Source organism: Phyllostomus discolor, chromosome 4, assembly GCF_004126475.2.
Source record: "Phyllostomus discolor isolate MPI-MPIP mPhyDis1 chromosome 4, mPhyDis1.pri.v3, whole genome shotgun sequence".
Classification (NCBI taxonomy): Eukaryota; Metazoa; Chordata; class Mammalia; order Chiroptera; family Phyllostomidae; genus Phyllostomus; species Phyllostomus discolor.
Genome location: NC_040906.2, coordinates 141,067,187 through 141,139,275, shown reverse-complemented (window position 1 = coordinate 141,139,275; position 72,089 = coordinate 141,067,187).

Here is a 72,089-nt window from a genome sequence, read left to right as displayed (position 1 = left end):
ATAGTCTTTCAATGTTTCTGTACAACTTTTTGAGCAAAGGCACTAAATGCCTTTTTTCTATAGTCTTTAAGGATGTTTGTATTGAAAATAGCTTTAGAAGATACACAGAGAATCTCCCTAGGAGCAAGGACAGATTTCCCTCCTGAAGAAAGGGCATGTATAAGCAATTCAAATTCCCAAAGCTCAGGGTTCTTCTGTTTTCATTGAATCTGCTGCATAAACAGTGTCATCTTGCATCCTTCTTGCCATCCTGTGGGAATTGTGGCCTGGGAAACTGACACTAAAATGCTAATACTCTGGCTGATGTTACTGCTGTAGGTAACAAATGGTCTTTTATCTCTGAACCAGGAGTCTTGTGTCTTCAACCAGCATCTCTGAAACTGTCCGCCTAATTAGTTTTCTTGTAACTGGGTAAAATCTCAGGTCCTTGTTACTCCGTTATATGTGTTTGAATGTCCTAAGTAATGTTTAATTATAAAAATATTAAAAGGAATTAAAATGTATTTTATTTCTAAATATTTGAAAAGTCTGTTTTAATTGTTACTACAAATACTATGAAGTACCACAGATATGCTACATATTTCCTCAGTTCTGCTTTTACTTCTAATTTCTTGATTTTAATTATTTCCTCAAAAAGTATTTAGAGATCATTCCTATTTGACCAAGCCACTAGTTAAATTATGCCTAAAACCAACTGGTGATCTGATCATATATGGCTGAATATAAGAAGGGAGGAGATTGTATAATACAAATATGACTTTCTAAAGCTGCTGTCATAAACAGGGACTCTAGAATCAGCAGATTCTAATTTTCTGAAGGGTTCTTTATTATTCAGGCATCAAGAAAAGAGCACGTCTTAGTAATTCACCCTATTTAAATCACCTCAGTAGTAGTTATTACCTGTCAATATCTCTATGCTTCAATTTCTTTGCAACAAAAAATTATAATTCAGTAGTCAAATTACAAGCATGTTCTCAAAACTATTGAGAAAATCTGCTGAGTTCTTTAGGTAAAAGATGTTATATATGGAAATTATTATTTGATGTCAACACTCCTCCGTGGGGACTGCCTTTGTGTTTCTCTCCAAAGAAAATGCAATTCATTCCCAGTAGGGAAACTTCTTTCCTGTTCAGTACTTGATGGTGTGGGATGAGTATCACATCTCTTTAAATTACTTTTCCTCTCACTTCTAATAATTTGTGATTTTTAAAAGTCAATGCTTTAACTAGTCTCTCAGCAGGTATGGACTTTGCAGTCTACCAAGCTCCTGTTTAGATTCCTTCTCTCCCACTTTTAATTTCCATTAACATAAATTATTATAATCATTTTACTAATTTGAGTTTAATAAGTATATGGAAATTACTTAATACCCACTAATATAATGTTTGTTACTAATTTTCTTAAGAACTTTATAAAATATGTAATACAAAGATAAGCTATGTTTTGTTTTTCATTTTTTAGTTTTGGATAAGTGCCATATGGAGGAAAATGTGGTAAGATTAAGAAAAGCTGAGACTAAGTTATAAACTACAGGTGGTTTTCAACTTTGCCTTGAGCTAGATTTTAAAATGAAGCCAAATAACAGTCTCCTCTAACATATAAGAATATAAATAAGTCACATTTAAGGGTTGTCTCCTTGGCTTTGCTTAGAGCCATTCTTTTTCTACTGAAAATTCTTTCATGCCCAAATTCCAGTTTTGAAGATTTTGCTTTATATTAATACTAGAAACATTATATGTTAAAGCAAATAATTATAAGATGTATTCTTCATGAAAATGATCTAAAGGAAAACTTCAGATTAATTTGGTTCATATTATTGTAACAGTGGAAAATTGTAACCACCACCACCGTTCTTTTGCCATGGTTCTTGTCAGTACTGACTTTACGAATATGCAGCTTGTAGATGAGCAGCATGCTTGTATAAGAATCCTAGGAACTAACTTCAAAAGATACAGACCCTGACCTTCAAGCATTCCAGGGAAAATCTTTGGTTTTGGCAATAAAAGGTGTAAATTATGGAGTTGAAGGTAGGTTGGTTATTCATGGATGAGTTAAAAGGGCAAACTAAAAGGGACTGCGAAAGCTGCATAGGTTCAGTGTAAGTTGAAGAAGGTCTGTGTAAGTTATATAGGGTCTGTGTAAGTCAAAGAAGGTCTATGCAAGTTGAAGAAGGATTGTGTAGAGGGAAGGAGCAAAAAGTGAAGGGATTGAGGAAGTAAAAAAGATGTGAGAAAGGATTAAGGAAAGAGATATACATGTTACAGGAAGGAAAGACATTTGGAGTAGGTATTGTATTTTGCAGTGTATAATGCACACCCACATTTTTGTGTGCATTATATATGGGATTATTATACCCACTATCATACCCATGGTATGTAATCATTGTACCCATCCTTACCTTACCCATCCAAATAATGCACATCCTTACTTTTCCCTAAAAAAGTTGGGCAAAAACTTGCATATTATACATTGCAAATTATGATAACTCAAGAAAGACAATGGGAAAACTAGGAAAGATATGAAGATGGTAAAGCAGAATGATAATTTTAATGACAAATGAAAAATCCAAAGGCTTCCTTTGATTTTCCAAAACCAATTGTTTTTCCCAACAGAAACCCCAGATACAATGGGCAGTGGGGACAAATTAATTGATTTTTTTAGCCTGATGTACTTTCATTTATAATTCTGTCTCATCTTAAAATGTTGTTGCCAAAAAAAGAAAGCAAATTTCTTTGTCAATTGCATTGTAATCAGGTCTATAATCATGTCATTTTAAGTTTTGTGGGGTTTTTTGGGTCATTTAGAGACAGTCATTAATTTACTCTGATGCGTTTACTAAAATGTTAAATCTTCTGACTTAATATTTTTCTCAGAATAAATTTTCAGATCATGCCTTTGAAATATATGGGGACTCGTGGGACACTTGGGAATGAATGAATTCATAAAGATGCTGGTGGATAATAGGGATAAATAGGAATTGATCGTGGAACTGAATGAACTGAGGATTATTATTGTTCTTGTGGCTTTGTTCAAAATATCACTGATTTTTAAAAACGTTTGTTTTCTTAGAGCAATTTGGCAAACTAACAATATTGAAGCATTTTTATTTTTCTCCCTACCTGATCCCTCCTGAATTTGGAAACTTTTAATAAGTGAGTATCATTTTCATGACAATATGTTTACCTACATAAATTCAATAAAAATTTGATTTCTTCCAGTTTCCAATTATAAATTTATTAACCAAGACTTTGATTGGAATGTCATGTCTGATGGAGACATGCCTAGACTCTGAAAGTCAGTAAAAAGCTTTAAAGAATAAAGATTGACTTTGGAGCTGATAAAAGCTCCTTGGAGAAAGGGCCTGGTAATGTGCTTATTCATATGGTTCATGGCAGCCTTTCCAGGTAATGAGCAAAGGTTGCTTTCCTGGGAGATGGCAAGGGAAGAATCTCAAGACATTTGGGGGACCTCAAGAACTTGAGTTTACCCAAATCTGCAGGCACTGAAGGCAAAGCCTTATGGCAACTATGTGACTTGGCTTCTTCACCTTGAGAGGCTAAAGTTCAATCTAAAAATTCCTTGTAACATTCCAGCAAAGTAGATTTAAGAAAGTGTATATGATCAATTGTTATTCTTGTGTTCATGCAAGTTATCAGACTGAATTGAAACTGGACTTAATACGGTAAACGAATTGGTCTTGATTTGGCTCTTTGATAAAAAATGAGGGTAATTTTAGGAGGAAAAAAAGTGTTTCAGTAGAATCTATTATATATAATTGTGGAAGTTAGAAAATTTCTGCAATTTTTTTTCACCTATGAACTAGACTGGATCCTGAATTTTTCTAGTTTTCTGAAATGTTTTGGCTAAAACCTTCTAACTTCAATAGAAATGAAAGAAAAAATTGACAGTGGGGATTCATAACAGTGGAAGATTATAACAGTGGGAAATTGTAACCCACCCCACCATTTTTCTTGACATTGTTTCTGTCAGTGCTGACTCTAACATGTAGCTTGTAGATGAACAGCACATTTGTATAAGAATTCTAGTATAACTGGAAGCAGGTCTGGCTGCCTGCTGCTATGACAGCCAATACTTGGAGAGGTGGGTGCTGATGTAAAGGAAAATGGTTTATTTGCAGATGCTGGCCATCTAAAAGATGGGGGACTCACATCTCAGGGCCCCTCTTCTGAAAGATGGGGGACTCCTATCACAAAGTCCATCTCCACCTCTCAGTGGAGGCATAGGTTTTTTATAAGGTGAAAGAGGAGAAAAGAACAAAGAGATCAAGGAAGGGGGTTGCAAAGTTCTCTACATGCAGACAAGAACAATCCATTATGATAAAGTAAGTGATGGTCTGGTGTGCATCATCCTGGTTTAGTCATTTGACTTCACATCATCCCGGCTTTACATCATCCTGGCTCCACAGTTGAAGGTCAGCAAATCTCCTGGAGCTGAAATTCTTGAAGGTCAGTTTCTGTATCTTTTGAAGTTAGTTCCTAGGATTCTTGTGCAAGCATGCTGTTCATCTACAAACTACATATTAGTCAAAGGCAGCACTGAAAGAAACAATGTCAAAAGAATGGTTACAATTTCCCATGACCATTACAATTTTCCACTGTTACGTTAACAAATAATTAAATTTTGATTACTCATGGGTTTTGTTAGCTACTGTCAGAAAGTCTAATTACTAAATTTAATGTATCACTAAAATAAACAGCTACATCAACAGCCTGTTCTCTATCTTCTATCCTTATAAACTGTGTTTGCATTCTTTCATATTTCTTTTGTAACCATATTTCATTAAGTTTGAAAATAACATTTGAAGAACTTTTTCCCATTTCAATGTATCTGAAACAAGACTGGATCTTACACCAACAACATCCTGTATATCCTCTGGTTGCCCCTCAAAATTCACTTTGTATCCAATGGGAATGCTTGCTCTTCAGCTTGAGTTCTGGCTAGAATATGCTGTCTCTTGTCCTCTGGATTATAGTTGATTCCCTGAGTGGGATGCTCTTACAATAGATCAGAGGAAAATAGTGAGAGAATGTACTCCCTCAGCTCCCTGTTGATAAGACTGTGTATGGCAATAGCTGTATGCCTCTACTTAAGACTACAGCTCTTGTCTGACTACTAATCTCCTATGGCATTAGGTTCTCAACAGCTCATTACCCACTAGACCTTTAAACTAAGGGTTACTGAGGGTGTCCTGTTGTTGCTAGATCCTGGTTACTTTGCAGTACCCCGGGTTATTTCATTAACTTTTCCACACCTTTATAAATTGTTCCTTTATTTAATTTTCTTTACTTTTTTTTTTAATGTTCCATTTCCTTTTTGATGGGATCCTGACTAAAACAATAATTTACACTGTAATTGTCCTGAGGAAGCTGTCATCAGTGGAATTCTGGGATATGGTTGCAAATGTAATCAATGATCCCTTTTTCTAGAGAAAATCAGATACTGATAATCCATGGCATGCACTGGCATTTTGTTTGCTTTATTTGTTACTAGGAATCATAGGGGTGGAGAGCAAAGAGAAAGCAAGACATTGGAGGGTAATGGGGGCTGTAATACATAGTCACTATGGTGAAAATAGTGATTACTAGATTATAGGATAAGATGACTGTTCTAATTGCCCTTGCTTAAGTATACAAAGAAAAGTTCTTATCGAAAACCATGATTTCAAATTAAAGATTCAAGTGGAAAATCAGAAAAACTACCTTAGCTTTTAAGAAATAAAATATTGCCTGTGACAGTAGATCAGTTATGAATAAGGTATCAAGTGCAGGTATTAATAAAAAGAGTTGTGGAGTTGCTGCATAAATTATTCAATGCCCTTAATGCTAAAAAATGAAACATCCTTGTCAGTGGAAGCAGTCCCTCCTCCTTTCATCTGAATGAAAATCATGCACTGATTACACTTAGGCAATTTGTCTCATGAAATCATATAAATTCTCCTCAGTAGCCTCCCTTTTCACTGTCTTGCCTCCAAGCCCATAAATTGAATTAGAAGCCAGAATAGCCCAGAAGATAGACAAGTTATGCTCTTTGAAGACCCAGTTTATGGACCAAATTAGTAGGACCTTGTCAAGTCAGTATAGGCATTCAGAGAACATGTACAGCATCATATTCCCGGTGTGTTAAAACAAGGAAACAAAATACACTGGCCAAATTTACCTAAGTAAGTACATTTACTTAAGGTTCAAGATTTCATGTGTTGGCTCAACCACCTGAGAGTACTGTCAGCTGGATGTGTTGGTTAATTGAAACTGGGACTCAGCAGTACCCACAGTCAATTGAGATGCCAGAACTTTCCAGGCATTCTAAGTAGGAAGGAGTTCTAGGGCCCAGGGAGAGGAAATGGATCTGTTATGTGCAACCTAATCAATCATTTCCTAACTACATCTAATAGAAGAGTGCAAAGGACACTTACTTTGCTAAGATTTTCTAAGATATATTAGATATCTGCTCTGAATCCCTCAAAAACGCCAGAGATATAAAAACCAATATAGAAAACTGGTCAGAGTGGGGGCTTATACCAGTTAGGTGATAGACAGAGCTTTGGCCTCAGTTAATCTCAAAATATGTTCAATGGGACTACAAACCTCTCCTGTAGTTATTTCCCCAAGCCAATGATTCACAGTAAGAATAGGTAATAATTAGCAACTGGCAGAACCTTGCATAGATTCCTGAATCAATAGAGTAGTGACTTTTTTAATGGGAAGGGACAGAGGATGTCCTTAGAACTACCCTTTACCCATATCACTGAAAAAATTAGACTAAAAGCAACACTGCATTCCTGAGGGTATTGAAGATACTATTGTCATTACCAAAGATTCATAGCAAGCAGAGGTGGTGATGGATTTCATATCCTTATTCATCATAGCTTTGACCACTGAAAAAATGAGATTGGTTCAGTTCCTATGCAATAACTGTGGATTGTTATAATCTTAATCAGGTGATGATGCTAATTCAAGGTACAAATTTTGCCCAGCAAAAAGAGAAGAATAAATCAACTTAGCCCTGGAAGCAAATAGGAAGTTATTAACTACATTATCTGTCCCATTTTGTAAAGATAACCAGAAGCATCTTGTCTTCTTATGTCAGAACTTCTATATTCTAATAGAATAAAGTATAATAATAATACTTTAAGAATAATAGTAAAGAATAGTAAAGAATAATAGTATAAAGAATATACTTTATATTATATTAGAATATAGAAGTACACCATCAATAACATATGTGAAGGTAATACCACTTCTGTTCCCTGTCATTAAAGAGTGTACCAGAAATACAACTTTCTTCTTATCCCACAGAACATCACACTGGTTCATCACAGAAACATGAGTTAGGAGAAAATTCCACAATTATCTAGAGCATTCTCTGTAGTTAAGAGTCACTAGAGGGGTCTGCCAAATTGCCAAAAAAAAAAAAAAAGGAGTATTACAGTGGTCACACATTTTCTGATGCTTTCACTGGGTAATCCAGAAGACCTCTGGCTTTGAGGAGAAACATCATGAAAAAGAAGGCTCTGCAGCAGGTTCATACACAGAAGGCAAGCTGCCCTAATTGCTGGACCTTATGATCCTAACAGCTCCAATGATATGGGCCATATGTAAATTGGATTGAGCAGTTACATGAAGCTTCTTGGAAACTCCTACTGGGGACTCATGGTACAAATCTCTAGGGTCTTAGAATGAGGTCATGCTATATACTGCCCATAATTACTCTGCACTTGAAAAGTAGTTTCTGGTGACATCCAGAGTTTGATCATGGCACGTCAAATAACTATGCCATCTAAACTCCTCATCTAGATGGGGTGTTACTGAGCCATCATATCACAACATTTAATGTGCACAGCAGCATATTATTGTATGTGCTTGACCCCATATGCTCCAGAATGTACAATTAAACTGTATGAGTACTTATACATACATGGAGGGTGGCCTGGAATAAAGGACATAAAAGGCAGGTGAGGAATACAGACTGGTCTGCATGTTAAGGTGAAATCAGCTGGAAGTGAATATAAGCTGCATCACCTTTCCGGTTAGGGGAGCCATGAAATACAGCAATAAAAGAATATGCTCCTAGTTGGAAAAATTCCATGTGAAATATTTGATTCTCTGTTTCACAGTAGGAAAGAGATGGCCTGAGTATTAATATATGCATAATCAATTTCTAACCTGTTGGTCAAGGAGGTACATAAGAAAGATGAGTGTGGTAGAACAAAGAGTTAATTGTCAAATCATAATCATACAAATCATAGATATTACCCAGTAGCAACTTTTACATATAGTTCAGAGAATAATCATCAGGCACAAGCAGGGATAAAGGTTTTTCATGAATTCAACAAGGCTAGTTTAAATATAATAAGTGTCAAGTTTGTAATGGCATCATTCCAGATCCAAACCAAACAGATACTTTCAGGTATGTCAATTACATTGAACACCTTCCACAATGGAGAAGGCCTCAATTTGTCTTCATGGGAAGAAACACGTATTTCATATTTATACCTGCCTTCTCTGCCTACAGAATTCTTGGCAGCATCACCATTTCAGATTTATACAACTCATTGATATACTTACTACACCTCTAACCAAGGCATTTATTTTTACAGTAAAGAAGGTATGCAATGGGTTTATGACTGGAATATTCACTGGTCTTATATGAGTACCAACACCAGAGGCAACTTGGTTGAAATAACAATCAGATGGTCCATTGAATCCCTGCTATTTGTTATCTAAGGAACAACACTGAGAAGTTGAGGCATTATCTAATAAAATATGGAAAATGCCTGAAACCAGCAACCAATACAGACATTATTCCCCCAAAGCCAGGAAGGAATGAATCTGGAAATCAAGAGGTGGAAATCATCCCACTGAAGGAATTTTTTATTCCTGCTCTCTCATTCTTGAACTCAGTAACTTTGAAGTACTTATTCCTCAAAGAAAAAGGTTTCCACAAGGAAACACAATCATAAGACCATTAAATTGAAACTGAGAGTGTATGTATTAGTTTTCTATTACTGTGGTTACAGAACAAATGTGTGGCTATAACAAATTATACCACACATTCAATGTCTTCAAACAATACAAATTGATTATCTTACAGTTCTGTAGGTTAGAAGTCTAACATGGATTTCAGTGCTAAAATCAAGAAGCCAGCAGGGATGCAGTCCTCTTAAGGGATTCTAAGGGAGAATGCCGTTCCTTGAACTGAACCATTTCTAGAGGCTACACACATTCTCTCATGGCTCCCTTCCCCCATCTTCAAAGCCAGCAATGTTGCATCTCTTCAGCCGTTCTTCTGTAGTCACAATTTCCTCTGTCTTTCCTTTTCCATCTTTTTCTTCCACTTTTAAGGATTCTTGTGGGCTCACAAAGATAATCCAGGATAATCTTCCTATTTTAGGCTCAGTTTATTAACAATCTTAATTCAATCTGAAACCTTAGTTCCTCTTCTCTGTGTAACATAACATATTCACAGATTCTGGGGATTAGGACACCAATGTGTTTGGAGGAGCATTATTCTGCTAATCACAGTGTTCCTTGTTCATTTAGGGATTTTCATGCTGCTAAACCAATTGACCAATTACCAAGTTAGATAATTATGGAGGTTTATGGTCAAAAGAAATAGATAGTCTCCATTGGCCCTCGATAACCACTTTCTACTCTTCTCCAACCTACTCTGAGTGATGAGATGTGGCATGTATAAATCACTTCAACCAGGGTCTCTTGAGTCTGGCATCTTTTTGAGTTCAGATAAGAGACATTAGCATGAGATAAGAGGTAAAGAGGAGACAAGAGATAGAATATTTACTGCTGAATTCCTCGCTGAGAAGTATACAGCAGTGGCTGTATTCCTCTAGCTATGGCCACTGATTCCAATAAAGCTGCGTAAGCTTTCTACACAGTCTGTGCTATTGTGGGTTCTAATAACTGCTCCTTCTCTTGTCACTTCGAGTTCAGGGAGAGAGACAGCTTTTAACTGTGAGGAGTCCCCTTGTGTTTCAGCATCCCTTGTTACTTACTGTCCTTGCCCTGACTACCCCTTTGGAAATAGTACCTTTATTGAACTCTTTTTACTTCCTCTCCTGGGATAAACATGTTTCCTGCCTGAACCCTAACTGAGACAAATGACAAGTGCATATTTTTAGTGATGGAAGCCAACTCACACCCACCTATCATTTAATCTTACTTATTTTCCTTTCTCTTTCTTTTTCTTAACTATTGTCAAATCTTTTTCTCTAACTCTTGTTCTGCTTTCAACTATCTCCAGGTCTCACATAGAAATAATAGAACACAAATCTTTTCATGTTGCATAAAATACATAAAAGTAAAGATTCTCTTATATATGTAAGATATGAAATGAGTGATTAGGAAAAGGACTTCAGAATTACCTATACTAATGTCTGAATCCTCATTTTACCAATCTGAAGCTAGGTTACTTGAATTCCATTGCTGGTCAAGAGATAACAAATTCACTTCAGTGATTTGTCTCTCTTATCCATCACAACTGAAATCTCTGGACAAAATACAAAAAAGGAAACCCCTGAGGCAGGGGTGTCAAACTCATTTCACTGGGGGCCACATCAGCATTGTGGTTGCCTTCAAAGGACCTGTTGCGCATGGGTCACTGGCCAGCAGTGACCGCAGAACGCTTTGGATGGCTCGCCGAAAAACACGCGAGAAACAAACATGCACAGAGACAGACCAGTTTCTGTGGGGAAGTAGGGACAAAATGGCCACCCCCCTAGTGGGGGGGGCGCCTCGATTTACTGTCCATACCTGCTTTTATTGGGCTCATTTTGCATAACAATTCAGGTAAAGTACAGTACTTATCAGGGGGAAGTAAGGAACTATAGAAAACAAGGAACTCTGCTGGTCTATTGAGTCGGGGTCAAAGAGCTGTAAGACTTTGAGGAACAAACTTCCTCCTTGGACCCCTCTCATTCAACTGAGAGCATTCTAAACAAAGAAGGTTTCACAGTAATTTACATGTTCTTTCTTAGGCCTGATCACCCAAGGAATCTGCCCTTTTCAGCACAGAGCTACACCACCCTGTCATTGTTTCAGGCTTAGCACGGGAACTAAAGTAATAAGGAGATTTTCTCCCAGACGATGAGAACTCAGGCTATGTCAAAGCCGAGGAGCAAGGGTCTGTCACCCTCTTTTGCTGCAGCCCCCCAAGTCCTTCTTTTGGGGGGCCTCCCAAAGTGATCGTGCCTGGCTTAGGTCGTTCCCCCCGTGGGGAATCTTACCCGTCTTTGGCTAACTGACCAAGCTTTTTGGGGTTCAGTTATGAATAAAGCAGCAGAAGCAGCATTCCTGCCAGGGAGACAAGCCCTTGTCTCCTTGCTGGCTTACGGTTCCAAGGGCATTCCCTTAGCCTTAGCCTAGGCAGGGGTTTCAGCTTCTGATACCAGTCAGGGCGGTTCCCAACAAGGACCGAATGTAATTTTAGGACTGTATAAATGTAACTACTCCTGAACAGTTAGTTAAGTGAGAGTTTGGCACTGCTACCATGTGGAAATGGTGCCGGGCCAGATAAAACAAGGCGGAGGGCTGGATTCAGCCCATGGGCCTTGTGTTTGCCGCCTGTGACCTGGAGGATACTCTGCTACATGAAATAAGTCAGTCAAAGGAGGATAAATCCCACACACTTTTACTTATACGTAGCAATAAAAAGCAAAATAAATGAACAAACAAGGTAGAACCAGACTCACAGCATAGACATCAGACTGATGGTTGCCAGAGTAGAAAGGAGTTGTGGGGGTGGGATGGCAGATGCACTTGGTGAAAAAGGTGAGGGGATTAAGAAGCACAAATTGAAACTTACAAAATAGTCATGAGTTGTAAAGTACAGCATAGGGAATATGGTCAATAATTATATTGTATACTATGTATAGTGCCAGAGAGGTATTTGAAATATCAGAGCAACCGCTTTGTAAAGTATATGATTGTTTAACCACTATGTATACACCTGAAACTAATATAAAATAATGTTGAGTGTAAAATGTAATGGAAAAATACAATTAATAAAAGAAAATATCATGATCATAAATGGGGTCCCATAAAAATGTATTCAAAATGCATAAGATACAAATTGAGAAGACATAAATGGGACACATTTATGTGTACCCAAGGCACAATTATACTAAAGAACTTTAACACTCCTTTTCTGGTAATTAACAGAAAAAGTAGAGAAAAAAATCAGCAAAGGTATAGGACAAAATCTAAAGAAGACTATCAACCAATCTTATCTGACATTTGAACTTCAGAAAATGCTAAATATAGATATTCATTTCATGGAACATGAAACATTTACTAACAGAGACCATTTTTAGGCCATTAATTAGAATTTAACTGATACAAAAAAAATAGGAAACATGTAGAGTATGTTGTCTGACCATGACAGAACTGAACTAGAAATAAAACAGAGAAAGATATATGGAAAATTCTCAAGTAATCATAAGTTAAACACATACTTCTACATATTTCTTGTGTTTAAAAAGAATTTTTAAGAGAAACAACAAAATATTTTGAACTAAAGGAAAATGAGAACACAACATACAAAGATGGATAGGATATAGTCCTGGCCAGAGAGACAATGTCCCATAGACCAAAAGTCCACGGATTTGCTTCCTGGCCAGGGCACATATCCAGGTTGTGGGTTATTCAGTCCTCAGTGGGGGTGCATATGAGGAGACAGCTGATCAATGTTCCTCTCTCACATTGATGTCTGTCTGTCTGCCTGTCTGTCTCTCCCTCTCTCCCTCCAACCCCACTCTCTTTCCCCTCTTCCCTCTCTCTAAAAGAAATGAAAAAATGTCTTTAGGTGAGGATAAAAAAATATATGAGATATAGCTAATACAGAGTTTAGGAGGAAATATATTGCATTAAATGCATACACTATATAAAAAGAGGGGTTTCAAGTCAATAATGTAAACTTCACCTTAAGAAATTAGATAAAAAAATACCCCAAAGCAAAACAAAGTATGAAAATGAATGAATTTAAATCAATGAAATTAAAAACAAATCAATAGAGAAAAACCAATGAAATGAAAGACATTTTTAATAAATCCATAAAATCATTCATTCTGTAACAAAACTTATGAGAAAAGAGGAAAACACGAATTATCAATAAGAACTGATAGAGTAGACACCTTATAGACACTTCACATATAAAAGTGATAATAAGGGAATACTATGAACTCTCTGTGCCCATAAATTTGACAACTTATACATAAAATGGCCCAAACTACCAAATCTCATTAAAAAATAAATAAATAACTTGATGTATATGATTATGAATTAAAGAAATTAATTTCCCAGTTGAAAACTTTCCAACAAGAAAAAATTCCATGTCTGGATGGTTTCTCTGATGAATTCTAACAAACACTTAAGAAATAAAGCCAAATTTAAACAATATCTTTGAGAAAACCACAGAAGAGGCGGTAACACTTCTCAATTCCTTTTATGAAGCCAGCATAAATCAGATACTAGAACAAATCCAACACCAAAATTAAACAAAGATATCATGATACATGAATACTATAGAATAATATCTCTCAAGAGTATAGACTCAAAAATTCTCAATAAAATAGAAACAAAATCAGCACTATAAATATAAAAAATATATATGTCCCTAACAAGTGGGTTTTTTTCCAAAGAATGAAAGGCTGGTATAATAGTTGAAAAGCAATATACTATATGCAATATACTATATTATTAGTCTACAAAAGAAAAGTCAGATGGTTATATCAATTGATGTAGAAAATATATTTGACAAAATTCAACATATATTCATGTTGAAACTGCCAGCAAAATAGATACAGATAACAATTTCCTTAACAATATCTCACCCTATTGTTCTTCATTCTTTTTCTGGTTCACCCTAGCTGTTTTCAGGCATAATATGTGCAATAATTAAAGCTAGCTTCTATTTAGCTTGCACTGGCTGTGATGGTGCTCAGTGTTTCATAGACATTGTGAATTTAATTCTTAAGGTAATCTTATCATATATATGTATGCATATGCGTTTGTGTATATGAAAACATATGTTCTTTTCATTGAATCCCTTTCACACCTTTGTCATCATATATGTCTAAACTGCACCAAATTGTCTACATTAAATTGGCACAGTTCTTTCTATATCAACTATACTTCAGTAAAGATGTTATAAAAACGAATAGAGAATTCCATGTTTGCTGTCAAGGTGAATGAAGAAGAGAAAATGGAATTGAAAATATGCACACAAGTGACCCTGACATTTTAACTGTGTGGAGCATAGGTGTAAAGTCTTAGCTGTCTTGTTCCTGACTAAAACAGAAATGAAGGGGAACATAAACAAAGCATCCCTACTTTCTCAGCAGAAAGCTTCTCAGGAGCCAGAGATCAAAACAAAATATACTTCACATTGTGTGAAGTTAGAGATTTCCATCACTCAGGTCATTTTACCATGTGTAAGGGAATTACTAAATTTACAAGCGTACACTGATATAATTCCTTTCATTCTTTGTAGTCAACCCTGAGAAAAATCAGCAAAATCTATTTTAATGAAAAATCCTATCATATCCAATTAAGTTAGATTTAAACCACTTCTTTTCACTGACAGAAAAAAACAGCGGAATCATTCTAAGCAACTGGTCTGAATATAACTACCGCTCTTTATAAGTCCAGCCACCATCACTGCATTCAAAGAGCCTGTACATATTTGTAATTTTGCATTTATTATCTCATTTTAAGAATTTTAAACCTATCCTGTATCCCCAGATTTGACCTCAGGGTCATTCATCTCTGCAGCCCCACTCCTGACACACAGCCTAGAAGTAACAAAAAATGTCATAAAATAAAGAATAAATTATGGTGACTGCTTTTCATATCTAAAGTATTTTCTATCTATGATAATAATAATGATAGTTAATATAAATATTGAGTGCTTACCATGAACCAGATACCTTTCTAAACATTTTACTTACTATTAATTCATTTAATCCTAACAAATGCGAGAGAGATAGTATCTATATTTTTCAGACAAAAGAGTACCTATAAATACTTATTAAACAAATGGCCATTTACTTTTACTTGCTCATGGATATAAGACAAAATGAGTTTACATTCCACCCCCTCCTGAAGGACAAAAAAATTATGGTATTTCTCCTGTAGTACCACTTTATTACCACCCCCTTCCTCTCTATTCAGTACCTGGAGACACTAACAGACTCATATCCTAAGGCAGGCATCCTTTCATCGCAAATCACTCACAGAAAAGCTGTTTCCAGGATACCATTCATAACACTGGGACTTCTTAATAACTGGAGTTTATTGGATTTGCCCAGAGTGCAGATTATGTGTAGGAGAGAGTCTAAGTAGAATTTCAGAAACAAATGAGTTGCTTGAATAGGTTCAAATCATCTGTGGAAACACTAAAAGTTTTAACACACAATTCTACACACATCACACAGGTATTTCACATTCCCACTGTCAGCCGTTCTTCTCCCTTAGGGCTGTGACCCTGCTTTGGGCCCATTCCCCTCACAATAGCACCCTCCTCCTCTTGTCCACCTCTTGTTCTTCCCCTGATCTGATCGGTTGTACTTCCTGCATTCAAGTGTCATCCCAATAGTAAAAGACTATGTTAAGGATTTTCCATATTGAACTAATGAAAACTTCTGTTGTACTCATTTGCCACACTTATCCATATTTTTTGGACTAAAAGACACACCTTTTCCCCAAAAAATTTGGGAGGAAAAGTGGGCTGCATCTTACAGTTTGAAAAATGTGGTACGTACTCTTGGGTCTTTTATGCTTTCTCTTTGTAACTGCACAATCTGTTTGTTGCCATAAGTCTATTGACCATTTTAATAAATAGAAGCAATTTCTTACCTGCTAGGACTTGGGGGTCATTTGTGACCACAATGTAAGGTTATCTTATATTGATAACTACAGAAGTTATACATAGAGGAGGGTGAAAGGAGTCAGAAAAGTAAAATGACTCAGAATAATTCCAAGCTGCTGATGTCCTGATCATTTCTCAGATCAACTCTAACCAGTTCTTCTAAGCAACTGGTCTTCAGGATGTCTCTTGAATTTAATAAAGTATTTGATAAAATGCTAGAAAGTCTGAGATTTACTTTAATATATTTGAAGAAAGAAGCCTAAATAAATGTTTGTCAAAATCTTGATAATTGTTAAATCCAGGCTATTCTGTATTCTCCACCTTTGAATATATTTGAAATTTTTATAAAGCAAAATTCTAGGTAAATCCTCCAAAATATATTACTAAATTATAATAAATCTGAAAGAAAATTATAATATTATGATTGGCATGAAAAACCATTTTCATGGCAATGGATAAAAAGCATGTTAGAAAATAAGGATTTTCAGGATTATTTTGTTACTAAGAGATATACTACAAGACACATAAAATTCCTTTGTCTTCCTATCGACCTAAATAAAATCTATGTCAACATCATTTATTCATTGATTTTATAGGTATTACTTTGGCATCACGAAGTTGTAAATGGGTGTCTATTCTAGTCACTGAAAAGATGTATGCTCTCTTTTTAAATGAAAACATTGATGCAGTATCACAGTTAATGTCCTGGCTTGAAATAATAAAGGTTAGAATGGTCAACAAGTACTTATTCAGATCCACTATGTAACCAATTGAAGGTGCAGCTATGAAAAAGACTGAGTTTATGTCCTTAAAGTACTAACATTCTAACTGTTTCTCTTCTGTGTTTTTATGTAACCCTAAGGAAATTATTTAACTTTGTTGGGGCTCACTTTCTTATCTAAAAATGGAGTTAATCTTGGTTACTTTGTGGAATTGTTGTAGAAATTAAATGTGATGTAGTGTATTGGTCAGGGCTCTTTAGAGAAGTGGAGATTCATTATAGCAATTGGCTTGTGAGGCTATGGAGGTGGACAAATTCCACAATCTGCAATCTGCAAGCTGGGGAACCAGGAAAGCCAGTGGTGTAATTCAGTGTGAGTCCAAAAACCTGAGAATCAGGGGGTCAATGGTGTATATAAGTCCAGGTCTGAAATTGAAAGGCCAAGAACCAGGAGCACTGTTGTGAGAGCAGGAGAAAATAGATATCTCAACTCAAGCAGAGACAGATAAATCCCCAACCCTATTTTCTGCCTTTATATCCTACTGAGCCCCCTCAGTGAATTGAACGATACCCACCTACATTGGTAAAGATGATCTTTAACTTTAGTCTATTGATTCAAATGATAATCTCTTCTAAAGACACCCTCACAGACATACTGAGAGGTGTTTTACCAGATAAATGGCATCCCTTAGCCCAGTGAAGTTGATGCATAAAATTAACCATCACATAGGGGGAAGCATATAACAGAGAGCATGGAGAGCCTGGAGAGCCTGGAATGCACTAAAACTATTTTTATTTTCTGATTTGTAGATAATTATTTTATAAGATTTGTTGCAAATCTTATTATTTCTTATTGAATTCACAAATAAAGTTTCTGATCCAATGAAGTGGAGAAGATACATTGTTTTCAGACAATGCCCAGATTTGAGACTTTGCTAAAATAAATACATAGTATTTCTTAATTTGTTAAAGTTAAAAGTTCTAAAAGCAGGCAAAGTAAGCATCAGAAAATTCAAATTTATCTTCATGCTCAGCCATAAATATCTTGGGTTTCTGAGAAAGTAAGTAACTAGACTTTCTGTGTGTGTGCTTTTATTCATTTAGAGTGAAGAGGAGTACAAGCTTTATATTAATTCAATTAGAGTATTATGTAGGCCATTTAAGCTGTATTCTCAGAAGAAAGTTTTCAAAAAACTAGATAAATGCTTTCATCCTCACTGGTTTGAAATTATTGAAGAATTTACTTGGTATTTGGATATACCTAGGTATCTTTCTTTAACCACTAGTTTCTGTTAAGCAGATTCAGAATACCTTTACCATAAAATTTTCAGATAAACAGTGCCCCAGATATGAATGAACACCAAAATAACAACTAATCAAAGATTTTCTTAAATATTATAAAACATGGCAATATTTGGATGTATCCAATATATTCATTAAAGTTTCTAGACTTACTCTCATTTAATTCACTTCAATTAAATTTCATTTTGATTAAAGTAACTCTAAGATTTTTCCACATTATCATAAAGAGAAGTATTCTATTTTGTCTTCAAACCAAGGTAACCTTCTGTTATTTATAAAATGACATTCAAATATTGTTGCTAAATGTATTAAATGGGTATTAGAAATATGTGAGAGAGGCAGGAGGAGCCTGATGATCTGACCCAAGTGCCTTAATGCTGGGCTTACGTGTGCTGAGTCTGGACCAACTGCACCCCAGGGGGAGGCAAGAATGAAGCTTTTTAAAGAAAAAGCACAGGGATTGTGGGGGCTAAGGGAAAGGTTAGTCTTTTTTTGTTCTTCTGGGTGGTTTCTCAGGGTTTCAGGATGTGAGTCAGGACCATGGGTTAGGTCAAGGACCAGGCTGTTCCCAAGTACAGGAAGGTCAGTCTGACTACCAGCCAGGAGCCGGGGGAGAGTTTCCATTAAGCCTCGAGCTATCAAGAGAGTTGGGGTAACTGAGTCATGGGCAGTCCAGCATGTCAGAAAACTGGCCTGACTTAGTCGTAAGCAGTCTGGTGGGTTGGGAAATTGGCATGATTCTTTTAACAGATTGAAACCTGAGTGGTACCCTTATCATTTTCTATAACCATAGCTTAGCGAGATTCACACAGTTCTGATTTAATTGTACTATTTGCTAACTATGAAATTAAAAAGAAATATATCTTTCAAAGTCTGACCATCACTTGCAGAAAGTGTTTCAGAAATACTTGTACATTAGCATAAAGATTTAATTTAAAATACTCATTGTAGCATTGTGAACAGCTGTGGAAACCTTGAAATATCTTTAATATCTATCAACATGTGAGGGGCTAAATAACATATCCATATTAAGGAATATAGAATCTCCTAGTTTTAGCCATCTAGGCTAATAAATATTCATGATTACGAATCAAACAGCCTCCCAACCCTACCCACCATGAAATGACTTTTATCATTCCTTGTGTTTGAATTTCAGAACAGTGTTTAAACTATTTCTGGATTTTTACTACTTATAAGCATATATACTGCCTGAGATATAAGTTATTACAACCATTATAAGATATCAGAAACATTCGTAATCCTATAAAAACAGTGCCAACACACAAGTTTTAATGAAAATAGAAAGTTGCAGAATTATGAATATGTTACATATTTTGTCCAAGAAAACAGTTATGCATACATATGTGAATGTGAACAAAAATACATAGAAATTGACTCTAAGGATGCATATCAAACTGCTAATCCTACCTATCTCTGGGTAGTGTAATATGTGACCTATTGAGAGTAGGAAAAGGGAATAAGAATGACAAGTAATCTCATCTTTCCCTTTATGTATTGTTTTATTGTTTTAATCCACCACAATGATTACTTATATAGTGGGGAAAAAAGAGGGAGAATTAAAAAGAAACTTGTGCTTAAAAGTCAGAACTCAAAACAGAAAAGGAGAAGATGCAGTCTTGACTGGGATCAATAGCAGGTCTGGAAAGTCACTTTTATATGGGAAGAGTTAAGGTGCTATAATCTTAATTAAAATAGAAGTCTGAAGCTTTTTTGCACAATGTACACAAAAGATTAAAAAGGAAACTAGTTTCATGTCAAAAATCAGGATACTGATTGAAATTTCAAGGAGAGCTAGAGTGAGGCTATTCCTTAAAGAATATTAAAAATAAAGAAAAAGATGAAGGAAAATACAGAGTAACTGCAGAGCTCTTACCTGTAGGCCATGTATGGCTGAATGTTGCTCTGGAGAAGTTCTTTCAAACCATCCATTGCTTTGGCTTCCTCATCCAGATCGAACATATAAATGGGATGGGCAGAGTGAGTTTGGGGAATGTCTGCTTCATTACCCTCAGCATAGTTCTCGTCTCCAGTCTATTTGCTCATAAATAATTGCCTAGTGTAATGGGTTGTATTGGGGAAAATGGACCTGGTATCAGTTTTCTCTCAAAACCTCTTAGACCCTCTACTTATCCACTTATAAAATATGGAAAACAGGACTTACCTCCTGTGTCCTTCTGATGTCAAAGGATATAATGTGTATTAAAGTTGTTAGGATGTTACAAGTGCCATACAAAGGTATGCATTATTAAAGGAAAAAACAAGTTCTGTGGAGGTCTATATAAAACCTGGAAATTTATACATCACAGGATCTAACTGTAACATGAAACCCTGCATAAAGTTTTGTTTTCTCCCTTAGGTTTGCAAATTAATAGTTTTACAACTATGAAATAAAAACAAACAAAATAGAATAGTTGAAAAACTTTGTAATAGTGATTCTTTTGGACTTAAATTATCTGTCTATATTTTCCTTACTGAAAATTTTCTCTTTTCAATTAAAAAAATAATGTACATACCAACACCAATTAAATATGGATTTACCCTAAAGACTTGATTGATGCCTAGAAATTTTCTTCACAGCATCCACCTCTTAATTCCCTTACTCTTATGTTCATCAGATTATGAAGGACTTACTAGTACTTTTATGATATTTAATAACATAGTAACTAACTAAAAACAAGATAAAAATAAGATCACTTCATTTGAGAGAAAATGAATTTTTCAAAAGGAAAAGACTACTTTTTGAAATCATGTCTTATTTTTTGTGGCAAGATGATTTAAAAGAGTGAAAGCATATATACTAAATGTCCCTCAAAACATTTTCAGTTATATTGTCATTAAACAAAGTAAAAATCAGAGTAACAAAATCTTCACATCAATTATTCAGCTACTGTTTTTTGGAAGTATAATTTCAAAAAACAGTTTATCATGGTCATTTTTTCTTAAACATTAATTGAGTGCTTACTATTACAGGCACTTTTTTCTGCTATATTGTCGATTATATCATTTAATCTCACAATACTCATAAAATAAATTCTGTTTTTACCCCTACTTTATAAATTTAATAAAAGCCTGTCATAGAAGGCAAGTTGGCAGTTATCTTTAAAAATGTTAAAAAGTGTTTTCATCATTGGGCCCAGAAATCCTACTTATGGTAATTTATTCTAGAACTATACATAAAGTATGTTACTCGTCGCAGGTCTGTTTAGCAAATGATTAGCAACAATCCAAGTGTCTGTCAACAGAAATTGTAAAATAAATCATAACTTTATTCTAATTACCTAATGCTGTTAACAATCCATCCCAAAACTCAGTGACTTAAAATAAACAACCACTTATTTTTAGAATGAAGCTGCAATTTGGGTGTCATTCAGCAAGGACAGGCCGTTACTACGCTGTACAATGACAGCTGAGGTCACCTGACTAGGGGCTGGAGTAGCCATTTTTTAGTTTGACTTATTCACAACAACAGGCAAGAAGCTAGAAGCTAGAAGCTGTCAGCTAGAAGCTCTGTGATCCAGGGGCCATGAGTCTTCTCCACCTGGATTACTGGGGCTTCCTCTCAACATGGAAGCTGGGACCAAGAACCAGAAGGAAGCTGAATTTTCCTACCTAGCATCCAAACCCACAGTATCACTTCCACCTAAGATACAAATCCTTCCATATTGAAGGGAAGGTATATTATGTCACATTTTCTAAGAAAATATTAGACATCTAGATCAGCAAGTATGGCATACTATCTTCAGTGTAAGACAAGGAGGAAAATAATAATAATATACACATTTATATTTGCACTTATATTAGGAAGTCCAAAATGTTATGTAAGTGGTCATACTTTAGTTGAAATGCGAAGGAGTAACTGAAGGTAGTGGTAAAAGCAAGATGTTTAATTTTATATCTTCTCACATTGCTTTGATTCTTGAATTGTGTGAACACATAGCCTATCCAAAAATTTTAAAATGCTTGTGAATATGTGTATCAGCAGTTAGAGAAGTTGAATAATCTATACACAAGCTCACCCAAGCAGTAAGTCACAGAGTGGGGAATGAAAGTCTGATATATCTAACTTTGAAACCTGAGCTGTTAACCACATGGTTATCCTACCTCCTTACCTAGGATCAAAATCACTCTCTAGATCAAGGCAGCTGCACCTCCAGGTAACGCTCTGACATACCAGACTATGCCCCTCCTTTCCCATAGAGAATGACCCTGAGTTAGCTCTCAGCACATTCCTGATGCCAAATATCCATGTGGCGTTCCGTCTCCTTCAGGTTGAATATAACAGATGGCTTTAATAATGTGATATCTTTATTAGTTTAAAAGAGAAAGAGAAAAATGATGCTTAAGAAGAAACACTTTTATGTTTCCAGAATTTTCAATAGCTAAATATAATCTTCTCCTAAGATCACATGTAAGAGAAATGAGCAATGTCTATTTCATGCATCTCATTTGGACTCTGAAAATTCCATTATCCACAACAAAATATTTTGTCAGCATTATTTATTTTTCAGAAAGAGTGAAAAATAAATTATCTCTATATATTTAGAAACTTCCCAAATAAAAAGTAGTCTTACAAGGTAAACAAATTGCTTACCACAAATGCTTAGCCAATTAGGTGTCTTCTCCACCAACTCCTGCCTACTGGTGCTCTTATAGGATGAAGAAAACATGGACTAGAATGACTGGCTTTTGGCAGTGGACAGGCCACAGTACCACTGAACTTTGAATTTTAGAAAGTAACATAGACTAGGGTAGAAAATAGGACAAGGTGAAAGGTAAAATTAACTAGCACTTCCCACTAGCTGGCTTTCTGCCCTCTGGGGATCTCTGAACCACAATGAGCTCTAAAACAGAATTGAGCAACGAGAGACCTGAGGCATTTACATGTGTTGATGCAGGTGTCAGGGCACACATTATAGTGTCTGGGAAGGGGACCACTGAATTTACAGCCAGAAGACTTGGGTTAAGTCTAAATTACACCACTGAAGATAATAATGTACCCTTGCCCTGCTTATTTCACCAGATCAATGTGAGGCTCAAGTCTTTGTAAAATGAATGACAGTAAGGCTTTGCTATTATTAAAGAAAAACAACTCAAGCAATAGCTGCCTTCATGGAGTTACCTGGCTTGAATCAGAACTTTATCAGAACATGAATGACATGAACCAAGATTTCTTTTTTACAAAGAGAAAAATCAATTTCCATGGTGATTGCATCTTAGAATAATTAATTTTCGCTTTCAATACTACCCTAAATAAAGTCAAATGAAGATGTTGATAATGATTTTAAGGCATGTATGTACATTATTATTTTTGTCATTATTATTATTATTTTCCTTAAACAGTCAATTTTTGGAGACAAAACACAACAAAAGAGAGAGAGAGAGCACACTAAAAAAATCAGTTCCTTCATGTGCATGAGGGCAGCCCTTTTCTTCAAGTTTGTTTTGGTATACTTAGAAAAAGGGAAGGAGCCATCATTGTAGATATTAGCTCTTTAAATGCAAGACATGAGCCCTAGCTGGTGTGGCTCAGTGGATTGAGTGCCAGCTTGTGAACCAAAGGGTTGCAGGTTCAGTTCCCAGTTGGGGCACATGCCTGGGTTGTGGGCCATGTCCCCAGTAGGGGTTGCAAAGAGGCAACCACGCATTGATTTCTCTCCCTCTCTCTGTCCCTCCCTTCCCCTCTCTAATAATAAATAAAATCTTTAAAAAGTAAATAAGAGAAATGAAGCTTCATGCATCCTAAGTTCTCTGTTTCCCTGGGAACTTACCAAGAAACAATAAAAACATAATAAATCCCTAATATCCAAACCATCCCAAAAGATAACAAAAAGGATGACTTGGAACACACATTTAAAAACAAATTTTAATGGAGATTTGAGCTACCACTTCATTTATCTCCATGTGGGAAGCAGGGGCCTTTGGATAGCAGTAGGATATAACTTGGCTTAATTTGATCTTCTAGGAAAAACCTAAGAAACAATATATGACAGAGTCTTACTGAATTAATGAAAAAGATTTTAGATATTGGATGCCACCCACTCACATATCATTGATTAAGTCTTTAAATGACAAATATATTAATCAATATACTTCAACAAGAAAAAAGTATTACTCAGTTTAAAAAGGGATTAAAGTAATGTGATTCAACACTTAGGTATTCAAATTATAGGAAAATTACTTCAAGTTTTCCATTAGGAAATGGTCAGATATGTATTTTGCTTAACATAAATGTCCTTATCTTTGCTGATATAAATAACTATTTTCATACAATTTTTATTTGACCAAATCCACAAACAACTTGCAATTTATTTAAAAAGCAGTTAAATTTTTCAAATTTTTGACTGGTACATCTGGAAAGGACCCTGTAGTGTAACTGCATGAGACACTTCAGATAGGAAATAAACAGAATTGGAGATTTCACTGCCTTGGACTACTTCAGCTGCAAATGATCATAGGGAGAAAAATGCAGACAGGCAAACAATCAGAGGTGTTTAGGAAAAAAAGAAAAACAACAACAAAACATGAGGAAATAAGGATAAGCAGAAACATCAAAAGTCACATTTTGTCAGAAAGGCCTTTGGAATATTTCCTACTTCTATCTTTTTGTGATAATGTTTTACATGCTATTCAGGGCACTTTGTTAATAACTATGGAATCTACTAAAACACTGACAACCCTTTTGATGAGATTGCCTTGCATTACTGGTTGAGTTGAATAAATGGAACAAAACCCATTGAGATAGCATAGGTCTTTACAAAGATGAATCTTTTAAGAAGTATTTACAGAAATAAAATTAGGAAAAGAAGAGGATTGCAAAACTCAAATCCTTTTTGCATATCCATCTTTACTAGAAATCCCTACATATGCAACCTACACTTGGTGACGCATTAGACCATATCCTTTTACTTCTATTTGTATTATGTTCAATGATATAATTTCAAATTTAAATAAAGCAATATTTTCAATATTAAAAACATATATTCGTTCTCAAGACATTTAAAGAGCACTTTACAAACATATCCACTTTGAGCAAGAATAACACATTTACAATAGGAGTATGAATGGTACCTCTATTTGGCCAATATACAGCAGCCATCAACCCCCTGATGTAGGGGTATTTTGCCACCTACACAACTTATTTCCTCTGAAACACTTTGTGCTGTGCTGTGCTGTGCTGTGCTGTGCCCCAAACATCTTCAAGCTGTGATCTTTAAAAGACAAAGGCAGAAAATGAGTTTTGTTTGTGAAGTCTTTATTTCTGATGTATTATGTTGAATACTACCATAAAATCCACAAGAATACAAAAGAAGCTTTTAGAAAGTGTATTGTTGAACTTTTCTTGTTTTTCAACTAAAGTGCTTAAATAAACCTTCCTAAACAGATGGACTACTACAGGCAGAAAAATAACATATATTTGAAACAGCATGCCATATTGTGCATTTCAGAAGAGGGTTCAATAGGCTAAATTAATATGATAGTTTTCTCTCCCCTCCTTATGTAACACCTGCTGTGATGAGTTTTACATCTGAGTATTTCTAGCTTTCAGTATTGTAACACGGTAAATTTGAATGGCTTCTTTCCTGCTTTACAGAGCGCCTGCGCGTTGTGCTAATGGTGTGCCTGTGGTCTCCATCAGTGGGATGCAGAAAAGCCCACCAGTCACAGCAGTGGGAAGCTTAAAATTACTGTTGATAAAAAAAACTTATGTTTGTAAAAGGAAAAAATATTTACTGAGGTTTGCCATCTGCGAAGTATTGAAATAGTAAATTGCAAGTATTCCCACCCGACATTTAAATTCAGTGCCTTTGAAAATAAGTGTTTGCTATTTCCTTGCACCTAAAAATACAGGGGTGGGCAAAAGTAAGTTTACAATCACAAGTACACAAAACACAAAGTTTATTCTTATATTATTACAATTATAACCTACATGTCTTTTTCCAAAACCTACTTTTGCCTGCCCCTGTATTTCACTAATGAAAACACAAGAACCTCCTCCCTGTACCAGTTTTCTTCAAACATAATTAGCTCCATAACTTGATTTTTTCAACTAACTACTTAAATGTTTAATTTCATAGGTAACTTACATATGAGATTTTCCTTCATTTTTTAAAGCCAGTCTGTCATTTGCAACTGGAATCTCCATGATAAATATGAGTATAGATATTGACTAGGGTCATTGAACACACACACACACATACTGGAACCACTGTCTGTAAACAAGATTTGAAGTCTGGGGAAATTCACTGATTGAGGTCAACTTCAATAGCTGCTGTCTTCCAGCCACATCAAGTCATTGAATCTCTACCTATAATATTCCTTCCTGCACCACTTCAGTGCCTCTGCTCTTGTCAAATACTGCCACACTGCCAAATTTAGGGATTACTCTTTGTCTTCATCTCAGTGGACCGCTCCCAAACCTCCAGCTGAGTTAACAGCTCCCTCCATTTTCTCTAATATCACACCCAACTGTTTTCCTCCTTCCCAGGAAGAAGGTGGAATGACTTCTAAGTGACTTCTTTCCATTAGTTTAAGTCCTAGTTATATGATGGTTACTGCCTAATTTGTAAAATCAGCTCAGGTTTATATAGTCACCTGGGAATCTGATATCTCCACTCACTGCCTGGTAGCTATCTCAAATTTGCATGTTCAAACAAACTCTTGATCTCTTTCCCTAAACACTCCTCTGCATTATTCCTTCTTACCAACACCATCCATGAGTTCCTGCAGCCTGAATCCAAAGATCCAGCTTTGAGTTTTATCTGGCCCTTACTCCCTTCTTCCATTAGCAGTGCCTGTTGTCTCAAACTCCAATTTGTCTCTAAAATCTACCCACTTCTTTCCATCTTCACTGTTTCAGCCCTCCTCCAGGACCCCACCATTTTTACTGGACCACTGAGTGAATATCCTTCTCCTGTCCTCTATGTACCATGCCAGGCAACAGACGTGTTAAAATGATGTGCACATCAAATGGTGACACACTCCACAAGCCAATAAATAGCTATAAGATACTTACTTTTAATGGAAAAAAAAAAGAAGAGAAGGCAAGATGGATTCAATATATTAATATTGTACAGGCCCAAATGGAATTCTCAAATGAAAATATTCGAAAGTGAAAAAATATTTAATTTTTTCTAGAAAAAAATATTATTTCCTTTAACTATGTAGACATGCACTTCAAACATTGCCACTTCTAAAATATGTATATAAAATAGCAACACAAAATAATTTCCACATTGCAAATATTATGCAGTCGTATTATCCTTATCCAAGCCATATATATTTGCTATTAAGTAAACCTAGAATTTTGCCACTTCTTGTGAAGAGAAAAGTACAATCTTCTAACCAGAATACATTTTCTTTCTTAGGAAAGGTATTGAAGATTTCGTAGAGGTCACTAAGCTTGACTTCTTATTTACCAATTTGGCACTGAAGTAGTCCATTTAAGATAGTAAGTGAGTGAACATTGACAAAGGGAGAAGGTGGTCCTTACTTTGTAAACCAGTTATCTTGAAAGCCATGAATGAAAGGGAAACAAAAACATACAGAAAGAATAAAAAGCAAACATAGTGAAATGAGAAAAGGATTGCATATATATATTTTTTTATTAAAAATAACAAGCATATTACCATAAAAACAAGCTCCTATTATTCTGGTGATCTGTTTTAACTGTATATACTCATATTTTTCAGACTTTTTTCAATTTAGAAAGCTGCTGTAAACAAAGATTATTTCCTATTCACATTGTAAAAAGCTAAGTGGAAAAGTATATGATATGCAGGTGAAGTAAAACATGCTCTGAAAATACGTTTTGTATTAATAATGTTGTTGGGGAAATACAATTAAAAACAAAATATCTTATCCCAAAAATTCTTTCCACAAAGTTAATAGAAAAAGAAAACATTTTTTATTATCAAACAAAACAGAATATAATGCACATCGTAGGCAATCTGTTAAGAGACTGCAAAGACTGAAAAAATCTTACCCTTTTATATGCCCAAGCAAATAGAACCCATCACACACATGCACTCAAGGTAAACAATGACTAGTGTTCAAGTAAGAGACCTCGACATCACCATTTATAATTGTAAATCCATCCTAAATTCATCCATTAACTAAGTTTTGTTATCTGCATTAGTTAATTGGCTTTATGCAAAGCAAAAATTATTTTCTCATAACTTTATGAGAGGAGATAGTTTTACAACTTAGAGAAAGAAATCAGCTTTCAAATAAAACAAATCAACTGTCAAACTAACAAATGAAGTTAGGTTCTGACCCTCCCACTGAAACCAGTGGATAAGGGTTCTAGGTTCTTGATATTTACATTCAAAGAATATGGTTCCCACATCCTTGAGAAAAACATTCCTGGTCTTCAAGCTGACAAACTCCTTTCTGGTTTTCAAATCTGTTTACATACATCTCAAAGAGATGAGAAAATCCTTAGGAGTTTCTAAACATATAAATGAATGCACTAAGAAAAAGAGGGCAGGGAAATCTCTTCCCTTATTTTTAGCATAGATAACTGAAGCTCTTATTTTTAATTTGTATTTGTTCTTACAATCAAAGCATTCTGTGCAAACTTGTGTATAGAGAAATAAAGTTGTTAATACTGGAAACACATAGGCACAATTAGATAAAGTGGAAAATATTTTAGAAATGGAGATTCAGTTGAGTGTCAAACTATACATTCCCTAAAAGAAAAGCTGATTGATTAATCTTAATTGATGAAATTCTTTTCTATTTCCAGCTCAACATTTGTCTTTATTTAAAATTTATAAACATACATCTCTTCTCTCCCTCATCTTCTACCTATAAAATTTAGGCCAATTCAGAGAATTACCTCATCCTTTAGATCATCTTTCTAATTCTTTAAAATTAAAATTTAAAACAAACACTTTGCAACTTCCAGTCAAGATGGTGTCATAGGCAGATATGGCTTGCTCCTTCGCACAACCACATCAAAATTACAACTAAAATATAGAGCCACCATCACTCAGGAATGTCATAACTTGAGCTGTATTGAAGTCTGAGAACTATGAAATTAAAGAAACCACATCCATCCAGACTGGTAGGAGGGGCACAGATGTGGAACAGGCTGGTCCCACACCCACATGTGTGGCAGATACTGGCCAGCAGTATCCAAGGCCACTGCAAATGCTCAAGATATGAGAGAAATACACACAGACTACCAAGTCCTGTGGAGGGATAGGGACGCACGGCTACCCTCTCAAGGGGAGGGTACCTCAGAGTGGCCTGGCCACTCTCTCAAAGGAGAGTGCCCCTAGCGGCTGCCTGAGCAGGCTTTTTATTAGGTAGTATTGGGTAGAAATATGGATACAGCTTATTAACCATTGTCTAACAGTGAGGATCAAACAGTAGATAATGTTCAAAGGGCTCACACTGAGTTGGCGTCTTATCACCTATAGAACGTAAGGAGCTAAATTCATTTCCTGCCCAGGCCTTCATAATCTAATTAAGAGCATCCTCAGCAAGCACGTTTCACAGGATTTTACATATTCCTTTTTTAGGTCTGATCATCCTGGGAAGCGCTCAGTCCCCAGTGTGGAATGCAGTACCCCATGTTACAGGCTTGAGTCAGGCGGAGGAGACAAAGGCAGCCAGGAGATTTAGATGTCTCTCAGGCAGAATGAGGACTCAGGCTTTGTCAAAGCCAGGGGGTGGGGGTTGATCACCCCCCCTTTTCCACAGTCCCCTGAGTTTTTCCCTGAGGACCTTCCCACGTGATCATGCCTGGCTTAAGTTCATTCTCCTCTGAGGAATATTACCCGTCATTAGCTAACCGACCAAGCAATGGGGGCCAGGCAAGGAGCAGGCAGCACTCCTGCCAGGGAGGTAAGCTTGTCTCCTTAGTGTCTTCTGGTCCGGAGGTCTCCCACTCAGCCTTAGTCACAGGGAGTTACAGCTCCTGAAACCAGGCAGGGCAGTTCCCAACGTATGTGGATAAAAATTCAGGAGGGATATCTCAGGAGCAAGGAGTCCCAGATCCATACCAGACCCCCACCAGCCCAGGATTCCAGTGCCAAGAATATAAGTCCCCACAACTTTTGGCTGCAAAATCCAGTGGGGATTGAGTTGATGGAAGAAACTGCTGGAGCCCCAAGCAGTTCCTCTTAAAGAACCCACACATGGACTCACCTACTCAGACTCACTTTCTCTGAGCTCCAGCACCAGGGTAGCAGCTGAAAAGGCACGAGTGGTATACAGGGAGAGAATGAAGTGTTTGGCATGAAGGCGAGCAGAGGCCACTGTCCCTGAACTAAACTCTCTTCCCACAGAGCCGGTAAACTGGTGCCATATCAGAGTCTCCATCAACCTGGCTAACACTGTTTGACCTGTCTTAGAGATCCCCAGAGGGTCTGCCCCACCCAATTTATGGGCCTGTCCAAGCTGCTTTTCCATAAGAATGGCTGGTCTTGGATCCTAAATCCTATCAAACAAGCAACAGCTGGCTTCAGTGAGCAATAGCAGCAACCAGATTAGAGTCACAACTTGTCTTCACCTGGGAATCTCCAAACCCATTACAAGTAGCAGCCATCTCAAATTGCTTTATAGCTCAGGCAGGGTGCCCCAGGCAAAACACAAGTAGAGGGTGACCTTTGCCTATACCACCCAGGAAACCCCAATCAGGGGCCAGAGCATCCAGTGGACAGCTACGGACCATGTCAGAGCACCACCACCCTGCCTCTGCACAGCTGATTCTCCACGGAGGGCAGAGGTTGGCGGGCAGAGGTCACAGCTAGTCTTTGCAGCTGACTGGGCTAGGTAAATACCTCCTATTGATCTGCCAATAGCAACCAAGGCTCAACTACAAGAAGAAGGTATACTCAGCCCACACAAAGGGTGCAACTTGAATACCCAGCTTGGGTGATAGGGGAGGCTGTGCCTCTGGACCCTATAGAACACCTACTACATTAGGCCACACTACCAAGACATGGAGTCATAGCAGCTCTACTTAATACATAAAAACATGGGAGGCTGCCAAGGAGTAGACAAAGGATCATGGCCCAAATGAAAGAACAGGTCAAAGCTCCAGAAAAAAAAGCTAAACAAAATGGAGATAAGCAATCTATCAGATGCAGAGTTAAAAACACTGGTTATAAGGACGATCAAGGAACTTGGTAAGGAACTCGGCAGCATAAAAAAGATCCAGACAGAAATGAAGTATACACTAATTGAAATAAAAAACAATTTACAGGGAAACAACAGTAGAGTGGACGAAGCTGAGAATCAAATCAATGAATTGGAACATGAGGAAGCAAAAAAACAACCAATCAGAATAACAAGAAGAAAAAAGAATCCAAAAAAATGAGGAAATTATAAACAGCCTCTGGAACAACTTCAAGAGCTCCAGCATTCGCATGATAGGGATGGCAGAAGGAGAAGACAAAGAGCAAGAAATAGGAAAACTATCTGAAAAAACAGTGAAAGAAAACTTCTCTAATTTGGTGAAGGAAATAGACATGCAAGTCCAAGAAGCACAGAGAGTCTCAATTATGATGGATACAAAGAGGCCCACTCCAAGACACATCATAATGGAACGGCCAAGGGTCACAGATAAAGAGAGACTCTTAAAATCAGCAAGAGAAAAGAATTTAGTTGCCAGATGATTGACAGATGGGCAGGGAGAGGGAGAGAGTGGGTGAAGAGGTGAGGGGATTAAGAAGTATGAATAGAATAGCCAAGGAGATGTTAAGTGCACTATAGGAAATGGAGCAGCCAAAGAATTTACATGCATGACCCATGGACATGAACAATAGTGGGGGGATTGCCTGAGAGAGTAGGGGGTGCTTAGTAGAGGGGACAAAAGGGGTGAAATCAGGACAACTGTAATAGCATAATCAATAAAAAATATTTTTTAAAAACAATCACTTTGCAAAAGAACTGTTATTTTCTCATTTGGAATCAAGAATTATGATTAAAATAGAAGCAGCTTCAAACTAAGGGAAAAAACACTGAGCCAAGATCATAACTTGGTGAGTGTTTATAAATGCCAACTGAAACTTTCTTGCCATTATGCCTACTAGAAATAGAATGCAATCGACCTTAGAAAAAATTCTTCTCCACATTCCCATTTCTCATGTTATAGTATGAGGTACCATACCTTTCATCTCCCTCTATTTGTCCCTCAGGTCATTGTAACACTACTGAGGGTAACAGTCTGTCTCCCTGCCTCCATTCTCTACCTTAGTTTTCTCCTTTCTAGTTCATTGATTTCCCTCTGCAGGCTCAGTCTGAACAGAAACTAAATCCACTAGGCACTCACAGTCAATTAGCAAGTGATAAGAAGCTATCAGCCTTAAAAAAATACTAAAGGGTATTTGAAAGCAGTGATGAGGAGATGCATGGAAATGCAATACTTCGGTCAAGCTTTTCTCTGTGGATTTAGTTATTTCAATGTCCTTACTTAACCTCTGCCATTCTTCCAAGTAAATTAGCCTCTATCATCTGGTTTCTGAGCCAGGAGGGAGAGTGAATAAGGAGACAGTGAGCACAGCAGTGCTGCAGAGAGTGAACGCTGTGGATTTCACCTGTCTCGATAAAGCTGCTTGCTGTTAGGTCTTCAGCTTTCATCATCTGATTACTTAGCCTAAAAGAATGGGACCTCTCAGTTTCATATTTCTTTCATGTTTCACTGATATCCCACCATGTTTATAAAAAAATTTTCGGGTGGATCATGGACTTTAATTAGCTAATATTGCTTTTTTCAGTATTTTTATTAGACTGCAGATATCTTAAAGGTCAGGTTTTAAATTAAAGCAGAGGTAGCAAACTGGCTGCCTGTAGCTTCCATGTGGCTATTGCACAAGTTTCCTCTGGTAGACACAATATTTTTATAAAAATTGAACTGACATCCCTTCTTCAGGTGGCACACCCTGTGGTCTCTCCACTCTCCATTCCTCTTTACTATTTTGCACTCAGCCTGGCTCACATATTAGTTTATCTGCCTGGTTCTAATAGATATTTGAGATAGAAACTTCCCAGTCTTTTAATCCATGCTGATTTTGAAGAGACAAGAAAGTGAGGCTGAAGCCATAATATGTTTCTATGCATTAATATCAATGTGCTTGTAGAGGCTTTAGAACTTTTCATGTTTTCATGTCCTATATACTCCATCTCAGTTTACCAGATAGTCAAAAAGCTACTCCTTTATGTTTCTAATTCAGTTCTGATGTAGTAGGCAGTTAGACAGACATGAACAGAATACGAATGATAAGTCAAGTACAGAAGGTCAACAGGGCAGAAAGCCCCAGGTGTCTAGCAATGGACAATTGTAAGGTGAGGCCTTGCCCCCAAGGTGACTTTTTCTCCCCTAGCATATCGCTAGTCTTGCAGTTTAGACCTCTGACCTTTCATATCACTCATCATGTGGTTCAGACCCTCCTCTGACTTTTCCTTCTCTGGCACATCACTAATCACGTGGCAGACTCCCTTAGAGGAGAAGCAAGGGCCCAGAGAATAGACACATAAAACTCCCATACAAGTCTTGTGCAACCATTCCCTTAAGCCTACAGGTAACACCCAAGCCTCAGTTGTGTTTCTGCTCCAGGCCCAGAAAAGCAGCAAGGCCAGGCCAGGTGACACTGTGGCTGACATCAGGACTAGGACTGGCTGCGAAGACTAATGATCTGTTGCTGTGGAGATGACCAATCAGTAGAGACCATGATTCTGAAAGGACACACCTGGAAAGCTTATGAATATTCTGTTGAGATTCTCCCCTGAAATATCCAGATAAAAACCCTCAAGACAAAGGATTCAGCTTTCTCTCTCTCTCCCTGCCCCAATTCTTTCCCTCCCTCCTTCCCTCTCCTCCTCTCTCTCTCCCTCTCTCCCTCACTTCTCTCTGTCTCACTCTCACACCTACACCCTTCCCCTTCTTCCCTCAAGGTATGTAGCTTTGCTTTCTTTCTGCTAAGCTCCAAGGTCACTTCTGTCTGAGTCCGTGTAGCCCAGCTGGCTCCCTTCTTCTATAGTTCACTTCTTCTACCTCTGTGACTTGCTAAATAAACTTTTGCTGGTATTTGAATCTTGGATCAGAATTCTTTCTTAGCCCAAACTCAAGGACAGAGGTCTAATATCTGGTGCCATTTGCCATTAACAGTTCCACTATAATTTAATTAAATTATCTTATTTTCTACCCAGTAAGGTAGCAAACTATCACTTCTCCTCTGTTTTCCAAATTAGGAGTAAGTATCAATTATGTAATTTGAGATTGAAAATATACTTAAGAATTAGAATCATTAGGCCTCCTTATAAGATACTTTTTTTGACCTATTAATCAAATAGTCCAATTTGTATCTTGCATGGCTAAATGTGTGGTATATTTTAGCAATCAAAATAGATTTAACAAATAGATATATTTTCCTGTGTGGAGTTAAGAATGATGCATGGATCTCTCAGGTTCACCTCACCTACTTATGCCACTTTGCTCCTAAACATTCAAGTATTTGGTACTCATAGCTATAAGCCCATTTATTTTCATCACTTTTACATCCCCTTTTCTTCCTCCAAACTTCATTCTGCCTAGAATGAATTGTATTCTCCACCACAGAAATTCAATCTTCCCATTCTTCTGTCACAAATGTAACACTAGTGTTCCCTACAAACTCGTCCCTGAATAATGTTAGGCTCAGGGTTGTCACTCCTTATTTTGACTTCAGAGTTCTAAAATAGTCAACATTTTTGCATATTTTATTTTGAAACCATCACCCAGATGTTTTGTACAGGATGGAACAAAAGTAGGTTTACAGTTTTTCATATGGAAAATAATACAATAATTAATAAATAATCATACAAGAAACACTGCTTTGCAAACTCACAATGGCAAACCTACTTTTGCCACACCCTGTACATTTGCCATATATTCTGAATTAGATTTTAAGTTTTCTGAGGACAATAGCTATGTATCTTCTATCCCTTTACAGCCACCTCTAACTGTAACAGAGCAAAATGTTTCATCTCTCTGACTCATCTTGTTCAAGCCTCCGTTGTTCCCATGGCCTTCAGACTAACAGCTCCTGCTTCACACATTAAAAATTAAAGGGATTTACGTGGGGCTCAAGTTTTTACAAACAAGTCCCTCCCATTTTTCTTGCCCTTGGTGTGAAAGAAGTGTGAACTCTGTACTTTCTTAAGATAGATTTGAGGAACTACTACCAGGGCTCCCATCTTCTTGGTTGATGCCTTCTCCATCAATATATTTCCTTACTCCATATTCGGATGCTTTGAGTTTTGGTCTTTCAAAGCTTGGGGCAAGTGCACTTTGGACTGGTAATATAGTTACTTTAATTCTTAGGTTATTCTAAACACACATTTCATATTTTGTTTCCTGCTATGCTATTCATCAACATGATTCAAATATTCTAACTTTTGAGCCTCTTTGTCTCTTAAACTGCCACTTATATCAAAAGGAGAATACAAATCTTTTGTTATATGATGTGTAGTTTAGAAAATATAACTGCCATTTATCCTTGCTTAAAACCCCACTTAAGAGCACTAGAGTTATACAACAGCTTGCTTGGTTGGATTTCAGCACTTGGGTAAGTGCCACTTAACCAAAGGGTCAAGTCACAAGGAAAAGCAGTTTAAAAAAAAATGACATAATTGTCCTCTTAAATAGTACTTCCATTTGGTAGGAGCAATCAGAAAGAATTAGAGGAAGAGGGCAGAACCAGCTTGATCTCCCACTTCTATTTCCCACCATGAGGGAGATGTCATATCTACCCCAATGATTTTGTCCTGGGAAAGGTTTTTTTTTTCTTTTAAGTATATTTTATTGATTATGCTATTACAGTTATCCCATTTTCCCTCCTTTATTCCTCTATGCCCTTCACCCCCACCTCCCACCCGCATTCCCTCCCCCTTAGTTCATGTCCATGGGTCATACATATAAGTTCTTTGGCTTTTCCATTTCCTATACCATTCTTAACCTCCCCCTGTCTATTTTGTACCTACCATTTATGCTACTTATTCCCTATACCTTTTCCCCCTCCCCACAGATAACCCTCCATGTGATCTCCATTTCCTTGACTCTGTTCCCATTCTAGTTGTTTGCTTAGTTTGTTTTTGTTTTTGATTTTTATGTTCAGTTGTCAATAGTTAAGAGTTTATTTTCATTTTACTATTCATATTTTTATCTTCTTTTTCTTAGATAAGTCCCTTTAATATTTTATATAATAAGGGTTTGGTGATGATGAACTCCTTTTCTGGGAAGCACTTTATCTGCCCTGGAAAACATTGTTGCAGATTTTGTAGACAATATTTTTTCTCTCTTTCCATTCATCTGGTATAATTGGTAGGATCTGAGCCTCAGCTATAACTTAAGTGGGTGGGGAGAGAGATGATATCCTTTTGAAGAGGCATGTTTTCTGTTCTTGCTGGTTGTACTAACAAGGGAAGAATAGTTAAACCTATCTCAAGCTTGATATAGACCCTCCAGTTCAACTGAAGAGTTCCAGTTATTTGAGTTTAAAATCAAAGCCCCTCAGCAATAAGTATTATTATATACATCTAAAGCATTATTCCTTATAAATTTAGCTTCCTCAGTAACCTCATTGGGATGGATAACTGTGGTGTATGGCAGAATTTTTGATTCCTGAGTCCTTTGGCTATCATAGCAATAAAAACATCCTAATTTTTATTGTGAGCATATCTATACCAAACACATTACTATTTGTACAACAAACACTTAATGTAAATTTATTAAAAGTTATACAACTTTCTGAAGATGTATATTTTAGAGTATTTCAAGTACATATTTTAGAGTACAAACTTTATAAAGGAAAATAAGTCAAAGCACAGAGATGTATAAATCCAAGTGATTTGTCTAATTAGAAAATAGATACATTAAATGAAAAAGGGGATTTCTGAAAATGATGCAGAAAAAAAGTGATATCATAGAATCTTCCTCTGCCAAATAAATTTTTTCAAAAAGAAAAATATCTGCCTTCAACTAGCAATCATATAAAGAGCTAATACATAATGTAATACACAGCTAGTCAAAAGATTGAGACAACAGTTGCATACTATAAAACTCTTAACCCAACCCTACTCTGATAAAAGTCAACCAATGCTAAAAATTTTGAAGAGAAATCTTGCAACCATATAGAAACTTCATTTTTTAAATATGAAGTTTTCTCCTTTTGATTCACACTGGCCTTGTCCAGCACTGGACTCGCCTGTCTCCTCCTCCCTTGCACCATTGCTCCCTCAATCACTAAGCCCTCAGGACAATGGCCAGCATCAAATAATCTTAGGGACAATATCTGGAGTCTGTGGACTCCAGAGACAGAGTTTCAGTCACACTAAGGATAATATCTAGGCCTCAGTTGTGTTTCAGCTTCAAGCCCAGAAAATCGGTGAAACCAGAAGCAATGCCATGCCTGATATCAGGACCAGATGCATTGATCAGCTGTCTCCTATGCTAGTGTTGACCAATCGTAGAGACCATGGCCCTGACTATGACCCTGACTCCTTTAGCCACCATGATTAATAATTTTTCTCCTATATAACCCATCACCTAGAAGACCTGGGGAGCATTAGCTCACCTGTTTCCAGGCATGGGCCACCTCCTAAAAAATAAGCCCTTCTTTGCTACAAGCTCTTGTTCCTCTCTCATTGGGTTTTGATGTGTGCAAAGGCACCCCTTTAACCTGGTAACAATCTGAAGGGAAACTGAATATTCACCTTCACAATATAACAAAATTCAAAGAAAAACAGAGTGAGTAATGCATAAATCCCAATCTCAAGAATGAGTGAATACTAAGATGTTGGGGACCACCCTGCCTGGTACCAGAAGCTGTAACTCCCAACAAGGCTAAGACTGAGGGAGTGGCCTTGGACCATAAGCCAGCAAGGAGACAAAAGCTTATTTCCCTGGCAGGAGCACTGTTTCTGCTGCTTCATTCATAACTGAACCCCAAAACTTGGTCGGTTAGCCAATGACAGGTAAGATTCCCCAAGGGGAGAACGACCCAAGACAGGCACAATTACATGGGAGGCCCCCAAGAAAGGACTTTGGGGGCTACAGCAAAAGGGGGTGATGGACTCTCGCCCCTCGCCTTTGACAAGCCTGAGTCTTTATTGTCTGGGAGAAAATCCCCTTATCTCTTGGTTGCCTTACTTCCCTTGCTCCACCTAAGCCTGAAACAATGACAGAGGGTGGTGCAGCTCTGTGCTGAAAAGGGCGAGTTCCCTGGGTGGTCAGGCCTAAGAAAGAATATGTAAACTCCTGTGAAACCTGCTTTGTTTAGAATGCTCTCAGTTGAATCATAAGGGTCCAAGGAAGAAGTAAGTTTGTTCCTCAAAGTTTTACAGCTCTTTGACCCTGACTCAAAATAGGCCCTCAGACTTCCTTGCTATCTATTGTTTGATCCTTAACTTCCTAGCAATGAGCACTGAGCTTTTACCTGAATTCTTATGCGAACAAAACCAATAAAAAGCCTCTCCGGAGGGGGAATGGCACACTCTCCCCACCAGAGAGAGTAGCCATTTCCTTCCTACTTCCCCACAGGACTTGGTTGTCTCTGTGTATGTTTTTCTTGTGTGTTGATGAGCCATCCACAGCATTCTGTGGTCACTGCCGACAGGTGATCGAGTCACTAAGAGTTTTAATACCTTAAAATCTGAAGAGAAACCAACTGGGGGAAAAGAGCAATTGTTACTTAAAAAAATTACTTACCATAATTTAAAAAAATTTTTGGACTCAGGTGTACATAATTGTATTATTAGCCTTGATGATGATATATATTTTATATTCTGATGAAGATAATAAACACCAGAAAATCCATCACTTAGAATAAAAGTGAGCACACTAACAATTACCTATATCTAAATATTTGGTCCTCTCATCTTAGTCCCCTGTCTCCTTCTTCCTGGGTTATAAGCATCCTGACTCCTACGGCCATTATGTTATTCCTTGTCTTTCTATAGTTTATTGTAGTCGTGTGTATTGCTGACAAATGTTTTTTTTAATTTTATTGTTTTCAAATTTCTTTTATGTATTTAAAAAAACAATGTCATGTTGTTTGTTATTTGAGTATGCTTTTCAGGCAATATATCACGCAGTGATATAATTACATGTCACTATAATTCATTCATTTTGCCTGCTGTGTAAACACCCACTGTGTTATGACACCTTACAACACTATGTGAATAGCTCATCTATCTTTTCTCCCTTTGCTGGGAATCTGAATTATTTCCACATCTTACTATATCAAATGTGCTATTATTAATATTCTTGCACAGGTTTCATATGGTACATATTCCAGGGTTTTTTTTCGTGAATGTAGGCTTACAGATTCTTTTGTGTCATAGGCTGTAAGTATTCTCACTGAAGAGATGATACTAAACAATTTGCAAAACTGACTGCAAAATTTAAACCACCCAGCAACAGAAAAACCTGTTGGTTACACATCCTATTGATATTGTCAGATTTTCAAATTTTTGCCAATCAAATGAGTATAAAAATGGTTTCCATGTAGTCTAGTTTTGCATTTCCCTAATCACTAAGGCTATTAAATAGCTCTTCATATATTTCTTGGCTATATGTGCTTCCTCTTCTATAGGTTTTTAAATGTATTTTGTTTTTACTATTGGTTGTTTGTGCCTTTTTTGCTGGTTTGTAGTTCTTTAGGTATTCTTAACACTAATATATTGTTCATTGTATGTGACAATACTTTTTTTTAGTTTATACCAGCTATTAATTTATACAAATCGCCTCCTGATAAACAAATGTTCTCACTTTTAAAACTGTAACATTTATCAATATTTTCTTTTATAGATATGCTTTTTGTGTTTTGTTATTAAAAATTTTCCTTATCCCAATATCTAAGGTATTTACCTTTATTTTTCAGCTTTGATTTTGACACATCCTGGCTATTCTTAAATGTTTATTCATCTATACAAATCATAGAATCATATTTTAAAGTTCTTTGTACAACTCTGTAATTAAATTTGCATATTTTTTTTAACCTTCTAATTGGTATTGCATTAAATCCCAATCTAACCCATAGGTCAATTGGAGAGAAATGACAATTTTACAATATTAAATCTTCTTTTAAAATCATGATATGAATTCCCATTTATTTAGTCATCCTTTGCTGTATATTAAGGATTTCACACTTTTCTTCATGGAAGTTTTACATATTTTCAGATACCTGATATTCTTTATGATTTATGGTAAATGATGTCAATAAAAAAGACATTTCCTTCTTGCTTTTGATGTTTAAGAATATAACAGACTGTATTAGGTTTAACCATAAGAAATTCAATTTTTATATGTTAAAAATGATCAAATAATAGCAAATTTAATATGGCTCACCCTAATAAATTAATCTTATAGTCACCACTCTGATAAAGATTCCTATTATTTCTAATAATTTACTTGTAGAGTTTCTAAGATTTTCTATATGAATTAATGTTACATATAGCTATATAGTCTCCTTTCCCAATCATATATGTGTATATATATATATATGTGTGTGTGTGTGTATGTATATATATAAATATATATGTGGATTATATTTACTTATTTTGAGAGAGAAGGGAAGGGAAAAAGGAAGAGGAGGAGAGAAACATCGATCACTTACTTGCGTCTTGTTTGGGGCCTGACTGGGAAACAAACCCACAACCCAGTAATGTGCCCTGACCAGGAACTGAACTGGTGAACTTTTGCTTTGAGGGATGACACCCAACCAACTGAACCACACGGGTCAGAGCCAAATATATATATTTTTAATTATTTTCTTAATGTTCCGCCTTGAAGCTCCACTACAATATAGAATGTAAGTGAAAATGCATTATGAAATTCCTTGCATCATTCCATAGTTTTAGAAGAACTCTTTCATGGTTTTTTCTATTAGAATAATATTAAAAAATAGAATCAATTTATCAGGTAAACAAAATTATATTCTATTCTTAATTTCCCAGAATGATTTTTGTGACTTGGTATTGAATTTTATCAATTTTTTCTCAATCTATTGATTTGCTAATACAATTTTTATGCTAGCATATAATTTTAGGAATTTATAGATTCCTCGAATTAAACCGTTATTTCAGAATTATTCAGAGATGAAGTTGAGAGAAAGCTGCATGTGGATAAACACCCTGCAAGGAGATTTAAATAACTGGTAGGCAATTTAGAGTTAAAATTATAAGATCTATGTAATAGTGTGCAAGTGAAAAACAAGGTTACTTATTCCATCTGTGAAGGGAAATTAGAATTTGTTAGGGTGGTTTAAAATTAGAAAATATCTATAAGGATTGAAAATAAGTAAGGCATCATTATTTGCAGATGATATGGTATCTACAGAGAAAACTAGAAATCAATAAATGCTTAAAATCAATAAATGAGCTTTGCACCCCCCAAAAGTCTTGCCCTCTAAAGTCATGCTAGATTTTCCTTTTCTCAATTTAATTAAGAACTGAGAAATCATATTGTATTGCAGTTCCTCTAATCAATTTTATATCTGCTTTTCTAAGACTTTTACTTTCTTCCAATCATGTGCACACTCTGTCTTATTGAAAAACCCAGGCTAATGAGAAATCATGATTATAGATGTATGTGAATAAAAAATTAACAGGAAGTGTTCAATAATTGGTAAACCAGCCCTTGCTATTTCCACACACCATATTGCCTTTTTCTCTATATCACATCCACTTTCAGATGTAAGAGATTAATTTACCTCATCGATCTTGAAGTATTAAGTGCAGTTAAAAATCTATGATAGCTAAAAATAAACATGTTTATGAGCAGAGAATAAGTAATATTTCATTATTGCAGAAAGGAAAGTGTGAATTAGCAGACTCAGTGTTAGCAGTCCTGTGTCCAAATCCCAGCTCTGTTACTTTCTAGCTGTGAGACAAAATATAAATCCTATAACTTTTGGTCCTATTCTCTTACTCAGTAAAAATGTGTATACACTTCATCTGCCTTGCCTCATAAGTTTTTTGTCAGGCGTGAATAAAAAAGTACCTGGAATGTAGTGTTTTGAAAGGCCCATTTTTTGTAGGTTAAAAACAATGGTCAAATATTGGCAGTTTCATATAGTTCAAGCTACTGAACATTCAGTTAGATCTCCCTTCATTTTCAAGAAATTTTTATAGAGCTGCTTCTTTTTTGGAAAACAAAATAACCTTCAGTTTGTGAGGTTCCATAGTTGAAGAGCAATTAGCAGTATATACAAATATAAAGAAAATCCAGACCTGGTCACTGACAGGAAACATACATCTGAGCAAATGTCACATATCTCTGAAGCTAAGTATGGAATTTCTTGGATAATGCTTAATAAGCCAGGACAAATGAACAAGTAAATATAACTAAAATTGTGAATAAAAAATAATAGCTTTATGAGTGAATGTAGGGTTAGGTAGTCCTTGCTTCTGGACATTAGTCATGAATGAGAAATCAGCACTAAATAACACTAATTTACATTATCTTTTTCAACAGCATTAGTAATGGTGACATTGAAACTTTCTTACTTAAAAAGTTCAAAGAAAGAACAACTGCTCCTTTAGATCCTGGGCATACCCTGTGATGTACATTTTTTTTTAATTGAGGTATAAAAGACATTATATTAGTTTCATCTGAGATGTACTTTTTGCTGGGTCATCCAGGTAAAATTCAATGCATCACAAAAGTTTATTCTGCCATTGATCTTTAGATTAAAAACAGAACAAATATGGACACAGACAGTGATAGTTACAGGATACTAACAAATATAACTATATAAAAATAAGCCAAGGGCATTATGATTTGTAATATTATTTTATACTTTAGCTTGGGAAATATATTGTTCCTATTATCCATGGCTATGTAACAAATTACCCCAAAACTGAGTGGATTAAAATAACAGTTATTATCTCCCAGGATCCTGTTGACTAGATTAAATGGGATGTTCTCTTTAGCATCTGTCATGCAGTTTTAGAGTTTTCAATCCTTAGAATCCTTGGTTGGGTCATCAGAAGGTTTAATCAAGATGGTCACCCAAGATGAATTTTTGACTTACATGCCTGATGCTTCCCTAATATTCCACATAGCCTCTCTCTTCAACCTGGATTTTTCACATGGTACCTCACAGCTCCAAAAGGTAGGAGCCTGAAACTGCTACTACCGTTCAACACTAGGTCTGAAACTGAAGCAGCATCACCTTTGCCATATTCTCCTGATCAAAATAAGCATGCCAGCCCACGTTCAAGAGGTGGAGGAATAGATTCCACCTCTCTGTGTTGAGGGAGGTTATTGAAAGTAGCCATCCTTGGAGACAAGCACCTACAAAAATAAGAGCACATAAAAGCTGAAAAAGCCTAGAGTCAAAGTCTAGAAAATTTAAATTGCCGTACTGACATCTTTTGTGTGTCTTGTTAAGTCCTAACTCTGTCTGTAACTTACTGGTTGGGAAATCCTGGGCAATGAATCTCTCTAACTTTAGTTTTTTCTTCTATAAACTGGAGCCAATTATCACTGATTTATAGGATTATTGTGAGAGTCCAAACCGTAATGTCTTCTATGTGATTAACACACTTCCTGGCTCAATAAATACTAGCTGTTACTAGAGCTGTATTTGAGACTTAAATTATATTACATGTATGAAAATGATTCCCAGAAGAAAGCACTTGGTTTAAAGAAGCACAAAAAGTGTCCTTAAGATGAGTTATTCATTCATTCATTTGAAAATATTAAACTTAGAATAGTTTCCAGGATACATGTTGGGCACCAGTATAGGACAGGTAACTGTGACACATTCTCATGTCATTTTCACAGGTTAGTGGAAGATATAAAACTATAAGCTACTTAGCTGGAATGGGTGTTGTAAATGATGTCTACAAGGAACACAAGTGAAGGAATGGCAAATATTGGGAAGTTAGGGGTAAATACTTAAGAAGAAACATTTGCAAGAACTATTAAGGAATGAGTAGGGAAATTTTAGAAATTCCATTAAATGAAGCTCCCAAAATAAAATGGAATAACAAGAAATAAGAATGTGTCACTAAGTCATCAGATAAATTAGGAAATATGCAAAATAGACTAAAGAAAAAACTTTCTGATCAACAGTAATTATTCTCCTTTTATTAGCTCTTCCCATGCCCAAATTCCCAACCCTGCCTGAGTCAGCAGTCCCCACTGTCCTCTACCCCACTATCCCATTCAAGAAATAAGGATAATATGTAGCATCTTCAGTTCCACATACTAGAATTAACTCATTAGATGGGAGGCAGCTGCCACCCTAGGGAGAAGGATTGGGAGCCTCTTTATGGTTTCATTGCTAGATAGTTTCTTTTTTAAATGCGGGCCTGTTTTGACTTCTTTACCTTTGTACCATTATGGTTTATTTTTACTCTTCCCTATCAGCATAAATGAGACTTGAAATATTTGGTTTATTCTATTCTTCTCCAAAAAATCAGTTCACAGACAGTTAGGACTGTGTTTTAGTAAACCTTGCCCCTCAGTTCTGTTGTTTAGACAGTCTATGGGAAATAAGCTACTTATAAAAACAGGAAAGAGATCACAGATTCCTATAGCCTCTACTTTGCTCTACATAGTAACTTCTCAGTGCATCATTTAAACACATGAGTGTCTTCCATTTTTTAGTTGGAAACAAAAGACCATCCTTAACCATGTATGATCCGTCTGTCAGTTTTTTCCATTCCCAAAGTTATTGGCATCACTTTCCACCCTCACTTCCTCACTTGTCATTCAGCCTTCCATCACATTACTGAAGCTGCTTCCCAAAAGGGTGACCAATTAGTATTTTTTTTAAACATATACTAAAAAATATGTTATAAAAATACACTTTTTAGCTTTTATCCTACTTGGACGCTCAGCAGAATTTTCCATCAACACCTTACTGACATCAACACCTACTTCAGTTTCTATGAAACCACAAAACCCCTCTCTACCTGACACTTTCCCTTTTTTCTGGCCCCCAAATCTCAGTCTCCCACTGGGCTCTTCTAGTGCTCTCCCTCAGTGTCAGTGTTCTCGGGGGTCTGCACTGGGTCTGCATTTCTGCTCATCTAACCTAGACTTCCTTGCTGATTTCACTCAATTACATGGTTTCAATTAGTCTCCATATCCTGTTGACTCCAAACCTCGTGGGTCTCGCTACTCTATCTCATCTACACAACAGTCACCTTATGTTTATCTATGCAAATAGATAAACATATCTTAGAAAAATTGAGCACACTGCTTATACTTGTCCATCTTATTCCAGTCCTTTAACAGAGTGTTCTCCAAAATTTCAGTTGCAAAACGGTATGTGTGTATATATTTGCATATTATAAAAATATACAAAACTAGAAGTGTAAAATGGTTGAAATAAAATAAAAATTCATACAAGTTCTGTTTCTTTTCCTGCCCCAATTAGTTAACTTTGTATACCCCAGGGATTTGTGGCCCACCTTGGAGATCCCAGGTCTGTGCCATCATCGGGCTGCCTTGTCCACAGCATAGCACCAGTGTCCTATTTCTCCCCTCAAGTCTGTTTACAGCACTACAGAAAGAGGGGACTTGTTCTCTGTCTCTCTCTGTCTCTCTCTCTCAAAATCAATAAAATAAAAAAAAATTAAAGTTGCCTGAAATAAAATACAAGTCAGATTAAATTAACAGTAAGAAGCTAGCATTAAACCAACATATATTAGGTCCCACACACTAAACTAATCTCTCCATTATATAACACACACAAAATATAATACATTATCATTCACTCAGTCTCTCAATGTTCATTGAAAACCTTTTATGTTGCATTCATATTTAAAATGTCATGAGGTTATAATTATATCCCTAAGTTACAGATGAAGAAATGAATTTAGAGACTTTAAATATATTTGCTTAACATCGCCCAGCTCCATGTGGTGGAGTCAGCTCAGAGTTGACTTTAGAACTAGAGCTCCCAACCACTAAGCCTCACAATTTGGGGGAAAGTACAATAGACTACCCATGAAACCTGTGATGGCTATCTTGATAGAAAATGGAGGAATGCTCCAAAATATGTAGCTTTCCTAAGCATAGAGATCTGAAGTCCCATGATTTCATATGAACACATTTTAAGTTCCAGATAAGACACCAAAAATCATCAGCTAACCCTTCTCTCAGTTCCTTATTGGTAAGATTTGTACAACTCGTATAACTTTCATTCTCTAAATTTTTTTGCCTCATATCTTTCCATTTCTTGCATGTGAAATCAAATCCATATATATTCTTTCTAGAGTTCACATTCAATAAGAAAATTTTTTTAATAGAAGGATGATTGTAACTATTTTTTGGCATAACCATGGAATTTAAAATTTCAAAAAACAGAAAACATGAACATCAAATAGAACAACTTGCCTACTCTAGGATTCCTTTAAAGAAATCAAATATGCCCTGGCTGGTGTGGCTCAGTGGATTGAGCACTGGCCTGAGAACCAAAAGATCACCTGTTTGATTCCCAGTCAGGGCACATGCTGGAGTGCAGGCCAGATCCCCAGTAGGAGGCACACGAGAGGCAACCACACAGTGATATTTCTTTACCTCTCTTTCTATCTCCCTTTCCTCTGTCTAAAAATAAACAAACAAAATCTATATTTAAAAAGGAAATCAAATATGCTCTTCTGGCTCCCATATTTTTGCCTTTAATGTTATCCTCTACTCAAAGGAACCAGGAGTCCCTGAATGACAGCTGATTGAATGCCCTGGGCCAGGAAACAACAAGCTGAAGCTGGGTGGCTTTTTGTTAAAAAATGCTTCCAGAGTTCTTTGTGGTGATACTGATAATAAAAATAAAAAGCTAGTGGCCAAGTAGGGAAAAACTGAGCAGCTACAGAGAAAAAAAAAAAACAGAACACAATGATACTGTTAGAATAGTCCAAATGATGCTGACAAGAAAGGATAACAAAAAATGTATTAAAAGGTGATAATATGCAAACATGAGTTTTTATATTGTCTATAAAAGTGGTATATATTAGAAAACACAAATTACTTGATAACTTTGGAACTGCAAGATTATAAAATTCAAACAATGGATTTATTTTTACAGAAGAAAAAATTTAGAAAAATAAGTGAAAAGAAGGTGAGTGTTGAATAAAAACTACCCCTGAGAAATTTCAATTGATCAAAAATGAGATGAGAGAATAAATCATATAGTGTATGTATCTGGGGGAACTAGCCCTCAAAGTGGCTCTTTATGACCCTTCCTTCTTGGTATTCATACCTTGTGTGGTCCCATACTACACAGAGTAGGAGTGACCTACGTACCCAATAGTATGACTTTGAGGCTAAGTCATGAAAGACATTGCAGTTTCCGTCTTACTCTCTTGGATCTCTTACCTGAGAGAAATGAGTCATATCAGGAACAGCTCGGCCCTCTAAAAGGAACACATTTCAAGGAATGGAAGTCTCCTGCCAAGAACTAGAAGTAATTTGCCTGCAACATTAGTGAACCACCTTGGAGGCTGTGATAATTAATTTAAAGTGTCAGTTTGACTGCATCAGGGAATTCCCTGATACGTGGTTAAACATTATTTCAGGGTGTAACTGTGTGGGTGTTTCTAGATGAACTGCATTTGAAATGGTGGAATCAAAATCGCCCTCTCCAACCAAGGTGGGTTGGAATCTCCTAATCTGTCGATGTTCTAAACAGAACAAAAAGGCAGAGGAAGGATGAATCTGCCCCCCACCCGCCCTCTTTTTTGGCCTCATTACTTAAACTGGAACATCTCATTTCATCTTCTCTCCTTGGACTGGGACTTACATCATCAGCTCCCACTATTCTCAGACATTCAGAGTGGGACTGAGTTATACCCGTGGCTTCCCTGGGTTTCCAGTTTGCAGACAGCATGTCCTGGGATTTCTCTGCCCCCTTAATCATGTAAGCCAATTCCTCATAATAAACCTCTTTTGTGTTCTATTGGTTCTGTTCTCTAGAGAACCCTGAGTATTACGAAGGTTCATCCTTCAGCCTCAACCAGTCCTTTGCTGATATATTACCTGGAACTCCTGAGACTGCCAGTCAGAACCACCCAGCTAAACTGTTTCTGAATCCCTAATCCATACAAATGGTGTGAGACAATACATATTCATTGTTGTTTTAAGATGATAATTTTAGGGGAAATGAGAGGAGAAAAATTATCCAAAATAGTTTGTAAGAAAATACAACATTGCAATATCCATAAAAACAAATCATTTATTTTCATGTTGTGTGAGTTCTTTATATATTTTGGATATTAACCCCTTATTGGAGGTGTTGTTTGCAAATATCTTCTCCCTTTCTGTTGGTTGCCTTTCTGGTTTGTTGATGGTTTCTTTTGCAATGCAGGATTTTTTTCCTTTTTATTGAATTTATTGGGGTGACCCTGGAGCCCCTGCATTTTCTGAAGCCCCCACATTTGAGCCAGTGACTAATAGGCATACATGTAGGCACCACGTGATTAGCTCTCCCCTTCATGTTCATCATTTAATTGTGTGTTGTGTTGTATTGTGTGTTTGTATATACATTTCCCTTGGAGCGTGACATTTTAATTCTGACTTCTAAATGCTTATTTCAGCAGATGTTCTGTATGAAGCTAGAAGGAGTCGCCTGGTAGCTTGGTTTCTGTAATTTTAATCAAATGTGAAGCCAGAGGGAGTTACTGTTTGAAATACAAATTTCACACAGAGATGCTGTGTGGCGCAAAGAATGTAAAACATTATTTTTCTAAAAGTTAGAAAGTCAGTTGAAACACAGTGAAATACAAATAAAACTATTTATGCAATGGGAAGTAGCTTGATTCCCTCTGTTGCTTTCTTTAATCCTCAAAGCCAGGCTACTCACATCTGTTGGAAGCAAAGGAGTCCACCAGAGTATTATTTGAGAGGTGCTAAAAAGCACCCGTTCTTCCCTAAAACCTCTCTCCCATCTGATGTCTGAAATTTTTTTTCAGGGTATACACAACTGCCCTCCAGCCATCAGAGACACATCTGAAATGCATGTACTCCTGAGAGAAGGAAAGCTGACTTCAATCTCATACAAGGTGTAAGTTACTGTCACTGGACCTGGCAGATAACTTGTGGAAACCATTGCAGGAAGGAGAGGTGCCATAAAGGCATAAAAGAAAAGGACAAAGAAATGAGTCAGAGACAGCAAAAGCCAAACTTTCTCTAATTTACAATTTAAGACAAGCTCTTCCTGAAATCTCGGATGAGATACTGCAAAGACAAAGAAAATACTTTGAAATTTAAAAAATGGGGAAAAAAGACAAAGAAAATATGAAAATGATGAAATCAAGGTCATGTATTGATTTCATAGTCTTTATGGCAACAGTTGTACTTATATATTGTCCAGCATTATAACCAGGCTCTGATATCAATTTTAAAAGAAAACTATAAACCCTTAAGATCCTTAAGATAGCAGAAAACATCATATGTATGATATATGGCATATGATATATGACATATATGCACACACATACATATAGCTTTTCCCTATTTTAAGTAATGCAATATGTAGTTTAATATGATAGTTTTAAGACAAAAGCAGGACAATTCAGAGGCCATATTTATATGCTTGTATTCATTTTTGTTTGAACACTAGCTATTTTATATAACTTTAACTGCTGTAATTACTATTTCACTAGTATTATAAAAACCTAATTACAATGAAGATACCATTTATATTGTTTGTTTTTGTTTGTGCAACCAGATCTTGCAATGTGCATGGTGAATTTTAAAGAAAGTCAAAACTGAAAGTGAGTTTCCATCATGTGATTATTTAAAGGCAGTGTTCTTGATTAAAAGTGAAAATGGTCTTTTGAAAATCAGCTTACAGTACCATTCACCAGTTGTTGCAGGTGAAATAGTCAAGTTGAATATAAAGTTGTCAAGTTCTAAGTGTAAAGTCAGTCAGGATGGGATAAGTTATGCTTCAGAATTAAACAGTCCCAAATTGTAAGCGGCCTAATGCTTTATGTCTGATGCAGATTTGTATTGTATTTGATCCAAGATCCAGGCTGATGAGGATTTCACATCCACATTTAATTCCATCATCTCCACAGCTGGAAAACGTGAGTGTGGCAAATTTCTTCACACTTCCTTAGGGAAGTTTTCCTTAGGGAAGTGACTCCCAATATTTCTCAACAGCTCACTGCCCAAGGCAAGTTAGAAGACCATGCCTAATTCAAAATCAAAGGTAAATCTTACCATGCTCTTGGGAGGAGAATGCTTGTGAACAGACCTAGTGGTCACAAGAAAAAACTAGGTCAACAAAGGGCAAAAAACTAAGGCATGTGTTAAACTTAGAGGCCGTGAAGATGCTGCTCAGAGGCTATCAAACTGCTGGTGTAGAAATGGGCAGAAAGTTTTGCTTCAACAGGAGGACCACAGAATAGCTGGGTCCCAAAATACCATGCTGCCTCTGACTCTTATTGCCAGTATTTACTTAGAAGTAGAAACAGATCATAAGGGCTCAAAACACAATTGCAAATTGCCTGTGTTTATAAATCAGTGTTAACTGGATTGATAACTGTCTATGGGTTGCACCTAGATTTCCTTTTCTTTTCCTTTGTTCCCTATGTAAAATCACTTTGTTATTGGCAGTATGTATTTTATTGTCACAGATGGATTGAGTAATTACCTTGAGTGTTAATAGCAGGCCTGATACCTCATGCCACCCCCAGGATACATTTCACTGGTTATGCTCTCCCAGTGGTTGACACCCTCAGTACAAGAGACTGAGAAACAAGGTCCAAAGATTAAGAACATGTTCTTGTCCCAACTTCTGAACACTGATGAATATATGTTCATACCTATCCACCCACCCATCTATGTACCTATGAATCTACATAAAATGATGTTACTATTTTCATATAGTCTGATACCTATCTGTGGGCATGGGTCCTGTGCATCTCCGAGTGGGAGCTGGACCCATGCCACACAGAACGGTCTCCTACAGTCTAATATAGATATAGTTTTGTTTTATCACAGATAAGATACTGTTCTAATCTATGTACTAGAGTAAAGTGAAACAGAAATCAATCATAGCAGTTTGTTCTCTATGAACTTGATAACAACTGCAACCATATCATTACTGAGAGCTTAGGGCTATTTATAGATCTGGCCTTCATATTCAGAGTATCTCTAAATTTTTCTAACCCTTCTTTTTATTACTTCAAATCACCTTGATCAAAACCACGTGTCTAATCACTAGTGAATTTAGCTGAAGTCAGGGCTAATGGGAAGTGTAGGTGAGGAAAGAATTGGGCCTTACTTAGAAAACTCTCCCAGGTACCAGGGGCATTAAGAGATGGAACTGAAATCCCTTCCCTTTTATCATTGATAACCACAGGCTTGAGCTAGACTCTGATAGGACTTCATGTCTTCAACCAAAAGTGTATGTTAGCTAAATTTTGTGACAGTTTGAGTGGCACTGACTCTGCTCGGGAACTCTATACCCTAGTATGATATTCTGGTTTAACACTATTGTAATAATAAATGCAAGCTCTGTTTGCATTTTTCTGAGTTTCTGGACTCTCCAAAAAGTTTGGACTTTTCCAAGTCCAGCCATTGTTAATATAATGAGACTGGATTGTGCAACATTGATGTAACCTGGCAGCCAAGGAGAGTTGACTGAGATGCACATGTGTGAACAATGATGACTTCACCGTATTAGTCAATGGGGGTGGTAGACACTACTGAGTGAGCATAGGTACTGTGTGGTCATCGCATTCACAATGACTGAGTGAGTAGAGCAACGAATCTGTATCAGATTTTGCATTAAGTTTGAAAACTTTTCCATGGAAACTATTCAGATGATTCAGAAGGCTGCAGCTATGGGCAACTGGTGATTGGCAGCTTCATCACAACAATGTGCCCATTCATGCATAACATTTTGTGTAGTTTTTTTGAAAGATATCAAATCACCAAGGTGACTCAGCTCTCCTATAACCCAGATTTGGCATCCTACAACTTCTGGCTTTTCCCAAAACTGAAATCACCTTTGAAAGGGAAGAAATTTCAGATTATCAGTGAGGTTCAGGAAAATATGATGAGGTACCTGATGGCAGCTGGGAGAACTGTGTAAGGTCCCAAGGTGCCTACTTTGAAGGGGACTGAGGATCATTGTCTTGTGTACAATGTTTCTCATATGTATCTTGTATCTTCTTCAGTAAATGTCTCTTATAATGTCTGGCTGGATACTTTCTGGATAGACCTTGTATATTCATCCTGTGAATGGGGCTAAAATTCCAATAAATTGGTTAGTGACATATGAATTGCTTGTCACCCTAAGTTCCCTTTTTCTTTTGAAGTTGTAATTAAATCTTTTACAAAATCCATAATGCCCTAAGTTATAATAAGGAACAAAATAGCAGAACCTATTACAGAAAATCACTTTGATTCACAGTAACCTTTAATTTGCTGATTTTCTCTGTCCCCACTTTTTAATATTTTTCTGCAAAAAACACATTTTGAAGATTATTTAAAAAATTGAGAGGGAACATGAGCTGTTCTTGGGATTATTAAAAAAAAATCTAACCCCTACTCTGAGTGAGAATTAAAAGGAGAAAACATATTTAAGTAGCACAACCTAAAAAACTCTGTTTTTGTTATTCCTGATAAATTTCTTAGGGAAATATTATTTTAAAATAAATAACTTTGTCCATAAGAATGCAATTAAATTGAGAAAAATAAACAATGTTAATTCAGTCTTTTAAGCTCAAGGTTAAACAAAATCACAGCAGATCTCATATGTCTCATATGAGAGGACTGTTTACCAAATTCGATATCTTATTTAAGGCAACTATAATTTTAAAGTACCTTTATTTTGAATATAAATTGGAATTTATCATTTCCTACTGGCAACAGTAAAATATTAATCACTATATTGTATGGTCCTTAATGTCTTTAATAGGAAGGAAAACAAATGAATGTGGTCTTTTAAGATAAAGAAGGACAGAAAGGGCCCTTTATCCATTGGTGATCACGTACATGTCTCTCAGCATTTCAATTCAGGGGTTTACAGTCCTGACATCAAAAAAGAGGCCATAATACATACTTTACTGTACTTGTGCAAAGTTAAGTAAGACCAAATACGAAAGGGGCAAGTTCAGTACTTATAATATAGGAAACGTCCCCAAACCAGTAATTATTATTATAACATAGGCAGTATCTTTACTCCTCTCCCTCACTCATATCCTGCCCAAATCTGGTTAATGATTGAATTCTACCCTACAGTTATTTAACCCTTAAATTATAGTTGAGAATCATTTGAATCTATTCATTGCTCTTCACTTACACTACGAGTACTTTATTCCAAGACTCATTTTTTTTCAGCAGATTTACTCTCCATAAATATTGACTGGGTGAATAAATACTTGGCCATACATTTCGTGTAAACCAGGGGTCCCCAACCCCCAGGCTGCACAGGTGAGCAGGCAAAGCTGCACTAGCACTACCGCCTGAGCTTGAGCTCCCGCTCTTGTCACCTGAGCACCACCATGCACGGAAAAATTCTCTTCCACAAAACCAGCCCCTGGTGCCAAAATGGTTGGGGACTGCCGATCTAAACCATATTATTCTCCTTTTCCCAAATCTCTGTTAAACCTGTCTTCACTCGGGTTTTGTTGATGGGTAACAGCATTACTCATGCCTGGAATGGCCTTCTTCCCATCAATCCCATTAATCCTATGTTCAGAAAGCCTCCTTTACTACTCTTCCCCCTTCAGAACAAAAACTAATCTGCTTTTTAATTCAACTAATGAAGCACGAAGTCTGTGTCCTTTTTTATGGTACTTTTATGGCAACTCTCTTCTGATGGATTAAGTTTGAGAACTCAACCTATGAAATGATCTTCCTCTCATGTTGCCAAGAGCTAGAACTATTTCTTCTATTTAATTGGAGTTTAATACTCATTTGTCTTAATATTGTTGATATTTTAACATATTGCAGTATCTCCCAAACCTAGGTGCAAATGATCTGAGGAAATTTGTTTAGGATGCAGATCTCCAGGTCCCATCTCAGTCTGAGAAGAAATCCACACTGTGGCAGAGGCCTGCTAATTTACCTCTTTAGGTGACTGTGATGGATCCTGTGTGTGTGAGCTTCTGTACTTATATACACATTTCCTAACGCTAACAACATTAAAACTTCCACTGAAAATCAGAAAGCACTATGTCTATCTGGAATTCTTGAAATTTTCCTATTTCTCATAGCCCAACAATTTATACTTTTATAAAATTGTCTTTAACCAAGTCCTTCTTTATTAAACCATAAAATCTAATGATTTTTTAATTAATAAAGGTAAAATATCTAAACAATCAAAAAATCATTTTGTAGTTCTTTCTGCCACATTATATAAACATTGGATTTCATAATCCGTCCATTTAATATATATTTACCATTTCTATTATTTCATCTGCTTTTTCAGCTATTTTATTTTCAGCCTAGTTCATAACCATCATGAATAGTTTCATAATTCAGCATTGTCAATGAGCTCTAAAAGGGTCATCTTCAGTTAAAAAACCTCTTGACCTACTTTTTTCAACAATAAAAGTTATTTTCTAGCATTTGATAATCATATATGTTCTTATATTTTATATTTTATTTCTCAGCCAAATCATCTATCCTGAGTCTGCCAAAATGGTGGTGTTGTTTCCTCTCAGGAATACAATAACGCATAAGGCCCCAGTTTTATTTTTAGATTTGAGACGATATACAAAAAATTGCCTGGTGAGCAAATAACCACAGTTTTTTCTCTTTTCCCTTTTCAAAAGTTATGTGCATTAGCACACCACAGATGTAATTCAATGCAAAGCTCTCTGCAGAAAAACAGGATCAATAATGAAAGTAGTATTAGATCACAACCACCTCATATCAGAATTCATTCTATAGAACAGAAAAAAAAAAAGAATGTATTGATCTGGTTTGATAAACTCAAGTATAGTGAATCTAGAGTAAATAATTAATGTTTGTAAGAAAAAGTATTCCTTGTAATAAATTTATAATTATAAATAATAGTTAACATTGGTTCAATATCTATTTTGTATCACACTTTTTACAAAATTATGTCTGTTCTATTTACATTAACCCTATCAGATTAAGTATCGTTACCCCTAGTTTATGGACAGATGCTTATTAAGTAACTGTTCCAAGACACGTGATCAGTTGCATATGCTTTGCCAAGTTTCAAGGCCAAGTTTACCGGGCTCCAAACCATTTTTACCACACCATTTTGCCTACCAATGAATAAAAACTCATCATAATCAATAAGCTCATAAGGAACCAATGTGCTCTGTTACTTTTGATTTAGTTACTTAGCCTTCCTGGGTCTCAATTTCTTCTTCTCAATATTAAGATATTGTATTAATAGTTCCCCAAGTTCCCTGTGGAGTGGAAATTCTGAAATTCTAGTGTAGAGAATCTAATTCTTTCTCTCCATTTCATCTGTTGTTATCTCTTTAGAGTAAGAAACCATTGTCATCCAACTGGAACTATAACACCCTTTGATTTTCTAACTCCCTAACTTTTAACTCTTGCTTATTTTCTGAGATGCATTTAATCATTGGGATTACTAGCTTTAAAAAAGTAAAATTTTTGCCCTGGCTGGCGTAGCTCAGTGGACTGAGCACGGGCTGCAAACCAAAGTGTCACAGGTTTGATTCACAGTCAGGGCACATGCCTGGGTTGCAGGCCATGACCCCCAGCAACCGCACATTGATGTTTCTCTCTCTCTCTCTTTCTCCCTCCCTTCCCTCTCTAAAAAAAAATAAATTAAAAAAAGGTAAAATTTTTGCTCAGAATGACATTGACATACAACAGGTTTCATTCACACATTTAAAAAATTCAGAAAGACTAGATTCTTTATATGTTCCAATTAATGTATTCTCCTGCTGCTTTTATGGAAACAATGATCTTGATGTGACTATTTGTATTGTTTGCTTTTTTTGCCAGATTGGTTTCCCTGTGTAATATGTTTAAACTGACTTCTGTCAAAGTTAATTAATATAGTGTGATGGAATTTCTAATGAAAAAAGTGAAACAACAAAAACCCCCACCATTACAAAAAGAACATGTTTTGCTTTATTTAATACTATAAACAAAACATTGCTACTAAGATTAGATAATATGTTTCAGGGATTCATACACGAAAAATAGACATTCAGAATGAAGGGTTTGTTTAGATTGGTTTGAATATGACTTTTGAGTTAAGCATCTTTATTGGTTTTTTTCTTACTACTTTTTGGTATAATCCCTAAAATTACTGATCTGATAGGAATTTATTGATACTTTCTGCCTTCTGATATCTAGTTTTACATATTTAAATGAGATAATATGGATGAAAAGAATAGATTTGGAATCACATGACATAGGTTTGATATCACTCCACTTTTTGTTAGGCTTATGAGCAAATTATAGAACATCTCTGGGTATTATTATCTCTCTCTGCAAAAATAAAGGTAAAAAAATTTCTTGGATATCTTTCTAAGGATTTTAATATTAAAATCCTTAGAAACATCCATGAAATAATAAATGCTTAATATTATGTATTAGTTGAAATTATGGTTTTCTGCTCCTGCAAAGGACAGTTACTTATTGTGTAAACTAATTCTGGTTTTATTTTTCAAAGAAAATTTAAGATATATAGACTTTAGTAGTAGAAGTGTTACTATTCAAGTAATATGAGTCCCAAAACAAGAGAAAAATATGGAAGAATGGAAGTATTTAAGACATATGACTGCAAATTTCCTGAAATTAAAGAATTATGAAAGATTTTAGAATGAAAATTGTAAGCATGTATAAAAGGAATAAGAAGTCCAAAATCTAAAAACATGAAGAAAGAGCCTGTGTCTTTCTATAAAAGAAGAGTAATCAGATTGACATTAGACTTGCAAAAGTAACACTATAAGAAAAATACAATAAAGTAATATTTTCAAAAGTACTTTATAATGTATTTAATCAGATGGTATAATGAAGATATTCTCAGGTATAAATGCCTCAGACATCTTATCAAACACAGACTTTCTTTAAAACACTCCAAGAAACAGTAGAGTATTAAAGTATTTATTGGGAGTAGGCTGGCATAAATGACTTGGAGCAGTCTATCATTACTTTCAAAGGCATGTGCAACATATACCCCCAAAATTATAATTGACACTGTGTAGCAGAATTAACTGATGGGAAGGGTAAAATGTTAGAGAAATCTAGAAAATGGGCATGCTAAGGTCATTATCTTGTTTTTATAAAAATATAAAGATATCAATAGGTTTTAGAAATTTATTGACAAAAATAATCTTATGTTTGCATCTTAGTAAACAAGAAGTATCCTCTAGAAAATTAAGGGTAGGAATGTTTAAAAAAAACCCTTCAAAACAGAAGTCAGTAATCACTCTTTTATAGAGGATAGGAAAAGAAGTGTAAAAGGTACAGAAATAGAAAATATAAAATAAAATGGTAGAATAATTCCTATTATACCACTATTTACAATGACCCTCAGATCTGATACAATTTCTTTTAAAATAAAGAACCAGAAATATTTGGTGTACAAGAGACTACCTTAAAGAAAATAAATACATAAAGTTTAAAAGTAAGTAAATGAAAAGGATGTATTTGACAAATAATAATGAAAGGAAGTCAAATGGAAATTTTAGTAATAGGCAAAATAGAATTAAATGAGAAAAATTTATATGAATAAAACAATAAATAAAAAGAATGCAATATCACAAACATATCTGCACCTATCAACATAGCCTCCACATTAATTTAAAAAATTAACTTAAAAAATGTGGGTAAATAGGTAATTCAACTGTTGTATTTAAATTTTTTTACAAAGATCTCTGAGACTAATATATCAGCAAGCAAAAATGAGCAAGGGGTAGCAGATTTTAAAAGCACAATAAGCCTGAAAAAAACGATTTTTGAAATCACTGGGGCACAAAGGAATATTTTCATGTTTCTGCATGGTTGAGGCACTCTGAAGGAAGAAAATTGTTATTCTATAAAGTAATGCATTATTTTTTTTCCAGTCCCATTTCCTCACATAACCCGAGTGTTAAACCTGAAGCCATCTGCTCCCATTCAAAGGGTAGTAAAATTTTTCTCCTTAGAAACCAAGTGCTTACATGCTGTGGTAAGAAACTTCTTTTTCTTTTCAGAAAGAATTTGTTCATTTTAGAGGGCAAAGTGGTAGATGCACAGCAATGCCTATGTAAACTTTCAAAATTTATAATCTTGGAATCTTCTCCTTTGGTGCAAAGGATATTTTCTTTGTATGTGAAGTAACATTTGCTGTCATGTGTCACCCTTTAAAGTGAAAAAAAAAAAAGTGGTGGGGAGCCCATGTGGTTATTGCTACAAGTAATAATAACTCTGATCTCAGCTACAAAAACCATGTATTTGTTTTTAGGACATTAGAAAAAATACAGATATTAAAAGCTCAAAAATATGACACAATAATAATACATATTCTTTAAAAGTCTTTAGTCATAAATGAAATTCTAATGAATGACTAAGAGTTAAAAATAATACAGTTTATATTCTCTGACTGTAAATAAACAAATGTAAAAATTGATACAAATGATAACAGAAACAATAACAAATCCTTTGATCTGGAAATACAGGGTGGGGTAAAAGTAGGTTTACAGTTGTTCATATGGAAAATAATACAATAATTAATAAATAATACAAGAATAAACTGTTTTGCATACTCACAACTATAAATCTAATTTGTCCAACCCTGTATATAAACACATTTATCAATAGCCCATGAATAAAGCACTACATGTTAAATTTATATTAAACTATTAGTGCAATATCTAGACAAAACTTACAGCTTTAAGCATATTAGTCAAAGCAATGAAAAACATGAAAAAAACATTATGAGTTCAGTTGCCATATTTGGGAAAAGAATAGAGCAAATCCAAAAATATAGGAATGAAAATTTTATAATTTGGGAATAAATTATAGAATTAAAGAACAACCACCATACAAAAAAATAATAAAACAATCAAATATTATTTATACTAACAAAATTAACAATGCTGACAAAGAAAAAAGTGAAACCAGAAATCCTGTTCAATATGAGAAAATAAACAATAGATTAAAAATTTTAATATATAAATAATTATGAATGATAAAGTAATCTACTTTAAAAACACCTCAAAATGTGTCCTCAAGATTCTACGAGGTTCCTGAGACCCCTTGATGGGTTTCTTAGAGTCAACACCAGTATTGCTAATACTACAGTGTTTTTGTCTTTTTCTCTTTTGTTTCCTAATAAGAACACAGTAGAGTTTCTCAAGGCTGTATGACACACAACAACAGGTTTTATACAGAAGCACGTGTAAAAATCCAGCTGTTCCCATTAATCCAGACGTTAATGAGGCTTATAAAAAGTTAAGACAATTAAATTCTTTTCAATATGTTTTTGTTTTAAAAAAATACTCATTGTTTCATTAGAATAGTATAATTTATATTAACTTCTAAAGGGATCATTATGGCAAATGCATTAATAATTTTAAATTTTGTTTAATTGCTAATATAATAACTATCACTCCAAATAAATGAAAGTTCATTAATAATCTTCAAGCCAATATCTTTGGAATTATCAAATATTTTTGACATTATAAAGAGATCTTGAGACCAAAAAGTTTGAAGAGTTTTGGTCTGTATAGATAATCCAATAACATCAACAAGCAAGCTCTATGCCAGAAATAATAACTAAGCAGATGATATGATAGAAATAAGACACCCTCTACAATCACATTGAAATTCATAAATTATCTAGAAGTTAACATATGAGGGGGGACCCTCCCCCACCAAATGGAATTGTCTTCTGGAGGGCAGGCTCCTTGTAGTACAGAAGTCTCCTGCTAGGTGAGTGTTCTGGGAATCCATTTGTATCAGTGTGCCAGCTTTCATTGTTGTGAGAGGCCACATTGGACATCAGTAAGCTTTTTTTGAAGACTTTCAACGCCTTCAAATTTCATGATGGGTGATTTACGAACACATCTGCCCCACACTACACTGAGTGTTCAGCAGTTTTAACCAAAAACGGCATGACCCCAGTGCCCCACTCTCTTAATTCACCCAATCTCACCCTGAACAACTTTATTTTTTTCCCCAGATGAAAAGGTCACAAAGGGGAACATTTTTGTGGATATGGAAGAAGTGAAACCAAAAATGGCAGAAGCACTAAAGGGCATCAAAGTCCACAACTGTTTTGATCAGTGGAAGAAATGTCTCCATAGGTGTATTCCATCAGATAAAGGTGATGGAAGTTTAAATGTGTAAGCATAAATGCATACTTTTTAATAAATAGATTCCACTTTTATGGGGTACCCCTCTTATATGAGTGACTGCTCAAGACATTTATAGAGAAATGTGTTAAACTTATTTCAGACTAAAAGTAGATGTACCATAATACCCAACAATTTCACCTCTGGGCATTCATCAGAAAATTTTTTTAAAAATACTAATTTGAAAAGATATATGCATGTCTATGTTCATTGCAGTAGTATTTATAATAGCCAAGATATGAAAGCATCCTAGGTGTCCATCGATAGATGTGTGGATAAAGATGTGATCCATATATACACAATGGATTATTATACAACAGCAAAATTAAAAGAATGAAATTTTGCCATTTGAGACAACATGGGTGAACCTAGAGGGTATTATGCTGAGTGAAATAAGGTAGACAGAAAAAGGCAAATACTGCATGGTTTTACTAAACAAAACAAAAACACAGTAATAGAAATAGAGATCAACAAGGTGGTTACCAGAGGGGAGGGATGGGTGAAAATGTGAAGGGGAATACAATAATAAGGTGACAGATAATTACTTGAACTAGTGGGTTTATCACATTAATAGGTATAAAACTGTCAAATCACTTACTATATTGTATACCTGAAATTAATATAACTAATATAATATTGTATAGCAACTATACTTAAATAAAAATTATCACACAATTAAAAATACTTAGTAATAGTATTAAATTCAGAAATAAAGAAAAGAAAGGTCTGAATGAATGGACCAATAAACCATGTTCACATATGAGATGACTAATATTTTAAAGAATTAAGTTTCTGCAAGGCTAAAGAAAATATTAGCAAAATGAAAAGGGAACCAACTATATGGGAAATTATATTTGCCAATGATACCTCGGACAAGGGTTTGATCTCCAAAATGTATAAAGAACTCACACAACTCCACTCCAGGAAGACAAACAACCCAAATTCAAAATGACCAAAGGGCCTGAACAGACATTTCTCCAAGGAGGACATACAGAGAGCTCAGAGACATGTGAAAGGATGCTCAATGCCACTAGTCATCAGAGAGAAGCAAATTAAAACCACAAGGAGATACCACTTCACACCAGTCAGAATGGCCATCATAAACAAATCAACAAACAATAAGTGCTGGCAAGGCTGTAAAGAAAAGGGAACCCTAGTGCACTGTTGGTGGGAATGCAGACTGGTGCAGCCACTGTGGCAAACAGTATGGAATTCCCTGAAAAAACTAAGACTGGAATAGACTTAGCTATTAACAGTGGAATGCTATGCAACAGAAAGGAAAAAGGAACTCCTACCCTTCGAGACAGCATGGATGGATCTGGACAGCATTACGCTAAGTGAAATAAGCCAGTCAATGAAAGACAAATACCATATGATCTCACCTATAAGTGCAACCTAATCAACACAACAAACAAGCAAGCAAAATATAGCCAGACACATTGAAATAAGGAACCAACTGACAGTGACCAGAGCAGAGTAGGAAGGGGGATAATGGGGCAAAGAAGGGGAAGGGTCAAGTCAAGGAACATGTATAAAGGACATGTGGACAAAGCCAAAGCAGAGTAAGATTGAGGGTGGGGGGTGGGTGTGGCTGGGGCAGGGGAAAGTGGTGGTGGGAAAATGGAGACAACCATACTTGAACAAGAATAAAAACAATTTAAAAGAAAGATTTAACTTTATCCTCAAATTAAGTTATAAATCCAATGCAATGAAAATTCAAAAAAAATAATTAAAAGATCTACAAATAGCTAAAAAAAAACAACTTTGGAGGAAGAATAACAGAAATGGTTCAAAACTCCTGAGAAATTTTCAGACACACTAAAATTTCTGATAATAGTAACATAGATGAACAACAGAATGGCTTTTTGAATTCTATTCTAGAAGACAGCCCACATTTTCTAGGTAGCTGACACTCTTAGTGCACTGCACATCTCCTTTGATGTAGTTTTCTAACTGCAAACGCTTGTATTATGTTGCTTGAAGCTTTTCTATTGTCACTGTAGCTTCTTTGCCACCTGTATAGATGGTCACAGAGCCAGGGACTTGACAGTCTTCTGGAATAGCCTTCAACCAATAATTACTGATAAGGTTTTGAGTGGTATGCGTTACTATCTCCTATCAGTTTAAGAGTGCTAACTGTTAAAATTTCAGGAATGCTGCAAGCAGGTTAAAGTTGCTTAGTAGCTTATCACATCTATGATGAGGATAGTTACACTGTAGATAACAGCAGAAACAAATTGTTGTTGCTTCCAGAAAACCTGTTAAGTCTTTACCAGCACACAATCATTTGGGGTATAAGTAATCTCTGCATCTCTCCATAGTGTACTAGTGATATTAAAGTGGTAGTTAGCTTCAAAATACATCTTTTATTGGATAGTTTTCCTTCCACACTTCCCTAGTGATGGCATCTACCTACAAATAAACTACCTGTAGTCAAATGTTTGTCTAAGAGTTGGCCTATAGAGGAATTCAAAGACAACCAATTTATAAATAGGAAATTGCTATGTGATAGTTGATGATATAAATTAAAAGGATGATTTGTTTAGTAGATTATTTTGGGAAAAGGGATTACTAAGGAAGAAAATTAAGTTGGTTCTGTTTTTTACATTATATGTTATTTGTTGAACTCCAATTTGATTAAAGACTTAAATGTAAAATGCAAAAATATAATATAAATAGGTGATACTATAAAATAATATCATTAATATCTAGATGTGAGGATTTCTTAATCTCCAAAAAGAAAAAGCATAAATTTAAAAATTGACATTTGATTATAAAATCAAAATAAGAATTACTATCTAAAGAAGGGTCATATAAACAATGTTAGTAGATAGAGGACAGAATGGGAGAAGATATTTACCATTTCCCAAATTAACAATTGATTGCTTCATCCATGATGTATAAAGAACTAAATGGAAAAAATAGGAAAAAATAGTAATAATGATGTATGATAAGGTATTGGCTCACATGATGATGAAGTCTGAGAAGTTCTACAGTCTGCTATCTGCAAATTAGAGACCCAAGAAAGCTGGTGGTGTGATTCAGTACAAGTCTGAAGGACCAAGAACCAGGGAAGCCAATTACATAGATTCCAATCCAGTTCCGGAGGCCTGAGAACCAGTACTGAAGGAGAATATTGATTTTCCAGCTCAAACAATCAAGCAGAAAGGGTCACATTCTTCCTTCTGCCCTGTTGTTCTATTCAGGCCCTCAAAGGTTGCATAATGCCCACCCACATTGGGAGGGGCAAAATGCTGTACTGAGTCCACTGATTCAAATACTAATTTAATCTGGAAGCAGCCTCACAGACTCACTTAGTTATAATATTTAGCCAAATATCCAGGCACCTCGTGATCCAATCAAGTTGACACATAAAATTAACTGTCATTACAGTCTTTGATTAAATTTCATTTTAGTTCATTTTAAACATTTTCATACTATGTTAATTACATAGTAAGCATTCTGTCAAGATTTTTTATTCCAAGAGCAATAGAGAAGCCCTTGAAGAGTGAAAACCCTGGTGTGGAGAGAGAACAAAGATGAATATTGACAATCAAGATCAGAACATTTTATATGTAAAAATATGATAACAAATAATTTAAAGACTCCCATGAACCTCTCAGACCCTGATGCTACCTAAGAGGTCAGTAAAGAGAAAGAAAGGACTGACAAGGACACTAACTTTTAAACCAAAAGTCACTGAGTTGCCTTGACTTGGCAAGATTAACTTTTCCACAAATGAAGCAAAAATGAGAATTTATTTGGTAAACTGAGCCTAGATAAGGAGTAATAACATTACAATTTTTGCACATGTAATGTAACTGCAAAATTCACACAAGTGAAATACATAAGCAGCCAAATATCTGTATTCCAGTTGAAATCATCTGTACAATGGATAGTTATAATGCAAAAGAACAAACAGAAAGCAGTTTAAAAACTGCTTAAAAGAGGGATAAGGGTGTGTAGCATTATTAGCATTCAATAAATGGAGACTGATAATATCAAGTATGAAATTCAGCCGATTCATCTAACACGTTGCTACATGTCAAGAATATGATAGAATATTTTGGAAGGTAACTATAGCTCTTTTAATATTAAATGACCAAATAGCTTCTTGATGACATAGAAAGAGAACATACTTTCCTCAAATGCCTGAATTTTATTGATTCATTTACTCAGTAAATATTTGTTGAGCATTAACTCTGTGCCAGACATCTGGGTTTTATTTTTAATATAATTTGAATAACAAAAGACAGAAGAACTTGAATCACCCATTACTTCCTATTGTTAACAGAAGTATTTTAGGAGTAGTTGACAAAAATTAAAATCTGTCATTGAGTAAAACATTGGTGAATTTATGTTCTTGGAGTTCAATGTGGTCATAAAAACATAAGTGCCCTCAGATTTTCAAGGATGAATTCAAGAACAAAGTCAAGGAGTTTGTTCAAGGAGTTCAAAGAGTTTGTCTCCCTCATTAGAAACAAAATATCCATCTTCATGAAAGTGCCTGACATTTAAGAGGCACTATGGATTTACAGAGTACACAAGGCTTGGGAAAACCTAAGGCATGCCCCTTTGGTGGGGAAAATATCTACACGAGCCAACTGATGTTGCAATAGGATGTAGCCAAGACGGGGGCCCCAAATAGGGATTTGGAATGGGGTCCAGAACTCAAGGTGTCTAGGAAATATTAGAAAGATATATAGGATGTCCCCACCTCTCCCCACTACAGGTTTGAGTTGAGGGAAGGGACACATGGAGCAGGAACGTGCAGAGCTGTTTTGTACAGCAACAGCTTTGTAGCTAACCTCCTCATTTAACATATCTATAGCCTTTAACTGGTTGCATAGATATGTTAAATAGCTGTGGCCATGTTTTGAGCCAGGGGGATGGAAGTGACTTGCACCCAAGATGTAACTTGGGGGCAGCCCCCCCTGGCCACAGGGACTGCATGAGAGCTTGGAGATGATTGGCTCCACACCATGGGACCACGCCTGTCCAGACTCACTATGGCAGCCCAGTAAAGCTGGAAGGATATGGGAATGCTGGCAGGTGAGGATTGTAGGAGGAGAAGGAAATGGGGCTGCAGAGGAAAATTGACGGGGGGATTTAAAACCCAGATGTGGCAGCCATGTGAGGGGAGAACCACATGGCTTTGGCAGAGTGGGGACCATGTGGCTTTGGGGTGCTCCTTTTGGCCACGTGGCTTAGGAAGCAGGGATACTTTGGCTGGAAGAAAGGGGGTGACAGGACTCTTGTTGATGGGCCATGAGAAGGTGCCACATGGCTTTGGATTAACTGGAGATCCTGGCGGCAACAAAGCTGATGGTGCCGGGAGCCTGAATCACAGATTTCTACTTCTTTTCCTGAGATACAGTACCCCAGATTAGGGCAGAGGGAGAAGGAAGGACTGTGCGCATCTGTGTGCATTCTAAAGGACTTTAGTCTGTATAGCTTTAAATAAACATTTCCTTTCCTTTTCGCAAACCTCTGGCATTGAGAGACGTCTTTCCTCTGGCAGCAGGCATAGCAAACCTAGTGGGGGGTCCTTTCGGTAATAGTATATTGTAGACACCCGCCTTGGCCCTGTTCTGTAACAATGTCATGTCTTTAGATTATAGTGACCACTTTGAAAAGTGAAACAGGCATCTTAGGTGTAATTCTAAACAGGAAGATAATATATGTTTAAAAAAACCATTTTACATGAACTTTAAGTTTTATTTTAAAATCAATGCAATAGATTCTGTTATAGAAAAAGTGTAATTCCAAAACTTCATTTTATTTTTTAAAGAAGAATAAGCAACAGCCTGGAGCCAGCAAATTAATCTAGAGTAGTGACTGTCATGATTTTAAGGGTTATAAGTTGATAAATAACAGCATCCTTCTCCCTAGAAAACTATACAATTGCACATGCATAATTTTGCATAAAATTTCAAGAGTAAAGAGATTTCTGGATTCCCAAAAGCCTACCCATGAATCCGGCATAAAACAGACGGGACCACCCTGACCAATTTGGCTCAGATGGGTGTCATCCCACAGCAAATGGTCGCTGGTTTGATTCCAGTCAGGGCACCAGCCTGAGTTGCTGCTTCATCCCTGGTCAGGGCACCTACAAGAGGCAACCAATCAATGTATATCTCTCACATCAATATTTATCTCCCTTTCTTTCTCCCTGCCTTCCCCTCTCTCTAAAAATAAAGTCCTCTAAAGAGAGAGAGACCTAAGTATACTAGGTAAAGACTTGTTCATGCATCTGATTGTGGTCGGGAAACTGCATTTGCTTGTCCCGCCCTACAAAGAAACATAGCTCTGTGCAGACTTAAAATAATCATAACTGAAGAGACAGGCTGATACAGTATCAATATTCTATAGCATTTTTCACACAGAAAAAATAACCTCAGGTGAGAAAAAGAATTTATGAACCATGTAGAATTCTCCACAAGAATTCTAATGAAAAATGTCTAAAATGTTACATTATGTATGAAGGAATATAAAAAATAATGCTATCCAATGTGTAAATGAGTTAAAAAGAGAAAAATCTCCAGATCATTATAAACCATTACTGGGAATTTTTTTAAGTTCCAATTACATAAACATAAGAGAAAAATGAAAACATTAAAAAATAGGAATTTAAGAGATTGCAAATGCATCATCTGACCATATCGAAACCAGGAGCACAGCCAGAATATTTGGGGAGCCCTGAGGGAGCTTTACAGATTACCCTTGTCTTTGATTCAAAAGAAATATAGAGGTTTTGTCAAAAGTAAACAATCTCAAAAATTAAGATAATGTGAATGTAAATGTTGGAAAACAAATTACACCTGTGCATGAATCTTATCCTCGATACTCATAGTAATTGCTCATCCCACCTCTGTGTAAACATTTCCTTATATTTGAAAAGTTCAGCACGTTCTGTTTTCCATGGAGTTCTTATAGTTAAAAGGTTACTCTTACATTGAGCTAAAAGCCATTTCCACATAAATTCTATCCATTTGTTCTGATCCTTTCTTATGAAACTACAATAACAAAAAATCCAATTTATCTCCAGTCCATTTTAGACCTATTAACTCCTCCTAAGTCATGTTCTGTCCAACTCAACCTCTCTCAGATACTCTCATCACTTTTCATAAATTAAAGATGTCATCCCCATTCCATGAACTCCAATTTGCAAGTGCCCATTTGAGAGTTCCGAGAACTGAACACTATATATTAGGGATAATGTAGCCAGAAAAGCAAAAAGAAAAATTAACCTAAAAGTAAATTTATAAAAGAAAAAAAGGTTAAGTGCATAAAAGGTGCTTAATGAATATTAAATAAATCAAACTGTTGATTCATATTTATTTTGTAAACAAGATTTTCCCATATATAATGAAATTATGTTTCCTCTGTCCTAAATATCAGTAACAGCATTGTATTTTATTTTTTATATATTTTTATTTTATTGTTGTTCAGTTACAGTTGTCCCACGTTTTTCCCCATTGCTGTCCCCTAACCACAGGCATTTTAAAAGTTAAATGCAGTACTTCAATTTATTCCAAATAAATTTCATCTCATTAGATACACAACAGCTTTGCAACATATAGAAGTCATTTAGATGCTGATTTTGTTACTTAATATATTTATTATACTCTCAGCTTCATGCTGTCTTCAAATTTAGCAAGAATTACTTCCATGTTAGCATTTAAAGCAGTGATAACAATATTAAACTCAATAGCATACTGAGATGCCACCAGGACCTATTTCCTGCAGGTTAACAATGACCCCTCAGGTATAGCCATTTTGGTAAATAAGCAATTCATTTAATTCATTATCAGGTGTCACATTGTCTTTTCCATAGGCTATAAAAATTTGTCAAATTGTTACTCATATCCAAATTTGCTATATTAGCCCTGGCTGGTGTGGCTCAGTGGATCGAGCTCCAGCCTGTGAACCAAAAGGTGACTGGTTCGATTCCCAGTCAGGACACATGCCTTGGTTGTGAGCCAGCTTTCCGGTAGGGGGCACTGAGAGGCAACCACGTATTTATCTTTCTCTCCTCTTTCTCCCTCCCTTTCCTGCTGTCTAAAAATAAATAAAATCTTTAAAAAAATTAATTTGCTATATTATTTCCTACCACTTTCTAACCATATTACCAAAAGAAATGTGTTCCACCAAAAGATGCTTTATTTGTAAACCTACCCCAACCCTCAGTGACATTTCCTCTTTAAATACTCACATCTATTTATTATTTTAAGTTGTTTTCCATGGTGACATTCAAAGTCTGTTGGACTAAATATTCTGCTTTTTTTTATAGTGTCTGTAGGCCTTCCGTATACCCATTTTCACAATTCAAAGCCTTTTTTACACTAAAAAAGTACTTTACTACTTATAAGTAGGCCATAATATATTTTTTCCTTTTATGTTTTCCTCTCTAGAGTTGGCTGAGAAAGGAGTGTCTACTAAAAATGGTATTGGTAATGCGAGTCTTATTTGTCATGAAATACCTTTTAATACTCATGTGTACTGTAGCAGGCCCTGATAGAAATATAACTTATAAAGGCAGAATTCTGCTAATTACATTGCTTACCTGGTTTGTGCATAGAGGTAAGATCCACTAAGTACAGTATCTATATTTAATAATCTTTGAAAAAAAATTCTGCACATTTCTTAAAAATGGTAAAATGAATTACTAGGAATGATTTATTCTGTCAACTATAGTAAAAATTACAAATCATTTATCAAGCTTACATATAACAAATAATACATGAATCCCAATACAAAGCTTCAGCAACTCTTCATGATGGTATTACTGATAACCTAATATTGACTGGACAATATTGTTAAGAGCAAAGTACTAAAAAAGTTACTAGCTAATCATGACTAACATTAGCACTTGTTATATAACTGTCGCTATTCTTAAATATATTAACATATTTAATCCCCACAATTTTAGAGTACTACTATGTCCATTTTATTTATTTATTTATTTATTTATAAAGATTTTATTTATTTATTTTTAGAGAGAGGGGAAGGAAGGGAGAGAGGGAAAGAAACATCAGTGTGAGAAACATAAATTGGTTGCCTTGCATACATACCCCAACCCGGGGCCCAATCTGCAACCCATACATGTGTCCTGACTAAGGATTGAACCCTCAACCTTTGCTTTGTGAGATGATGCCCAATGAACTGAGCCATACTGGTCAAGGCATTATGTATATTTAAAGATAAGGAAATTTAGGCACATGGAGTTTAAGTAACTTGCCCAAGGTCACAAATATAGTTATTGTGATTACAGAGCCTGAGGTCTTAATTACCTTGCTGTATTGCTTAATAGTACTTTCTTAAGAGGAAAGAGAGTGACAGCAGCCACACTGCAAAGTAGGAACATTCCTTCACCAAGTAAACACACCAATTCAGCAACCTCCATAGCAGACTGAGATTTAGTCTAGGGATCCGAACTAGAAAACAGAGAGGATGGCAGGTTAGGTAGCATACTAGAATGATAGGGATTAATTGAAAGCTCTTCTGGAAAAAAAGAAATTCTGACCTACCACCTTTCCCCTCTGAGTTCCAGAATGCCAACAAGCATGCTTATACTACATTCAATTTCCCATCTATACTGTAACTCAGCCTCAAGCAGGTGATTGGAACATTCTTGTCTGGAGAAATTCAACTATCCAGAGAAACACCTATAGATACTGACATCCAGGGATTTCTCAACAGAAAACCAGGAATCTTTCCCCAAAAGCAAATTTTGCCCAATCTTCAAACCCTACCTGATGACCAGAGCTTGGCATCAGCTTGTTAGTATTTTAGTCCCAAAGCACAATGAATGGCTGAGGCTCACTAGGCATCTGGGAAAGATTCTAATAAGTAAAACAGAGAAGAGTCAAAGGGAGGGAGGTACAGGGAGAGGGAGAGAGAGATAAAGAAATTCACAAGTAAGAGAGACAACGGGGAGAATGAAAGAAAAAAATGCAAGCTAAAGGATGTATAGATTACCATTAAAAAACATTCAGAGAAAATAAATATCAGACACTATAGTAACTAAAACATATGACAGTTCAATAGAAGATTTGGAATATATAATAGAGGGAATCCTGAAAAAAGCAGGGGAAAGATCAAGATGAAAATAATAAAAAAGAAAATGATCCTTTCTAGAATGCAAAGCATTATACCAAAAGAAAGTTCAGAAAGAGAAAAAGAATACCCAAATAGTTGAAAAATTAAACTACAAAATTCTATATTTCTCTTTTATTTTCAGTTTTGCTCAATCCCTCCACACCCCCCAGCCCCTCCCTGAGAGCTGTCAGCCTGCTTTCTATGAGTGTGGTTGTTGCTAGGAGAGGAGGGGAGGAGAAGTGTGGTGGGAGAGAGTAAAGGGGGATAAATGATAATGGAAAAAATACAATTTAAAAATTTCTATATTATTATAAAACTTCAAGATAAAAATAAATACATAAATAAAAAGAAAGAAAGCCCCAAAACTTCCAAAAACAGGAAAAAAGTCACATAAAAGATAAAAGATTCCAGACTCATCAGACTTTTCAAAAGCAACACTAGAAGCTAAGAGATGACGCAGCCATGCTTTCAAAATTCTCAGTGAAAAGGAGATTCAATGTATATCTCTTCTCCTATGTAAACTATTGATAAAATAAAAACATTTTTCAATATGCAAATCCTTATATATTTACCTCCTATGGGCCTATTCTCAGGAAACTACTAGTAAAACATTAGCCACCAAGTAAAAGTTAAATAAAGAATGAGAAAAACTAACACAAGAGCAAAATTGAAAGAATTCCCAAGCCAAATGCTATGCAATGACCCAAAAAAGAACTCCTTTAGGCGAAAGAGTGGGTCAGAGAGTTGTGAGAAGATGTCTCCAGAAAAAAAAAGTAATTGAACTGATACTTTAACAGACTAATCCACATGGAAAAGTGTACTGGGAAATATTTTACATAGAAGATGTACAAAATAGAAGGCGGCTTGGGAGGCACTGAGAGCATCCCGGTGACTTTTCATCCAGCATCCCTGAACGCGGGACCGAACGAGGCGGGATCTAAGATGGCGTCGGAGTAGGAAGGAGCAGATTTGGCTTTCTTCTGCTCAGGGGACAGAGTCCTGACCGATCTTTGGAGTGGAAAGGCAAGCACCCAACATATTTCAGCATTTTTGAGAACGGAGGACCAAGGATTGTGGCAGAACCGAAAGAACAAAGAACAGATCGCTGCATCAAGAAGAACCAGCCTCAACACAACCTGCCCTCACCAGCACAACAAAATATAGAAGGTGGTGGACAGAGTGACCCACATTTAACCAGCTGGTGGGAAGGAACCACCAAAGAAAGACTCAACAACAATCAGAACCCAAAGGCAAACACAAAGCCAACTTAAACAACAGCCCAAGACCAGCGAGCTTGGGGGGTCAAGGAAACAGTACCACTGAAACTCACTGCTACTCTACTAAAGAAGTTCACATCATAAACCGAGGGAGCCAGAACAGATCAATATAAGAAGCTGAGGTGAACAAGAAGAGTCTCACAAACAATGGGAAGACAAAGAAATACTCCCCAAATGAAAGGAAAGGAGGAAGCCTCAAAAAGAACGCTAAATGAAACAGAGGCAATTCAACTATCAGATATTGAATTCAAAGCAGTGATTGTCAGGAAGCTCAATGAGCTCACAATGAGCTACGAGAAACTACAGGGAAGCTACAATGAACTCAATGAAAACTACATCAGCATAAAAAAGGAAATAGAAACTCTCAACAAGGGCCAAGAGGAAATGAAGAATACAATCTCTGAAATGAAGAACACAGTAGAAGGAATGAAAAGCAGGATCGATGAAGCAGAAGATCGGATCAGCGAGCTAGGGGACAAAACAGAAGAAAACACCCAGAAAGAGCAAGAAAG